Genomic DNA, 72089 nt, shown 5'->3' with positions numbered 1-72089 from the left:
GCTCAGTCATTAAGCATCTGCCTTCAGCTCAGGTCATGATCCCAGGGTCCTGGGATCGAGCCCCGCATCGGACTCTCTGCTCAGCGGGGAGCCTGCTTCTCCGTCTCCCATTCCCCCTGCTTGTGTTCCTGCTCTCGCTGTCTCTCTCTGTCAAATGAATAAATAAAATATTTTAAAAAAAGAGTTAGACGTGGAACTGACTGAGCCACCCAGGTGCCCCTTCATTTATTTTTTTAATTGTGGGTAAATACACATGACATAAAATTTACCTTGGTAACCATTTTGCAACGAGCAGTTCAAAGACTTAGTACATTCGTTGTTGAGCAACCATCGTCATCATCTATTCCAGAACATTTTCCTCACTCCAAAAGGAAATCCCAAACCTATTAAATAGTTCATCTCCACTCACCTTTCCCCACAACTCCTGGCAAACACTAATCTGCTTTCTGTTTCTATGAATTGGCCTAGTCTGGGTATTTAATATAAATGGAAATATAGAGTATGTGGCTTTTTTCATGTTTCATCCATGTTGTAACATATATCAGGACTTTATGACTCCTTATGGCTAAATAATACTCCACTGTATAGAATATGCTACATTTGTTTGTCAGTTTCTGGGTTGCTTCTACCTTTTGGCTATTGCGATTGTACTGGTATGAACACTTTTGCACAAAGTTGTCTGAATACGTTTTCAGTTCTTATGAGTACATACCTAGGAGTGGAGTCAGACGCTGCAGGCTGAGTCATATGGTGATTCTATGTTTAACTTATTAAAGAACTCCCAAACTGTCTTCCACGGTGGCTATCCCATTTTCCATTTTCACTGGCAGTGCGCAAGCGCTCCGCCCTGGGCACCCACGTGGCCTTCTCGATTCCCAGTTTGATGTAGAAGATTTTCAAAACTCTTCTTCCTCAAAGGATCTCACTTTGCAGCCTTTCTCCCAGACTTTTTGGAGTGTCAGCTGTTTGCCTCAACTGGGACTAAGATAGCCTGAGTCCCAGAAAGTAATATTTCTGCTTGTGAATGTTTTTGAAACATCCTTCCATGCTGCAGCTTTTTTGTCCTGAGTTCCAGGTTTGGCAAAATAAAGGCAAGCTTTTGTCTCATCCTTCAGGGAGTAACCAGACAGGTCAAAGCACAACTACAGTTCTCTGAGAAAAGGTCAGCTCTGCTCTTTCCATGGGCTGTGGTCTTCCAGAGCACCACTGAGCAGGACAAGTGGGGTATTTTTACCCTGGGGGCAAGGGTCGGTTAGAAATGCCACAAAGATTTCCTACCAGGTTTTGGTTGTTTCTTCTTGATTAAGTGTTTGCTTGGTTGCTATAAGCCATTGACCATTTTCCAGAGTTCCAATAAAGTTGATTCTGACAGTTTTTGTCCATTGTCAGTATTCCATTGAGGGACAGGACCTTGGAGTTCCTGACCGTGCCATTATTCCTGATAGTCCTCAAACACTTTTTTTTTTTTAAAGATTTTATTTATTTATTTGACGAGAGAGACACAGCGAGAGAGGGAACACAAGCAGGGGGAGTGGGAGACGGAGAAGCAGGCTTCCCGCTGAGCAGGGAGCACAATGAAGGGCTCGATCCCAGGACCCTGGGATAATGACCTGAGCCGAAGGCAGACGCCCCAGTCCTCAAACACTCTTTAAGAAATGAAATAACATGGGGGCTTCCTATAAGTTATTAAGAGTTATTGTAAAACCAGAGTAATGAGATAATGTGGTTTTATTTTAGGGTTAGTCAAATTGATCAGTAGAAAAGAAAGGAATGCACAGAGGTGGGCTTCAGTGATATTGTTAATATTCTGGTTTTTAGTTTTGTTGATGGGTACTCACTCTTACAAATAGTCTTTTGAATGTATCAGATATTACATAATGAAATGTGTTTACATTCCAACTATTTAGACACTGAGAAATACACTTCTAAATAACCATTGGATTAAGGATGATTTTAAAATGAGTTAGGAACTGTTTAGAAAGCAATACAAGGAGATCACTTCATATCAAAATCTATGAGACACTGCTGCAAAAGCTGTAGTAAAGAGTGAAAGTATTAGCCTTAAATACTTTCATTATTAAAGAAGAAATAAGAGGGTACCTGGGTGGCTCAGTCTGTTAAGCATCTGCCTTCAGCCCAGGTCATGATCCTGGGGTCATGGGATGGAGTATCACATCGGGCTCCCTGCTCAGCGGGGAGTCTGCTTCTCCCTTGCCCTCTGCCCCTACCCCCTGCTCGTGCTCTCTCTCTCTCATGCTCTCTCTCTCTCAAATAAATAAATAAAATCTTCAAAAAAAAAAAAGAAGAAGAAATAACAAAAATGGAGTGGATTCTTAGTCTACATCTTAAGAACACTGAAAAGGTCAACAAAATAAAAATCACTAGAAAGATGAGGTTTTAAAGTAGAAAAGAAACAATAAATATAAAGCTAAAAATTTTTCAAAAGACAAATAAGGCTTTCAAAATAGAAAAGATCAATAAAATTAAATTCCTCTTGAGTCTGATTGAGAAAAAATAGTGTAGATAATAAAGATTGTGCTCAATTCTAACAAGGAAACAAACAAGGTCCTGTGATGAAAAAATAACTCAGATGAACTAATGACGACAGTATGGTGGGGGAAAGTTTTCCTAATTTAAGGATGAGAGGGACTCAGTCTAGGTCTAGGACATTAGACGGTGGTGATGGGAAGATTTCTAGACTCCTCGTGAGGTCAGAAAGAGCGTGGTATGCCGAACTCAGTTTCCATGTCTAGGACTCCATAAACCAGCATCACGTGGGGTAGTGCAATGCCTGAGCAAATGAATGATGTCACAGAATCTTTGTTTGCAAGTCGCCGCAAGTTGGCAACAAGAAGGAAAAATAAGAAATTCATCTCATCATTAAGATATATTTGATTAAAATATTATATGTAGATACAAACTAAATAATCAAGCCCTGGAAAATATCTGAAAACTGATTCCAAAGAGGAAATTTTTGTTTTCTATCTTCCTTATAAGTTTTCAAATCAGGAGATTTCTACTTGCTTCGCTTATTTCATCATGCAACTTAACCCTTGAGTTAGTCACTTCCTGTGTGTCCAACCCACTGTGTGGATAAATTGGATCCCCAGCAACTAGGAAGTATATGAATAATCTCTGTGAAGCTCTTACTCACCATGCATTAGTGATTTGAATACTAATTAGTATTTGTAAAGTAGGAGGAGAAATATAAGTGAAGTGGTGGTTGATTTTCATTACCTGATAGTAATGAACATATCACAATATTATTGTAAAGAGTAACATCCTACCGTCCTTTAATCTTACCAATTTAAAGAAAATGTCTTTACCTCACTCTACATGGAAAGATTTGGAACAGATAAGGATAATTAAAATGTGGTCTTCAAAAGGGATAAAAATCATAATGAAACCCTTCCTTCCACTCCTACTATCTTCCTAATTGTCTGACCCATATATACAAGGACTTATTCAGTGGATTCAGCTAGATGTCCACAACTCAAATGTATTCACAATGTGAGACATCGTCTTCCCCCAGCTCAACAGGTGCACCATGGGACTCTCCAACTTTCCCTCCAAATCTACTCTCCCATATTTTCTGTCTCCATATTCAGCACAAACATCTACCCACTTTCCCAATCCAGAAATTTCAGAATCATCTTATATCTTCGGCTCTTGCCACATCACCAAAAAAAAAATTCTCCCTGTCCTGTTGATTCTACCTCCTAAATTCGATTTAAGTCCCATATTTTCTCCATCTCTGCTGCCAGCACTTCAATTTAGTTCAGGCGCTCATAACAACTTTCAGATTCCTGTGATAGCCTCGTAATTTTCTCCTGACTTAACTCTTACTCTTCTCCAATTTATTGGTATGTATCAGTCTCAACTGATCCTTATAAAATGCAAATCTCATTGCCTTTCTCCCTGATTTAAAATCCATCATTGTTCTCTATGGTATTTTGGATTATATACAAAATTTTTAGTTTGGTTTCTAATGAACTGACAATTGCCTCTCTCCCATACGTACCAGAGACAATAGCCATGCTGAGCTACTTGTACTGACCTACATACCACATTGTTTTATTCCTTCTGGCCTTTTTACATACTGCTATTCCCCCAGCTTGAAGCACTTTCCCTCTTTCTCTTATTTTTCTCAAGTCTCTTCAACACTTCTCAAACCTGGCGAAATTGTGTCTGACCATCAAGATTCAGCTCAAATATCACTCCCTCTAGGAATAAAGTGTTCTTGATCCCCCACTTCCAGTAGTCTGACTTAAATGGCCTTCTTCTTTGCACTACCCTATAGTGAAGATTGGGGATTGTTTTCTGTGAAGGGCTAAGTAATTAGTATTTTCGGTTTTGAGAGTGTAGTAGGCCGAATGGTGGACCCTAAAAAGATCCATGTCTTAAAGCCAGGAACCTGAGAATGTCACAGGATTTGAAAAAAAATGAGCCTTGAAATGTAGTGGATCTTGAGATGAGAAAAGCATCCTGAACTATCTGGCTGGGGCCTAAATTCAAGGACAAATGACTTATAAAAGACACACAAAGGAGAAGACAGAAGAGGAGGAAGCAAGGTAACCACAGAGACAGGGAACGGGGTGATGAAGCCATGAATTAAGTAATGCCAATGGAAGCTGGATGAGGCAAAAAGTGGATTGTTCTCTAGAGCCCCCGAAGGGAGTGTGGCCTTGCCAATACTTTGAGACTTTGCCAATACTTTGAGACCTTCACAACTATGAAAGGTTTAATGTTTGCTATTTTAGCCAACCAGCTTGTTCCAGCCGCCACAGAAACCTATGTCAGGAGCTATACATCCTCAGCCACCACTATGCCCCTCTGCCTCCCAGTGGTGTGAAAGCAGCCGTGGACAGTACATCAACGCAGGGGCAGCACTGTGTTCTAATAAAGACTTCACTTACAAAAAGGGATGGTAGGACGGATTTGACCCACAGGCTGTGGCTTGACAACCCACGTTATAATACGGACACTGTCATACCTGATCATCACTCCTCTAGAATATAAGCATATTGAAGACAAGGAGTATGTCGTTTATCTTAGAATGTCTAACTGAAGAGTCTCAAACTTTCATTTCAATCATTACCAGGCAGGTAAATTAAAGGAGTGAAGTAGCCTGGATGAAAAAGCCAAAGTGTCATCTAATGAGGGCAACTTCTACTCAGTCCCTGACAGTTATTGCCACGTGGGCCCCAATTTGGGGCCAAATAAGTCATATCTGGGCTTCACATTTAGTCTCTGGGCCACAATCTTTCAAGTTTGCATAACCAAGGCCTGGCAAAACACATAGTAAATACTTTGTTAAATGAATTCATGTTTTCACAAATACCAACATTCTAACACCAAATAATGAGGATATTGTAAGTATATTATTTGGGATGTAAAATTGTACACTCTGAATATGTACAGTTTATTGTATATCAGTTATATCTCAAGAGAACTATTTTTTTTTTAATTTTTTTATTGTTATGTTAATCCCCCTACATTACATCATTAGTTTTAGATATAGTGTTCCATGATTCATTGTTTGTGCATAACACCCAGTGCTCCATGCAGAACGTGCCCTCCTCAATACCCATCACCAGGCTAACCCATCCTCCCACCCCCCTCCCCTCTAGAACCCTCAGTTTGTTTTTCAGAGTCCATCGTCTCTCATGGTTCTTCTCCCCCTCCGATTTCCCCCCCTTCATTCTTCCCCTCCTGCTACATTCTTCTTCTTCTTTTTTTCTTTCTTAACATATATTGCATTATTTGTTTCAGAGGTACAGATCTGAGATTCAACAGTCTTGCACAGTTCACAGCGCTTACCAGAACACATACCCTCCCCAGTGTCCATCACCCAGTCACCCCATCCCTTCCACCCCACCCCCCACTCCAGCAACCCTCAGTTTGTTTCCTGAGATTAAGAATTCCTCATATCAGTGAGGTCTCAAGAGAACTATTTTTAAAAGGAGATAAACTAAGGGCAAGAGTATAAATGGGGGGAAAAAAGCATTAACGGTACAAACTGTAAAAATGAGATTTCTCTCTCAAGTAAAATTCTGAGCTGGTACTGTGGCTCTGCTCACTGAAAATGTGGGGACCAGCCCCCCTTTTTCTCCCCTTTTCTGAAGGAGTTGCCTTTGTCCCAAGTACAAGATGCAGGACAAAATGGCACATTACCACACGTGTATTCCCACCTGTGGGAAGGGGGAAAAAGGGGGTGACAGCAGATTCCTTTCCTTTGCAGATACCACCAGGAAGTTGTCCACATAATTTCTGCCCACATTCTTAGGGAAAAAAAGATTCACACCTAGCTGCAATGGAGGGTGGAGAATGCAGTCTTTATTCTGGGCAGCCATGTACCCAGGTAACGGTTGAGGGTTCTTTCACTATGGAAGAAGGGGAGAATGGATATTGGGGGAACAACAGTAAGTACACCGTGAAACCAATGAAATAATTTACATATTGAAAGCAATAGAAAAATCTGATTTAAAAAGTTCAACCATTTCCCAGTAGGACATAATAAGTCATGTCAGGCTAATGCTCTATTGCAAAAACTAGAAAAGACCAAATAAATTCTAAAAATCATACTTTTAAAAACCTCAGTGAACTATGGAAGCAATGAAGGCCATATTAGTCTGCTCAGGCTGCCATAAAAAAATACCTTAGACTGGGCGGCTTACACAACAGAAATTAACTTTCTCCCAGTCTAGAAGCTGGAAGTCCAAGATCAGGGTGCCAGCATGGCCAAGGTTCTGATGAGACCTCTCCGTCTTGCAGACAGCCCCCTTCTTGTTGTGTGCTCACCTGGCCTTTCCTTGGTGCACTCTCATGAAGACAGAGAGAGCAAGCTCCCTGGTGTCTCTTCTAAGGGCAAACAAATCTCATAATGAAGGTCCCACCCTCATGACATCATCTAACACTAATTATCTCCCAAAGCCCCATATCCAGATACTACCACATTGGGGCTTAGGGCTTCAACATACGGATTTTGTGGGGATGCAAACATTTGGTTGATAACAAGGACGAGGTGAATATGATGCATTCACAGAGAGTAAAGAGCTTTCCCAGATGAGCTGTCGGTCACCAGCTCTTCCTTTCTTGGAGGCATTGCTGATCCTGGGCTCAGGATAGAGGTCTGGCTTAGCCAAAAGGAGAACGTCTGCTCAGGGAAAAGGAAACCAGTAAGCCTTTAGGATCATGGGGGTTGGGGCAACAAATTGGAGCCGTGGGGAGCCTCAAAAGCATAGGGGACTCTGGAACTATGTCAACATTGGGGGAGTTAGGCTTCTACAAAGCAAGGTGAAATCTTTTGCAGTTTCACACACTTGGGAAGGGGTCCTGTCTCAAGTAGATAGATGATTTCCGTATCAAACATATTTGCTGTAACCTTGAACAAGGCACTGTCTTCATCCACGGATGATTCTTGGGGAGGGACCAAACTAGGTTCTGTCAGTATGCAATACTTCTGGCTAGGGGAGAGTTAGTACCTCCATCTTAGAAGAAGAATCTTGGTAGTACACTGCAAATGCCCCCACACAATGAAAGACGATTCATGATGAACTCTTTAGAGAGATAAAATAAAATGATTCCTGACCTATAATTCTATATTCGGTGAAAATATCTTTTAACAATGATGGTGAAATAAGTACATTTTTCAGACAAACAAAATTAAAGGAATTTGTTGATAGATGGTCTTCTCTAAAGCAAATTAAAAAAATATCTTCAGGCAGGGGGAAAATGATCCCAAATAAAAACATGAAATGCAGAAGGGAATGAAGAACACCAGAAAGGGAAACTAAACTGGTAAATACAAATATGAATTGTACAAAACACTAATCATAATGTCACACGAGGTTTAACATTATATGTAGAACAAAAACAAAAAGTGAGAAATAAGTAATAGTAAAAGTTGCAATTTGTCTTGGTCTATTATAAGACAAGAACATATGTTGTATATCTAGGTGAACCACGGTATAAACAGTTAATGACAAAAATTACAAGATAATAGAAGGGATAAATGGAATAATAATTTTTTAAAAGTATGATTAGTCCTAAGGAAGGAAAGAAAAATGGAAAAAAGCGACATAAAACAGATAGCTTTAATAGAAAATGAATGGTGTGACGCCTGGGTGGCTCAGTCAGTTAAGCGTCCGACTCTTGATTTCGGCTCAGATCATGATCTCAGGGTTGTGGGATTGATCCCCGTGTCCAGCTCTGTGCTCAGCATGGAGTCTGCTTGTCCCTCTCCCTCTGCTCCTCTCCCCGCTCTCTCTCTCTCAAATAAATAAATAAATAAAATCTAAAAAAAATTTAAAAGAACATGAAAGGCAAAATTGTATATATAAATTCAACTATGCAAGTAATTACAGTAAGCATAAATGAATTAAATACATCAAGATTTATGGTTGTCAGATTGGATTAAACAACTATATTGTGCCTAAAGACTCACACTTGAAAGATAAAAACACAGAAAAGTGGATAGTAAAAGAACAACAACAACAACAAAGCAACAAAAACACTAAACGAAAGTGGTGTTCAGACAAAGTAGATTTAATGCAAAAAAGGATTATCACAGATAAAGACTGAGGTTTCATAATTATAAATGGGGGAATCCAGCAGGATGCTATTATACAATCCTAACTTTGTATGTACTCCATAATAGAACTTCAAATACTGAAGCAGAAATGGGCAGAATTAAAAGAAGCAATGAGTAAATCCATACTCTTGGGTGCCTGGGTGGCTCAGTTGGTTAAGCATCTGCTTTGGCTCAGGTCATGATCCCAGGATCCTGGGATCCATTCCGAATCTGGCTCCCTGCTCAGCTGGAAATCTGCTTCTCCCTCTGCCCCTCCCACCCTGCACCCCGCCTCACCCCGCCCCGGGCTTGTGCTTTTTCTCTCCCTCTCTCTCTCTCAAAAATAAATAAATAATATCTTTTTAAAAATCCATACTCTTAATGCAAAACTTTAACATATTTCATTTAATAGCTTATAAAATAGTCTAACAAAAAAATCTGTAAAAACAATACAATTGACCAACTTGATCTGACTTATATAGAATACTGCATCAAAGGATGATAGAATTCACCTTCTTTTCAAGTTCAAATGGATCTTTTACTGAAATCATAAAGGAAGGCCCAACAAATTTGAAAACATTAAAGTCATTCATAGTGTGCTATTTTTCCACAATAAAATCAAAGTACAAATCAATAACAAAAATATAACTAGAATAATACAACTACTTGGTAATTAAATACTTTAACAACAATGAATTTGACAATTTAGGTGAAATGGATAAATTCCTAGAAAAATACAACTTACCCAAACTGTCAGAGGTAGAAAATCTGAACAGTTCAGTATCTATTAAAGATAGTTCATTCATTATTTTAAAATCTCCCCCAAAGAAAATTCTAGGCTCACTTGGTTTCACTGGTAAATTCTTGCAAAATTTAAGGAAAAGAAAAATAACATAAATCTCACACAACCTCTTCTAGAAAACAGACTGTTTTTCAAATGCAACTTTTATGAGACCAATATACCACAATTCTAAAACCTGACAAGGACATTATAAGAAAGAAAGAAGTATAGACCAATCTCTCATGAACACAGATGTAAAAATCTTTAACAAAATTTTAGACAATTGAATCTAGTGACATAAATTGAACTTATTCTGGGAATGTAAGATTGGCTTAACATTTAAAAATTAATCCAACCATATTAACTAAAAAAAGGAGAAAGTTAAAATTAACATCCCAATAGATACTGAGAAATAATTTGACAAAACTTATCTCTCCTTCATTTATTATATCTTAAAAAAATACTCGTCACAAACTGAGAATAAAAGGCAAACTTTCTAAAACAAATAAAGAATATTACAAAAAATCAACAACAAACGTCATACCCAATGGTGAAATATTGAAAACTTTCCTTCTGTGATTGGGAATGAGACAAGGACACCAGCTATTACTACTTATATTCAATATTTTACTGGAGGTCCTAACCATTGCAATATTTTTTACAAGATACTCAGATCTGAAAGAAAAGAAAAAGAAAAATTATTTGTAGACTGCATGATTATATTCCACAAAAATTCAAAAGAATCCATAAACTATTTGAAATAATAATCAAAATCTGCAACGTTGTTGGATACGAGATCATTATTTAAAAATCATTTGTATTTCTATGTATCATTACAAATACAAAATCATATTTTAAAATGTACTATTTACAATAGTATCAAAATATAAACTGTATAGTAATAATTTTAACAAAAGATTTGCAATGCCCAACAAACATTCTTGAGAGACTAAACATCTACATAAATTTAGAAATACACTTTTAATATTTAGAAAGCTAAATGTGTCAATTCTTCCCAAATTAAACTATAAATTAACACTATCCCAATCAAAATCCCGGCAGGATTTTTTTTTTAAGAGAAGCTGACAAGCTGATTCTAAGAATTCTATAAATTTTAAAATTTATACAGAAATGCAAAGGGCCAAGGATATCTAAGGCAACTGAAGAGGAAGGGCAAAGCTGGAAGATTCATTGTACCTGAGAACAAAACCCATCATAAAGCTATAGTAATGAAGACCTTATGGAATTGGCCCAAAGTTATATAAACTAACCAGTTAACTAGATTAGAGACCCCACACATAAATGGTCACCTGATTCATGACAAAGGCAATAATGCAATGGGTGAAGAGTAATATTTTCAGTAAATGTCGCTGGATGAATTGGATATGTGAAAAAAAATATGGACCCCTTCCTCTCCTATTACTCAAACAATAATTTCAGATGGATTGCAGATTCAGATGTGAAAATTAAACAATAAAGCTTTTAGCAGACAGCATAGGAACACATCTTCATGACCTTGAAGGAGGTAGAGATTTCTTAAATAAGACATAAAATGTGCTAACCATAAAGAAAAAAATCCCCATATGTATATGTAACAAGGGACTCATATCTAGAGTACACACAAACTTCTACTAATCAATAAGAATAAGGCAGACAACCCAAGAGAAAAATGAAGAAAAGATTTGAACAGACACTTCACAAGACAATATCAAATATCCAAAAAAAAAAGTGTGAATGAGCACTTCAACCTCATTAGCCATCAGGGGCTTGTGAACTAAACCACAATGAGATTATCAGCACACATCTACCAGAAAGGCTCAATTAATATCAGAAAATTCCAAGAGTTGGAGAGGATGTGTAGTGTTTGAGACCCTTCCACATTGAGGGTAGGTTTATAAATTGGAATAACATTTTTTTTTAAGATTTTATTTATTTATTTGACAGAGAGAGACACAGCGAGAGAGGGAACACAAGCAGGGGGAGTGGGAGAGGGAGAAGCAGGCTTTCCGCGGAGCAGGGAGCCCGATGCGGGGCTCGATCCCAGGACCCCGGGATCATGACCCGAGGTGAAGGCAGACGCCTAACGACTGAGCCACCCAGGCACCCCTGGAATAACATTTTTGAATACTTTTAGGCAGTATCTACCCAAACCAAAAAGGGTACACGCAATATGATTTCGTTAGCGTGAAGGACACAGAGGCCAGCCTAATCCATGCTGTTAGCAGTCGGGATGATGGTTACCCCAGGGGACGAAAGGGTGAGTACTTGATAGGAATACAAAGGAATGTTCTGGGAAGCAGAAGCTCTGTTTCTTTTTTTTTTTTTTTTTTAAAGATTTTATTTATTTGACAGAGAGAGAGACAGCGAGAGAGGGAACACAAGCAGGGGGAGTGGGAGAGGGAGAAGCAGGCTTCCTGCTGAGCAGGGAGCCCGATGCGGGGCTCGATCCCAGGACCCCGGGATCATGACCTGAGCTGAAGGCAGACGCTTAACGACTGAGCCACCCAGGTGCCCCCAGAAGCTCTGTTTCTTGATCTGGATTCTGGTCACATGAGTGTATCTAGTTGTGAAAATTCATTATGATTTACACTTATGATATGAAAAATTATTATCTGTATATTTGTCTCCAATAAAATGTTTAATCTAACAACTCATTTTTAGAGAGGAATTAGACTAGATGGTAGAGACTGAAAAACACTACTTATTTTCACCTTGTAATAGTCATGTTCCAAAGAAGCTGTCTTTTTCAATTATCTTATGATCTTAGCCGTGAGCCGCCTAGTACAATACATCTCTTAGCATAACCTAAAAAAATCAGTCCTGCACTGCTGGGGGTCGAGGTGTGGGGGGGAGTAAGGAGAGGGGCAATCCTTCTGCCTAATAAGAATTATTTCTATAGCCTGTATCTTATTTTCAAGTTCAGTTCTCTCTTGCCTAGAGTTATAAGTGCTCTCTTTTCCCTCTCTGCTTCTAAAAACAAAATTTCACCTAAAATAGTGAAACAAAATTGCCTATGTATTCTAGGTCCTAGAAAACAGGCCCTATTTTGACAGAACATCAGTTTCATAATTCATTCTTCACATAATTACATAATTCAAACTCATTATCTAACAATCCCCTTATTTTAACTGTATCTTTTTCTGTATATTTTATTCCATAGCAACATGCTTTCTAGCTCTCCCACAACCATTTTGCTTAGGGGAGATGTCTCAAAGGTTTCTCTTCACATAATAAACTACCAAGAAAGAAAAAGGGCTTGAAGATTTTTGAATGATAGGCACTGAGAACCTTCTAGCATACCAGTCATTTACTGCACATTCGACAATCAGTTTTTGAGAGCCCTTCAGGTACCAGGCAATGATCGAGGCACTAGAGATACAACGGAATCATGGTCAAGCATGTTGGTTCTGAATTCAGGTGGTTCCAAGTTCAAAATCCTACCTACATAATTTGCTATTTCTGTGAAAATGATGTTTACTTTACCGCTCTGTGACTCAGTTTACTCATTTATAACATAGGATACCAGTAATGCCTTTCCCCTAGCCTTGTTAGGAAGGTAAAATAGCATATTCTGTGAAATCACCTAGAATGCTCCTCAGCACCTGGTAAGCACTTGATACACATTAGCTCTTATTACCAGAAGAGATGACAACTAAAGATTTTTGCCAAATTGCCTGTTGACAAATTCCACCACCATCACATCTGTCTGCCATGTCTTCTCCCCTAGCCCCCCAATCTGTGTTAGCAAGGCGATGACAAACATGTTGGACTAGTAACTAGGCCTGTGGCCCTGGGAAGTACTTAATCCATACCAGCCCCTGCCCTTTACAAGTGAGGACACTAAATGCCTGAACAGAACCTCACACAGCTCATTAGGGGGTGAAGCTGGCCTTAGACTTCGGGTCTCCACATTCCCAGCCCAGCCACTGGGCTGGAAAAACCTGCCAACTGGAAGCCTGGCCCATTCTCTCCTGTGGCTCACGTTTGACCCCAACAAGGGGAGCAAGAAAGTGATAATCGTCCTGGGTGGTAGGGGTGCAGGGCACCTTGCTGTAAGTTGTCTATTTTTAGCCTCTCTATATGGCCTCCTCTCTGCAGACTCACTCAGGCTAACAGACTGCTGTGGGATTTAAGGCACTCTCCATGGTGTTGCTTGGTGGTTGCCATGCCAACGAAATTTAACAGAAAAAGAGGTTTCTAGTAGATTATTCTGGTGGAGGCTTTAAAGCCAGATTAGAGCTCCGACTCTGAAACTGAAATGATGCAAGCAATTAGTAATGGAACATAGTAGGCGCTCCATTATTACTGGTTGGAAAAATACATAAATGCAATTAGGTGCATTTGGGAGATGAAGATGTAGCAGCAGAGAACTTATCTGCTACGTAAAAATACTTAAAGTCAGTCTGGAGCAAGGTTACTCACATCCTCCCTGGATTTTCATAATTACCTGACATTCTGTGTGAAATGACTTGTCTGACTGCGGAGGACTGCCTCTGATCTTCAGGCCACTTACTAGCTCTGCCACTCAGGGGGCCCAACTGCACACAGATGCTGATCTGGGGTCCTTCCTTGATCTGGGGAGCTTATTCACATTTGAGAGGGTCTGTGGTCCTTCTAAAGTCACTTTTTGGCAAATGTAACCACTCTATTTAACAAAATGCATTTGCTGTTTAAAAAGCCTCTGTGGTTCAAGAAACCTGTGTTTGAAAGGCTGTCCTTCTGGTCACGATGAGTAGATGTTATTAGGTAAGGAGAGAGGCAAGGCAGCCCATAAATCTCCATTCAGTTCCCAGGGCTTTCAGCAAGGATGGTCTGACAACCCCGCCTGATAGTCTCTTTCCCTCTTCAATGAAATCCATTTTCTCCAGTAATCGTTTGGCCTTCCTTCTCTCTTTCCTCCTTGCCTGGTCCTCCATCCTGCCCATTGTCTTTTCCTCTCCCCATCCCTCCCTCCTTTAGCAGTGGCAGTGGGAACAGCATAGGCTTTTGGAGTCAAAATGATTCAAATCCTTACTATCTCTGACGCTTGCTAGTGGTGTGACCTGCAGCAACTTTCATGACATCTCAAGCAGCATTTCCCCTTGTGCTACCAATGTCTGCCTTGAATGGTGATTTTAACAATGAATTGTTTCTCAGACTTTAGTGGATGTGAGAGTCACCTGGAGATAGGGGGAAATGCAGATTCTCAAGACCCACACCCATAGATTCCAAGGAATTAGGTCTAAATCCCAGACATCTGCATTTTAACAAGCTTCCCAGACTTCAAGAGCCCTACTTTCAGAAACATTAGATATGCTTATAAACACTTAGTAGCAGGAGACATGTTGTAAATATTCCAAAGGTGGAAGCTATGATCATTGCTCATTCCGTAGACATTTATTGAACATCTACTATGTATCAGGCATGATACCAGGCCCTGTAGATATGTACCACTTAATTTCTTTTAATTTGTCCCATATGTATACCTTGTCCATCCCACTGCTTATAAGTTCCTGAAGGGCAGGGTAAAGCAGCGTAATGTAGTATGAAAGAACATACATATTAGAAGACATGAATTCTAATCCTGATCCTATTATTTACTAGCTATATAACTTCAGGCAAGTCATTTTCTCTCTCAGAACTTTATTTTCTTTGTCAGAAATTGGAAAGGCTATGAGAATAGCGGTTAAAATCTGGAGTTTGGATGCCTGGGTGGCTCAGTTGGTTAATCACCTGCCTTCGGCTCAGGTCATGATCCCTGATCAGCGGGGAGTCTGCTTCTCCCTCTCCTGCTCCCCCTGCTTGTGCTCTGTCTCTCTGTCAAATAAATAAATAAAATCTTTAAAAAAAAAATCTGCAGTTTGGAGTCCTGGCTCTAATACTTTCTACGTGTGTGATCTCAGGAAAGCTACTTAACTTTTTTGAGCCTCAGCTTCCCCTTAAGTAGAAAGGGAATTCATTTTCAACATTTATTCCTTCAAAAAATATTTACTGAGCACTTTGTATGTGATCAACACCATGATAGGTACTGCGAATATGCTGGGGAGTAAGACAAGCTACTCATGTAGCTTATGGTTAATAGTGGACATAAATATTAAATAGGTAACTATACAAATAATTCCACTGTGATGAACTCTGTTGTGGTAAATTTTACTAGCAGGAGCTGACCTAGCTGGGCAGGATCGGGGTGGACCTCCTGGGAAAGGGGACACGCAGGCTGAGCCCTGAAGGGTAAGTAGGCATTATCCAGAAAAGAAGGACCTGAAATGGAAAAACTGAACCCTTAGAGAAGGAAAGGAATACCAGCGTGGCTGAAACCGAGTGCGCGAGGGTCCCTCTCCCTCACAGGTGTTGGAAAGATTAAATGAGATAATAAAATGCTTAGCACAGTGCCCAGCATAAACACAATGATCATGGAGATAACACACCTTTTGATTTGTTGTAGACCGTAAATGAAGAAGTACTGTGTAAATGAGAGGTTCTCAAAACTAGTATTCATCAGAATTACCTGCAGAACTTGTTAAACCACAGATTGCTTGCTCCCACTTCAGAGTTTCTGATTTGGTAGGTTTGGTGCAAGGCACATAATTTGCATTTCTAACTAGTTACTAGCTAATGCTCGCGCTGCTGGTTGGAAGTGAGAGGATACACCTTGAGAGTAACTGGTGTAAACTGTAAGGTCCTGAGTGCCTTCTATCAGAGTTGAATCTCCCACAGTGCTCAACTCTAGACCCTGAATAGTACAACCTCTCCAGAATTACTTGATACTATCCTTGATACTTTTAGGGTGAAAAAAGGACCTTGAAAATCCCCATCCTTTTATTTTTACAGGGGAGGAACTCAAGGACCAGAGAGAGGCAGGAAGCTGCCTAAGAAATGGGAGGGACCTGAACCCAAGAGCTTTTTTTCTCCAGAGCTACTTTTGGGGCATTTTGTTCTAAGGCAGGCAGCCCCTGAGAGAGGCTTACCCTGTATGCTCCTCCCATCCGTTAGATGACCAGGATGAGGTTGCCCTCCATTACATGTACATTTCACACTTAAAGAATATTTTACTAAGTGAATTGATTTTTGGAATAAACACATTTTTGAGAGAGTCATCAGATGAGTTCAATGAAATATAATCTTTTCAAAGAGAATGCACCCCAGCACAACAGCCTATATCACCCTTTATGTGGAAGTCAGTACATATTTAGTTCCCCTTTTCTTCCGTTTTTTATAGACGTGTAGGCTCCTCTCTTGTACCTGAAATAACCAGAGCTGATTTTATCAGTGTAGTTTTGGGTCAGAGAGTGTGCTTTACCCTCACAACCTCATTTGATCCTCATCACATTAAGAGGTAGGTCCCGATTATCTCCATTTCGCAGATGAGAAATCCACGGCACAGAAAAGTCTAACTTGATGCAGGTCCTAGAAGTCAGGATTTGAATCCCAGAATTAGGATTTGAATCATGTCTGACTCTAGAGTTTGCCCAAAATAAATAAATAAACAAAATCTAAGATAATTATTGAGATATTCACAATTGAAATAAAATCAGCGTTGAAAGGAGTAATAGAGTAAGCTCTGAGAACAGAGACACCCTTAGGAGTCAAGAAGATGCACTGAAATAACTACACAGATGAACAGAATTTCTCTTTCTAACAAGAAAACCCAACAGTAACTTTTATCCTGGTTTCATATTTCAAGAGTTAGACCAGGAATACCCCAAAACAGGTTAAAATAAAAAGCTGAGTCATCAGGGTCTTTCAGAAGGAAAGAAACCTCTGTAGGATGAGAGATCTTCGCTCCTGCGGGGAGGGGCGGGGACTGGAGGCCTGAGGATTAGGGGAGAGGAGGCGTGTCCCTCAGAGATCCGGCTGAGGGCGTGGGGGGTCTTCTCGCTTTATTTATTCACAACCCACATACTTTACTAGATTTAGTTCTGCCGGTTAACTTAGCACCAGGATGCTCAGCTGGTGGGGCTAGAGTAGACTCTAGGTTATTTTGGGACATTCTCGGCCCCGCTGCTTAAGATGAGGAGGTCCTAAAATGAACACCCGGACCTTCCTGCCGGCAGATTAGCGAAGACACCCAGCCGCGCCTCATCCTCATCCACACTCTCCCGCTCCCCAGTAACTGTAAAGTGCAAAAGAGCTGGCCAGGGCCTGCAGAAAGCGCAGCGCCTCCGAGCCTGGCACGCTTTTCCCCTTCCCTCCCCCGGGGAGCGAGCCCAGCGGCTCCCCGGGTGATGTCAGTGGGATCCTGAGCCCCATCCCGCTTCACGGCTGGGGGCGGGCAGACGGCGCTCCCCCACGCTGGGCAGAGCGGGGTGTCGCTCGCGGGGCCGCTGGCGCCCCAGGCCTCCCCCGCCCCGGGGCGGTCGCTCTCGGGCGCCGGGGTCCCCCGCAGCCGCGCGCGCCGCCCCCGCCGGCCCGCGCCACGCTCCGCCCTGGACGCCGCGGGTCCCGGCGTGGGGGTGCGCGGGGGGTGGGAGCGGGCCCGGGCTCAGCCTGATTTACGGCTCTGCTGAAAACCGCTTTGCTCCCGCAGCAGTAGCACCGGCCGCCGCGGCAGCAGCAGCGGCTGCAGCTGCAGCAACAAGTCGGGTAAGTGGCGGCAGCGGGGCTTCTGCGCCTGCGGCCCGGCCCGGGGGGCGCGGCAGAGGGGACCGGCGGGGCGGTCCCGGGCTGGGGAGGGGTCGCGTCCCCTCCGCGCGGCGGGGAGTTAGGCTGTCGGCCCCCACTTGCGGGAACTCGTGTGCGCACGAATCCACTCTGGCTCCCGAGGGCTGGCCCGCAGCGGAGCGGGGGCGGGGAGAGCCGGGACCCTCCGGAGAGCATCTTTGCCAGCCTGCCCTGCGCGGGCAGAGGGAGTGAGGGCTTTTCCGCCAGCCCTGTGGACTGGGGTTTCCCCTGGGCCCTTGAAAGCACGAGTACTCCCAGAGTGTGTGACTACCCATTTCCCCATTCGGGGATGCCAACCCTTCCCCACTTCACCCCTTGAAATCCTGACTTCCCCTGCCTTCACCTCTCTGCTGCCTTTTCGGTCAGGGTTTGCATCCTGTCTCCACAAAACCGGCCGTTAAACGGTCCGCCGCCGTAGCACAGGAAGAGGTTCCCCTCTCTAGGGGCCAGAGGCTTATTAACCTGGAGGCTTTGCCTAGCTGGCTGGGGACCGTTTGCGCCTCTGCTTTTTGAAGAGGTTGAGGGCCCAATAACAACACTTTCCAGTCTAGACCCTTAGTTGAGCTTCCTCTTTTGGGGGGCCCAGGGCTTGTTACATTTAAGTAGAAACCATTCCTGGAGGGAATAGGTATGCCCTGCTTGCAGAATAGGGTTGCTAGCAGTCATCTGTTGCTAGGGCTAAGATAATAAATTGCTACAAGGAAATAAGAACTTCCTGTTATTAAAAGAGTTATGCTGATACCTGTCGGGTTCAAATATTGGCCATCTCTAAAGGTTATCAAATTAAAACAGGATCAGAGACGAGATAAATCCATTCAGAACACTGTTATTTTTCTGAAGTCTCGACCATGGTCCCTCTTTGGTCAAAATATATTTGATATCTTGAGTTCCTAAATGTCAGTAAATCTGGAATATGGGAGGCTATCATTGTTACCATAATATTTTGATTTATGCCATCACAACAATAACTAAAGGCAAAATCTCAGGTTGAAAAATTTCCAGCTGATTCTGTGTTTAATGCCACTGCGCCTAGCTTGAGTAGTATCATTCCCATGTTTGAAGAAAGATCGCTGAACTCTCTCTCTCAGGACAAATTTTGACAATTCGTGTGAGTTTTCCTCCTTTTTGGAATTCATGCTTATCAGGATTGTATCAGTAGAATAGGGCACAGGTTTGCAGTGAGTGTGCTCAGTTCAGGAGGGCAGGAAACTTAAATTCCACTTCTGGATCTGCCACTTTCCACCTGGCTTTGAATTCATTACTTTACCTCCTTGCTCCAGTTTTCTCATCTGCAAAAAGAGAATTTTACCCACCTTCTTCATCTTGGGCTGGGGCGGGGGGAGCTTGGCAAGCTTTTCCTAAAGGCCCAGGAGTAAGTCATTTTGGCTTTGCAGGCCATAGAGGCTCTGTCCCAACTAGTCACTCACCTTTGCCTTCAGTGCAAAAGCAGTAGTAGGCCACACAGAAAGGAGTGAATGCGGCTGGATTTGGCCCGCGGATCATAGGTTTTAATTTTAATGTGAGATATTATATGCCAAAGGCATTTGAAGCCAAAAGCCTCTGCCCTGGTAGAGGTGAGGGGCCACAAGCGTCTCAGCAGCACTTTTTAAACAGATGTGTAAACTACCTGTTTTCCGTTGCCCTGCCCAGGACCTGAAGAGTAATGCAACAGCAGGCTTTTGAGGCAAGCAGATACCCCTGGCAGGAGTCCTTCCAGAATGTTGCCGTGTGCCTGCCGTTCCGCTGCCCGAGGTGTGGAGACCATACCAGGTTTAGAAGTCTGTCCTCGTTGAGGGCCCATCTGGAATTCAGTCACAGCTACCAGGAAAGAACCCTCTTGACCAAATGCAGCCTCTTCCCGTCCCTCAAAGACACAGACCTAGTCACTGCCTCAGAACCCCTGAAACAGGGAAAACTGCAGGGCACGGGCCACGTGGTGAAGCAGAAACCCAGCTATGTGAACTTGTACAGCATTTCGCACGAACACTCCAAGGACAGGAAGCCATTCGAGGTGGTGGCCGAGCGGCCCGTGTCCTACGTGCAGACCTACACGGCGCTGGACCTGCGTGCAGACTCGCTGGAGCGGCCGCGCTCCAGTCCCGGACTGCCCACCTCGGACACCAAAGCCGCTTTCGAGGCCCACGTCCGAGAAAAATTCAACCGGATGGTCGAGGCCGTGGACAGGACCATCGAGAAGAGAATCGATAAACTCACCAAAGAGTTGGCCCAGAAAACGGCCGAACTGTTGGAAGTTCGGGCGGCCTTTGTGCAGCTGACGCAGAAAAAGCAGGAGGTGCAGAGGCGAGAACGGGCCCTGAACCGCCAGGTGGACGTGGCGGTGGAGATGATCGCTGCGCTCAGGCAGCGCCTGAGCGAGTCCGAGGAGGAGCTGCTCCGGAAGGAAGAGTAAGTGGTGTTGTGCCGTCGCTTTAGGCACCTACCCCCGAGTTACAAGCACAGGTCAAGCCACGATTGGTTTTTCTTACTTGCAGCTACTTTGGCTGCCTTTCGCATTGTACAGTTGAACGCGGGATGCACAAGGCTTTGGATACCATTGACCCTCTGTGCGTATAGTCTGCAACCCGGCAGCAGGAGAGTCAAAATATTCAGTCCCTTCTCGCCTTGGAAATTATAGGAACGTTCGTTTTGAGAGAGAGGAGTAGCAGTGTATCTGTGGTGGGATCGGTTCCCAGCACCAGCTGGTGAGCAGGGGGGAGGTGAATGGGAAGGCAGAGAGGCGGCTCTAGCCCAGCCATTTCTCCTTGGTAGCCTCCCTCCATGTAGCCAAGTCAAGAATATGAGATGCTGTCTTGTTCGAGTATATAAATATGCTCTAAATACCAGTAATTCTGGCTTCTTTGCCATTTTGGATTATCTGCTCGTGTTAATTAAATGTTGGTAGCTGAGAATCCATTTAATTATAGTTTTTATTTGGAAGAAGCAGGCATTAGTAAACCCAGAGGAGACTTTCTGATCCTGCTGGCTTCTGTGATTTTAGTTTGAGAATTTTCTTTTTGTAGAACGGTATGTGATACTAGAGTCAGTCAGGCTTGCACAGAGTTGACAAGTGGTTTTCACAAGATAGAGGTGAAAGACATCCTACTTGGAAAAGCATTTCCTTATCAGGAAGTATGGCTTCAACTCAAACTAGAAAAGCATACCTAATAATGCAGTATATTTCCCAAATGCAGAATGTTGGATTTAATTTTAAATGGAGGCTCAGAATTCGTAGAATCAAAGGGCATAAAAATGGATACCCTAGGATAACCTAGAAGGAAGGTTTCAAATAACTTGGATTATATTATAGAGGTTGACTTAATTTCATACTTTCTGTGTCCACTGGCACTCTTCTATCATGTATTGTCTCTTAAAGTGTAGTAATTAAAGCCTCTCCCTTTGGCGAGAGGCTGAGAAACCCTATATATTAAAGAGATCATTACCTAGTATCACTAAATGCCTACATTCTACCTAGAGGGAAAGTCTGCTCTGATCAACTAGAAATTTTTTTAATTACCTAGTGAGGACAGATTCAAATCAGCCACGGATTTACTTTGCTTTTAGGGAAATGATCTGTAATGAAAAATGTTTCTTTCTTGGCTTCTGGAGTTTCCCCGTGGGAAGTTAGTGCCATGATGACCCATTGCGGCCACCAGGGTGATTAACATTGCATCACCGGAAAAATGGCAGATGGGGTTCCCCTATGTGCAAAGACAAGCTTAGAATTAAATTTGTGGTATTTCTGTTTGATTGAAGAGCAGTGAATTTAAAAGGAAAACAAACTGTTTGCACATATTGATTTGTCATATTTTACTTATTAATTACACAAGTAAATAATGAATGTGGGATTTGGGCTGGTGGTTGCCTGGAGGGAAGCCAGTATGATGGCAGGGAGAATCATATAGTTAGATCTAGGTTATTGCTAAGGATCTAACTTTTGTTTGGGGTGTTGGGTTCAAGAGTGCTTAGTTATTAAGAATATCTTAATATAACTTAACTTAGTAAAAGCGGGCCATGCGTGGATCAATTATGATAATGCTAACCCAGTTCTGTTACCTGAAGACCAATTGAAAAAGTAATATATACTCATAAAAAAAAAAAATTTAACAGGGTAGAACTGTATGTGTTAAAAGTGTCCCTTCCTCTCCAAGCATACCCTGCTCCATCCTCCAGAGACAGCTACTGTTTAGCTCGGTGAATGTCCTTCTAGACCTTTCCTATGTAGTTACAATCGTATGTACTTTATACACAGAGAGAGATGCTATATTCTCCCAAGTGGAATCGTGACACTATACACTATTCTGCCACTTATGTGTGGAATTTGTTGTTGTTTTAACATAGTGTGTTGCAGGCATCCTTCAGGCACTAAATATAGGATTATGTCATTCCTTTTGGCTATCGCATGGCCGTGGTGTGGATGCCTTCATGGCTGATTTCATCAGCTTGCTATTAATGAATACATGGTTTTGTTCTGTTTTCCTAGTATTAAAAATAGTGCCTCAGTTAACGGCCTTATACATATGTCTTTGTTCACGTTTTTGTGAGTATATCTGAAGATAAATTATGAATTGGTTTTTAGTATGTCATTTTGGACTACGGAGGGGGGCGGCAGCAATAACATTAAAAATAAAAACACTTTCAATGAAAATACAGTGAAACTGCCTTAAACTTTTAAACATAAAATTAACAAAGTCTTCATTTTTTTTTAAGCCTTCATTTGGCCTGGCCTGTCAGTTTCGTATTCAGGTCTCAAATAATCACTCTTTCTGTACGTAAAATAGCACTGAAAGAGTCTTGTTCCCAGGAAGGACACTGGAGCTCTTGGTCTGAGAGGGTGACTGGCCAGCTCCCTCAGGGTCTGTAGTGTTCGGCCTCCCTGACACCCACCCCTGCCCCCAAAACGGGGGTGCAGAGCAAGCCAGCTGCCCATCTGCCGCACCACTGAAACCGAGTTCATCCGACTAGATTTGCCTGCCCGGGATGAGCCCCGTCCCTCCTCACCAGCCCTCACGGAGCTGTGTCTTTGACCGAAGAGGTGACCTCTTAGATACGGGAAGACCCTATTTGGCCAGAGAGCAAACCAGGAGTTGTGCTGCCCCGCTAAACCCCTCCAGATGAGCCCTCAAGACTTATTTGTGAGAGAAAGCGCGTGGTTGCAGTGCTACTCAACATGGACTTCAACTCTGGGGACCCTTTGAGACACAGATGGGAGATTCAGTTTAAAAAAACCCAAACACCTACGTGAGGCTCTCTCGCGAACGGATTGTTTTTCCCTCAATTTTAAAATCCTTTCAAGTGAGGCTTAGGAGGCTCTTCTGCTTACGGATTTGTTCTCTCAACTTTAAAATCCTTTCTTTCAAACTGAAATGAAAGACTCCAGGGCCGCTTCTGCCCTGAAGCTGTCCATAGGCTGAATGGCCTTGCATTATAGAGGGCCTATGTAAGCTCTATAACAGAGGAGATTGAATAGGCAGTATCTTGTACTTTTTGGGCTGGTGAGTCTCATTGTATCCCTGGAGAGAGGTGTCTATTTGTGTCTGGGGTGCAAATCCAAGGGAGATGTTGTCCGTCATCTTCACAAAGTCTCTGCAACTTTAAAAGTGCTATTGAAGCAGGTATTTACTTATTCAAGAGCATTCAGAGCTATAGGGTAGACCCTGCCTGTAATCAGGTAAATCAATCCCAGCCAACCTTGCGGTAAGGTATCCCTTAACAAGAAAGGATAGACTTGGATGGTAGCTGATTTGTGGCTGAGTGGGTCATCCAAGGTTTGGAGCACACCTGTGTAATACCAGTAATCCCAAGTTTTTCTGTACCTCCTTCTGGTAAGACTGGAAAGCCCTAACTGAGCACCTGTGATGTGCCTGGCACCGTGCTAGGTGTATATGGGGAACTTAAAATTCATGCTCTTTTCCTCTAAGGAGCTAACATCCTGCATAGGAAGCATAAAACATCCCTGTGATCATGTCCATGTTCAGACCCAAGGTAGTTGGAACAAGTGCTTAAATACAAGGCATGGTTTCAAGTTGATAAACTATTAGAGAACAGATTTTTTTTTTTTTTTTAATGTGGAGAGGCCACACTGAGGAAGTGAGGAGGAAGGGCAGTATTTGCATCGGTGGCCAGAGGAGAGCGACATTGAAGGGACAGCAGGGAGAAGAAAGACTATTAGAGATGGCCCCTGAGGAGATGTGTGTTTTGGGAACTGGAAGGTACTCCTCGTCTCCTTCAGGATAACACTCTCATTTTACAGATGTGGAAAATAAAGCCCAGAGCAGTGGAATGACTCGCCCAAGGACAAAAATTTGGTAGCAGAGCTGAAATTGAAACCCATATTCCCTGTCTCTCTGCTGAGTGCTTTTTCCATTAATTCACTGTGTCTCAGCCAGACTTTTGAAAATGGGGTATTTGCCCAAAGCGTCACGACTTATGTAATACTGAATCTGGCCCATTTTGGAATGGGCCGGCTTCTTTGCTGTTTTGAGAGAGCTGCTACGGTGACGTCATTTATTTTTCTGATGAGATTAAAGGAGATATCAGCTGGCATCAAAGGTGTTGGGAAATAGGGAATGCTGGCGTCCTAAGTGTGGTTATGCTATTCAGCTTCCAGAATACCAGCCCAGGGCTTTTAACGTGACTCTCTGGTTGTCCGTGGCCAGTCAGAATGGAGCATGCCAGCCCTTGATTGTGGTGAGGGGCCCCCTTATAATTCTGTCGAATCTCCATCCTACTCCCTTGCAAGCTACGATAGGTATAATCCTTCCCTTCTTCCTTCATTATTTGCCCTGCTCTCAGCTGGCAGTCAGCCCAGGAGACAAATCTTGCACTAAGTGCCTGCCGTGCGTCAGGTACTGTTCTAGGTCCTACCGTGGTATACCAGATGAGTCCCGTTTCTGCATTTACGGCAGGAAGAGGCCAGAAGGTAAAATTAAACATTAAACAGATCATTAGGGGTATGATGAAAGAGGCCTAAAGGGATGGCCTGAGCCAGGTAACATGTGTTAGGTTTCTATCGTAAGCTAGCTGTGGGATGCTGGCCTTTTAAAGTTTGACTTGGTATACCTTGCTTTGCACAGCTAAACCCTCTTGCCACTTAATTACAGCATTTCTATTTTTGATCAGCTAAAGCAGTGAGTAGACAATTTGGTCTCCAGATGGATCCATAGCTAGGAAACAGGCCAGGAAAAATCATGTTACATGTAGGGTTCAGTGGGACAGGGAGGGGTCTGTTTGCTCCACATTTTAGTGCGTTTATGTAAATGAGGTCCTCTCTTTCCAGGCTGCTTTCCATGCAGACTTAAAAGTAATGTAGGAAAAACTGGACGTCAAACACGCCCTCTTAGGGATGGTTAAAAGTTGGAGACCAAGGAAAATATTCCGTTTTTCTCTGTCTAATGTCCGTGTACCTTCTTTCTGTCTGGACCAAGGGGCTTAGATGTAGTGTTGATCTACTTATTACCAGTGAGAGTCATTTGACTTTCTCATTAGAGTTATTTTTTAAGCTCTTAATGAGAAGTATATACCTTTTGGTTTAGTCAAAGAAGCCAAAAGAGAAAGGTGAGGCAAAGGGCCAACAAAAGTAGAGATGGCATGGCTTCAGATGGGCCGCAGGTGCCCATTCCACCCTGTGGGGCCCTTGGGATGCACAGGAGCCAACCCTGAGCTCCAGGTTGGCAGCCCGGCTCCCAGCACTGCAAGGTGGTGGACTCCAGCTTCAGGATTTGCCTCGCGGCTGACATTACGGTCTGTCTGACGTGCTCTGTGATCAATAGCTAGCCTATTTTTAGCCAGAGGTATTTTTACCATTTCACATACCTCCAAAGAGGTTCATAAATCAGTAATGTAAAATGAAATTTAAATAACTTGGTAGAGCTTTGCCTTTGGGAGGAGAAGCTGATTTTAAAGTGTTGTTTAAGAATAGAAGAGAAGCATCAATTTTAGATCCCACCCTCAGTCCTGTGGGAGGTACCTGTATTGTGGATTACTTTTTGGTTTTATGCCCTAGTACTTGTCTGGAAAAAGATAAAAAGAAACCTCAGGCTCTTTTTGTCAGTTAAAGATTTTCAGCTAGAGTGTGGTTGTCCGTTTCATGCACTCAGCAGAAATTTGTTGTGCCCCTGTTGTGTGCTGGGCTAGTGTTTGGAGCTGGGGTTAGCACAGTGAAGGAGCAGGCAAGGTCCCTGACCACACAGATTTCCCAGTGGAATGGGGTACACGGCATGACTAGTCCTCTTTGCAGTGTGCGTTGTGGTAGGAGGCAACGTTCTGCGGGAGAACACAGCAGGTCACCTAACCCACACCTAGGCACATGTGGGAAAGCTTCCTAACAGGAGAGCCCTGAGGTTAGAAGACTCATTAAGAACGGGGGCTAGGGAAAGGCAGTGGGAGGGACCCCAGTGGAATAACAGCATGTGCAGAAGTAAGAATCTGGCTCACAGGCTGAATGAAGGGAGGTCCCCGGTGCTGGAGCAGAGACAGAGGTGGTGTGCATTTATGAGGCCCAAGGGGAACATCAGGCTATGGGATGGCCATGAAAGCTGGAAACATAGGGAAATGACTGTAAATTACAGTATGCAATATGATCAGTGCGTTGTCTCCTATTAACAATGCATGGTTAGATGGCTTTGTAACATTGTAGTGAACACCGGTATGCATTAATGCACATTTCCCTCTATCTCTACACCTGCTTCTAGAGTGGGTTCATCACATGACAGTGTATCTTTAATTTCTCTGAATTATCCTGTCTTTAACCCACCTCAGAAGAAGTAATTGAGGGGTTCAATCTGTAAAAAATTAAATATTATCAATGTTTCAGACCTATGGCCATCCTGTAAATGAACAAGTGTCTGAGGGAACAAGTACGCTTTCTAAATAAAGCTTTGATCACACTGAAAGGGTTTTTTCACTCGGTGCCCCTTTGTTTGTTTGTGAATCTCAGGATGTGGACAGATTTCTAGCTCTGCATTTCATTCTGCATAACAGTGAGCTTCAGACCAGTTTCTTATCCTGTACTGGTACTTTTTCCTTTAGTATTAAGTATTGATTTTATTAAATAAAGCGTATTTTCCACCAAAGCTTAAAACCTTGTGTTCTATAGTATTTAACCTTTTTAAAAAATACGTATATGAGAAGTCAAAGATGGGGCTGGAAGTGACGTAGACTCAGCTTCCCCGAAGCTGGTTTGCACACAGCCTGATGGGATGTCACTCAGGTTCCCTCTGTCTTCTCTCCCATCTGGCCCTCCAGGCTTCCCCCTGTATTCTAGGTCACAGGGTTGAGAACCTAAAATAAAACCACACAAGTCTCTTCCTCTTCTCTCTGATGGCATCATATTATTCTTTCTCTTAGTCATTCAGCTCAGCTTTGTAATTATATATTTATTTCAGCATTTGTTTCTTTTAATATTTGCTTCTCCCACTGTATCCAGGGTTAGCACACTGCCAGCCTGTCCAGCCTGCTACCTGTTTTTGAGGAGCTTGTGAGCTAAGAATTTTTAATTTGAAAAAAAATCCAAAAGAGAAATAATAATTCACGACATATGGATATTATATGAAATTCAAATTTCAGTGTCCATAAATAAAGTTTTATTGTTACACAGCGTCTAGGGTTCTTTTGCGCTAGGCAGAGTTGAATAATTGTGAGAGAGACCAGATGGCCTGCAGAGCCTGAAATATATACTCCCCAGTCCTTCACGAAACGTGGGCTGACCCTGGATTCAGCAGTAAGCTTCATGAGGATAGCCATGGGCTCAGGACTGCCAGCACTAAGCCCAGTACCTGCTAGCATTCAGTAAGTGTTTGTCGAGTTACCGAATAGTGGAACAAATAACTGTGTGGACTGTGACCACATCCTCCTGGGGTTCCAGCCCTCGTTGCCCACCCCTCACCCACGTTCTGAGATTCAGGAGCACCTGTACCCAGCCTGGCAGTATCTCAAACTGTTGGCCCCACTTCTTCTTATATTGCTAAAAAAATATCTAAGGACCCCCAGAAGTTTTGTTAGCGTGAGTTTTATCTATCAATATTTACTGAATTAGAAATTAAAACTTAGGGGCACCTGGGTGGCTCAATTGGTTAAGCGTCTGCCTTCGGCTTGGGTCATGATCTCGGGGTCCTGGGATCAAGCCCTGCATCGGGCTCCCTGTTCGGCAGGGAGTCTGTTTCTCCCTCTCCCTCTGCCTCTCCCCTCCACTTGTGTTCTCTCTCTCTCTCTCTCTCCCAAATAAATAAATAAAATCCTCAAAAAAAAAAGAAATTAAAACTTAGAAATTCAAAATACAATTATTAATTTATTTAAAAATAACAATAAGATAACAATACTCTTTAGCAAAAAGAGTAACATGGTTTTATAAGTTTTGCAAATATTTTTAATATCTGACTTAAATAGAAGGCAACTGGACCTTGTTACTTTTGCGTTTCGTTTGTTGCAAATCTGTTGTTTTGGTGGAAGTAGATGAAGGAAATCCGATCTCACATATATATGTAGTAAGAAAAGGGAGGGGTGCTTTAATAGCTTTGTCCGAGAACAGGATATTCTGCTTTGCTACTAGGACAGAAGTTGACAATTGGTAGTTTCTTCAAGATTCATTGAGATATGGGATCTGAAATCCTATCAGGGAATATCTTGTTCTTCCTTATATTGAAACCTGTTGGTCTGTCTTCCACTTTGAATGGATATTTGACGGTTTGGTCTAATTATTAAAGCGGTTATAAATGCAATGTGGTTAAACCTCGTTCTTTTTCATTCAGGAAATTCCCAAGATTCCTTGGGGAAATATGAGGTGTTTCTGGATATTGTTGGTCCAGATTGAACAGGATGTGAAAGGGGAATCTGAAGTTGTACACACAGGCTAGTCCACAATTAGTCACTGGGTTTGGTTACCGTTTTTATCTAATACAGACACCCAGACATATTCTCAGCATGAGGCACTTCTCCAGCCATCGTCTTATATAACATCTTATTTGAAATTAAATCATCAGGCTTGTTTTAACTGTCTTTTCTTTTTCTTTCTTTCTTTTTTTAGTTGATGTGAACCACTCATAAACTGAAATTAAGTTAGTATTGACACCAGGTTGGTTGAAAAATGCAAAGGGTGTTAACTTCTCAGCTTCAGGGCACAAGGTAATTGGATGAGGGAGAGGTTAGAAAAAGATGCTTCTCTTCTACAGCATGACATAACACTCCAGGATCAGCTAGGAGCATTGATGTTAATTTGCAAAAGTTTTTTTTTTTTTTTTTTTAAAGATTTTGTTTATTTATTTGAGAGAGAGAGAATGAGAGAGAGCGAGTACATGAGAGGGGGGAGGGTCAGAGGGAGAAGCAGACTCCCTGCCGAGCAGGGAGCCCGATGCGGGACTCGATCCAGGGACTCCAGGATCATGACCTGAGCCGAAGGCAGTCGCTTAACCAACTGAGCCACCAAGGCGCCCTGCAAAAGTTTTATATAGAACCAGTAGCAAAACATTCCATGATTTAAAAATATAGCCACAGTCATAAACCATATTGCACTCAGGTTTGTTTTCTTGCTTTTGAGATGTTAATCCTGTGGGATTAAGAGGTCAAATATTGCTGTTTTACATTCTAAGCTTTACAGCCTGAGAACCGCCAAATAGTAAATATGCATAGAAAGAAAAAAAGACTGGAAAAATATACTAGGATGTTGATAGTAGGTACCTCTGGGTGTTGGGATTATGGGTCATTTTTTGTTTCTTCCTTGTCCTTTAAAATATTCATTACAACGAATATATATTGAACATTATATGTCATGTATTATATCAAGTGATGGGCTTAGAGCAGGGAGCAAAAAGGCTGATTTGGCCCTTGCTCAGTTTTAGATCTTTTAATAGGTCAATTTTTATCTTTCCCAAAATAAATGTAAAATATTTCCGTAATGAGGTAAATATTACAAACCAAAATGAATTGAAAAGAATACACTGGCTCTTTGTCTATGTCTTTGTTTTGGGTAAGGGAGAGGGTTGTGGGTTTTGGTTGTTTTCCCTATAAGTACAGTTTGGAAACTCCTGACACGATTCAGATATCCTAACTAATCACCTACGAAGTCTCTACTCTGAATGAATGGAAGCCTTAATGTCAGAAAGACGAAGGAATAGCCATTTCCCAGGCTCTGTTTTCTAGTGGTACTTTTGAGCTCCATCTAGGGGATCTCAGCCATTCCTCAGAGCCATGAACAGTTGTGGCATGCTGGATATAGCACCCGGACGGGCCCTCCATTATTTTGCTGCTAGTTTAAGGTTACTTAGGCAGATAAAAGCTGAATGACAGTAGCGCTTTAAAATTGGCTGGTGTCCGTGGCCTGAACAGCTTGGAAAGTTCGTGTCTTCCATGCAGGGCTCATACGGAAACATCTGGAAATAAACTTGAGACTTGATGATGGGAGAAAACTCCTTTCCAAAGGGATTCATTTCTTTTATGTGAATTTTTCTTAGCTACTGAAAGATAATAGAATTATTATGGAATTGGGGTTTATGTTTGATCCTGGAGAGGAAACTAGAAAAAAAGGGGGGTTAGTATAATAAGCAGTTCTGTGATGAATCATGTCAGAACCAGTCTCTTTTCTATTTTTATAAATATGTAATTTCTAAGGCTTTGCAGAGACATTTGACTCTGAAGGAAGTGTCAGAAAAGTTTCAATATAGCCAAGTGTGACATATTTGTGAGAGAAAAAAATCACAAATAATTGTAAAAGTGAGTCACTGACTAATTGTACAGAATAAAGGAGCAAGAAACCACTACCAACTATTTTGCAAAAAACTTCTGTAAAACTTCCTGGGTCAGACTTACCTGAAGTTCTGCTCTCAAGAAATTATGGAGCTAAATGGAAGGTGCAGAGAGGGCAGTGGATTTCATCAACTATCTAGAACAACTGATGGAGTTAGATTTTTTTAAAACGGGATTTCTTAATCTGAAATGAAAGAGGCTGGGAGGAGAATGAGCAGTCTTTAGAATCTTGGTTCTGCATTAAGTTGAAAGTGGCCAGATAAAGGAGGGGGGGGTACTCCTTGAGGGTCAAGAGAGATTCTGAAGACACATACAAGAAGTACTATATCCAACAGGTGATAAAATGATGGAATTCATTACTCCTGGTGGGTGTGGCAGGACATACAAAGGGGAAGGCTGAAAGATCTTTATAATTTCTTATTGAGAATTGGATGAAGAGAGTTGTGATAATATGCACCTGTTGGTCATGCTGATTACCTGGTACTTGGCCTGAGAAAAAGGCCAAGCACCTGTGTGTTTGTGTGTTTGTATGTTTGTATGTATGTGTGTTTTCGCAGAGTTGCTCGTGAGAATGGCTACCAAATTGTTACAGGTGTTGGTCTCAGGTTAATGGGGTTTCAGATGGTATTTTCTTCTTTATATTCCTCATGTATTTGAATCTTTATAAAGAACGGATTTCATTTTAAGTCAGGAAAGTGTTGTTTTCATCCATGCATTAGAAATAAAAAGATATCAAATAGTAATAAAGTTATTAAAATTTTTCTGGATCTGTATGTGGATAAAGGAATATTGTTTGAGGTATTTTGCTCAACTTTTTAGGGGAAGGGCAGTCCTGCACATGAATTCTCCTCTGTCAGCTAACATAGCTTTCCCGGCGGACCTTGGGTCAACCTCAGGATGGCATTTCTTGGACTATTTCACTTTTAGCTCAAAAATGCACAGTTGGACAAGGTGACTCATTTTACTCCGCATGCCCTTTTTTTTCCACACCTTCCCTCCCTGTGCTCTCTTTCTCCCCCAGCAGCTAGACTTTTAAAATGTAAGAACTTTTCTCAAAAGTGTCCATTGGTTTCCCATCTCATTTATAATAAGAAAATCTGGAGTCGTTATAGTGGCCCCCACTCCTTCTGTCCTTCCCGGGCCCCGCCTGCAGCCAGGCAGCCCTCCTAACTGTCCGTCAGATCTGTCTCTCCGCGAACCCGCCTGGCTTATTCCTTGGTACCTGTTGCCCTGTTTCCCTATCCTGAAGGTTGTCCCTGACCCCTTTCTAAAATACCACTCACACATTCCCTTCTTCTGTTACTTTCTGTCCCCTTGCACCCAATTTCAGTTTTCTCCTTAGCGCTTACCACCCCTGACCTAGATATTTATTTGGATATTCGATAATGACACTCTCTTTCTACTGCAGTGCAATCTCGAAATAGAATCACTAAAATGTCATTTTATCTCTTTCGCCATCACTGCGAGCACAATGCCGAGGGCAGTGCCCGACACAGAGTCAGCACTCAATAAATACGTGTTAAATGAATGAAGTCCTGGCTCATTTTTCCGCTTTCTGTTCTGACGTTTTTGCCTTGCAGAGAAGTTGTTACATTCAACCATTTCCTGGAAGCAGCAGCTGAGAAGGAGGTCCAAGGGAAAGCCCGGCTCCAGGACTTTATTGAGAATCTGTTGCAACGGGTAGAACTGGCAGAAAAGCAGTTAGAGTACTATCAAAGCCAGCAGGCTGCTGGCCTCTGCCGAGACATCAGTGAGCACGTGGTAAGTCACACAGGTCCAGCCACCACGCCTGCGGTCCTTGGGTATGGTGAGATTGGGTCAAGGACAGAGGAGAGGGGAGCTGGGGAATGACTTGCGGGAACCTCCTAGACATTAGCACCAGCCGTCCTTGTGTTATGAAGTCATACAGGTGAATCCAAGACACCTGGAAGTAAGCGAAATTCCGGATGCACGGTTGTCTTCACCCCACCACTCCACACCAACATAAATAGGTAGAGATATTTTTATATTAGAGAATAACAGAGTTGGAGGTGGCTGAAGAAATCATCAGTCTCAACCTGGGTGCTCAAGTAGATGGGGAGGTATTATCCTGTTTGGGAGCTCTTCAAGAGAATCTTAAGAAAGCTTTGGCCTTTCTTTGTAGTAGCAAAATCTAACCACATACCTCTTTTTTTTCCTGAAGAGGAAGGACACCACCATCTGCTAGTCTCTATAGGTGAAACATTCTTTAAGTAGATTTTCAAAAAGTCTTAGAGAATTTCATAAGTGGCAGTTCTATAATAAATATTTGCGTACAAGTTTATATATTGTTTCAGGGACTTAAGAAACCCCCAGAGCCCAGACAAGAACCGTGGATACGGCTGAAGGTCCAGATTCTGCTAAGTGGCTTGATCGAGATTCCCTGGTCTCTTTGGGGGTTGGGGAGGAGGTACAAATAATCACGCTCTAGATGAGGGAGATGGGGGGTCGTATTTGCTCTCTAAACAGTTTTTTTGATAACAACAAAGCCAAAAAAAAAGAACTTTTGAAACCCCAAAGTGGTTTATTTATAACATTTTCATGATCTGTTTGATTTTATTTATGCTTAGCCCCTTCCGCAAAGATTTTTAAATGATTCTTTTACTTCCCCTGCAAATGGACTGTACATATAAGGGAAAGAAAAATAGGGAACATTTATGCTAACCAAAATGTTGGTAAAGTTGCTACTGGTTGATTAAAAAGTTTAGTTTGAGCATTCTGGAAGCCAAGATTAAAGGGAAACATTAAATCACAAAAGAAGGAATGAGATGACAAGCAGGTGGATAAAAGAAGGAAGGCGGGAGGAACAGACAACAGGAAAAAAAGGAGAGGGAGGAAGGAAGAAATGAAGAAACGTTACGCAATCTTACTGAAATGTATAGTCAGCCTTAGAGCAGGGCAGCAACGGGAGCTCTAGAACTTTCCAGTCAGGCACAAAAGTGGGCTGGAAAGAAGTAAGTTTGTTACTTCCGTGAGGTTCCAATAACTGTAATCAAAGCAGTTTCAGCCACCTGACATGTTTATTATTTTCCTGTTGGTGACGGTGATCTCCTGAGAGGGAGCTTACGCTTCCCTCCTCAGTTCCTCTCTCACCTCCTTGGGAATCTGTGAGTGCAGTCATAACTCAGTGTGGCTGGAGGGACGCTCTGAACCCTTTCCTGCCTTCTTCCCATCCTGCTCTCTATCAGGAGAGAGTGTGGCATAGGGTCACGGGGCCCAGATGTGAGGTGAAAAGGACTGGCTTCCAGATCATTCCCGCCCTGCTCCTTGTCTTCTGGGGCCTATAATTCTATTAAATGAAGCAGTTGGACCAGATGCTCGCTAGGGTCTTTGGCCTCTTAAATTCTCTGATCGTCACCTGACTCCAGTGGTTAAGAATTCTAAAATAAAAATGTAGCATGAATAGTCTTAGTATTTAGGCTTACAAGTAACCCAGAGCTAAGAAATGGGTAAAATTCTACTGTACAAAGCCAAGAGGATCTTTGAAAGCAATGGAAGGCAAGGAGGAAGAGAGGAAGCCTATTCGTTCTCTTATTTATATTTCTGTGCTCACTTTCCTCTGCTCGGTTTATTTTTCCAGCTTGAAAATTAAACATCCTTTAAGAGACATTGCCAGTGATTATTTTCACCGAGATGGTAGACGCCATCAAAAGTTGGATAGGCCTCAGGTCTTCTAGTCAGCTGTGTATATACGAAGTTCTGTGTGTGTGTGCACATACATGTGCACACATAAATACACAGATTTACAGGCACACGTGCACATTCATCTAGACATACAAATACAGCAGGGAATTAATCCATATTTGCATCTCCTGTGTCCCAAACATGACATGATCTGCCCTCGTCAGACTTGATCTACCCGAGGAAGAATTGACTGATTGAAATAAAGGAAAATGCAGTTAAGATGGTAGTGGGGAATATAGAAGGGAGAGCCGTCTGTGAGTAGGACACGGTCAGGCTGCAGTGAGGCGGACTGTCACTGTTGTGGGGAGGACGCATCGCCCTGAGAAGACCAAGAATGAGGTGCTTTGTTTCTGAAAGGATCGAGCAGAGACGCACTTTCCCCGTGTTCGTGGAAGTCCTCCAGACTCCACTTTGGCCCATAACATAGCACATTATGATGTAGTCTGCAGACCCTCAGACCATTTCTCCCTTTTCCTTCAGCTGCTTAATCTTAACAATATACACGCACCTCTGAAATTAGGAACAGTGTCTTTGATGTAACGCAAGTGCTAAGTCTGGCCTCCCAGGGTTCCTGTGGCCATCCACACACAGAAGAACTTGGATGCTTTTAGCAGGAAAAGCTTCGAATCATCACTTTATTGACTGACTTGGCCCACCTTAGTGAAGCCACAGAACAGTGAGGAGCTCTGGCTTCTGGAGCCTCAGCCACTCCCAAGAGAGCTTGTTGCCCCAGTGTGCCCTGAGATGGAGCGGAACATTCTGACCCAGGCCCTCCACAGTGCAGCTCAGGACAGCCTGGAATGCCGTCCCCAGCCGACCTGGCTCTTCATTGTTACCAAGGCCACACTGAGAAGCAGTGTCTGTCCCTTCCCTCATTTTCTCATTACCACCTCCAGACAGCAGTGAAATTTCTAGATTGATGGATGAGGTGCTTCTTTCCAAGGTGTGTTCTGCTTTAAGATTCTTTTATGCCCTAGAAAAATTCCCCCTCACGTTTAGTAAATGCCTTTTCTGAAATGATGTTTCGGCATCTGTAGTTCCCCTTAATTCCCTTGAGCATTTGAGTTCTTTTTCACCTGGCTGATTTCTAAAAACGTAACATGCTTACTCAGATATTTTGTCTTTGTGCCCTAAAAAATGCTGTCGAATTAGACATCAAGTGACCTAATATCCCATCTGCCAAAATCACGCACAGACCTGCTCAAAGGGAAGGTCATGAAAAGCTCGGATCATCTCATTTTAAGTGTTGCAGTTAGTTCCTGCAGGTTGTACGTCAGGGCTAGCAGCCATTCATTTAGTATGTATTTATTGGGAATGCAGCACTTACTGGGCGCTGGGGGAACAGGGTGAATGAGGTGGGTGAGGCCCCTGCCCTCAGTGAGGAGGGTGATGACCCCAGAAACAAGTCCGCACATAACTAGGATGATCTCAGCGGGTGAGAACCTCTGTAAAGAAAAAGGTGAGAGGAGGTGTGTGAGTGGCCGCCCCCATCCCTCCGTGGTCAGGAGAAGAGAAGGCTTGCAGAGGAGGCTGCATTTGGACTGTGACCTGAATAACAGGACTGAGGTGGCTCTCTGAAAATTGGGAAGTGGCTTAGAAGGGAACAAGCTTGGCACATTTGGGGGATGAGCTGAAGTCACAGATGCAAGAAGGTTCCAGATCATGCCGGGGCTTCTGGGTCACAGAAGGAGTTTGGATCCGTTCCAGAGCAGAGAGGGAAGCCATTGGTAGGTTGTAAGCAGGAGGTGATTTATGTTTTAGCAAAATCCCTCTGGCTGCTGGGTGCAGAATAGACTAGAGGGGTACAGGACTGAGAGAAGTTCAGAAGGCCATTATGGTGTGGCAGGGGAAGGGGGATGGCAGCTTGGGGAGAGCGGAGGCGGAGAGAAATGGCGGGTATAGGATATATCCTGGGGACAGTGTTGACTAAACCAGTTGGAATTGCTGAAGGATTAGGTTTTAGCAGGTGAAGGAAAGGGAGGAATCGAGAATGAATCTAAGATTTTGGCCTGAACAGTTGAGTATACAGTGCTGCTATTTACAGAGGGGAGGTGGGAGGAGGGCCGGGTGCCTAGTTTCTCCAACCCAAAACAACCTGAGACACCATGTTTGCACTCAGATGGGCTCTCTGTGCAGCTATTTATATTTTTCCAGAACCTTCCTTAAGGACTCTTCTTGATCCCCATCCTCCTACAAAGTAGTTGGACTACAAGAAAATAGAGCCAATGAGGGGACCTAAGGGGGCAGAGCGTTTCCATCTGCCTGAGGCTGTGGGGCCAGAAGGAACAGCGGCCTCTTGTGTTCACAGGGCGGAGAGCATGTGAGGTGCTGTTGGGAAGGTGGTGGCAGGCCCTGCCTCCAGCCAAGCCTGCTGATCTGTAGGATCACTGGAGAGATTCGGATCCAGCCATGGATTCCATTGATCTTTTTGTGTACAAACTTGCTGGCTCTTCCACAAACACATGCTCCTTAAGGAGGCAGAGCAGTGTGAAGTCTTGCTCGGACGTGGAATGTCCTAACTTGGGTTTGAAGCCCAGCTCTAAAACTGGTAAAGCATTCAGGCTTCAAACCAGCTACTTAACTTTTCGGCCTTACTTTCTACATCTGTAGGGTGGGGATGACAATGCTTACCTCATAGGGTTGTTCTGAGGGTTAATTGTGGTGGTTATATAGTCAGCATTTTATCCAGTGTGTGACATATAGACCTGCACAGTTATGGTACTTATATATCTGTGTATAGGTGAGCTTTATGGCTCATCTCCAGCCATATTTATTTGTGCATTTACCTTTCAGTAATACACACAGTAAACTCTTCTAATTTCCTAAGGTCCCAGCAGGGTCCATCAGTGACATTCATAGGCACCAAGGTTTTGGTTCTTAAAACATTTTGGAAGTCAGGGACCTCTTTGAATTAGATAACATTGTTGGCCTCTTCCCCAGGGAGGAAAGTATGCATATGCATGTAAATACACACACACATACACATACACACACACACTTTATATAAAATTCCAAAGAGTATTATACGTACATATGCAACAAATCATCAAACTATATGCTTACATACATATATACAGTAAAGTGAAAAAAATTTGTTATGCCATAAGAATAACTTTAAAAAGAAGGAAGCAATTTAAAGGAAGAGAAACCCTGTAAGCTTTTTTTTTTTTTTTTACAATTTATACATAATACTAAAGTCCATTCCAGGAGCAGAGCTAAGAAGCCCTTACTACTGGTAGCAGGGCCATGGCGGAAAGATGGAAATGCTGAAACCTTCGGGTTTCCCAGAAGCTGCCAGCCTGACGCTTGCCTGAGCCCTCTGTCTGACCTTCTTTGTATATTGCATAATCTCAAGACCCTCCTTGGGGGTACCTTTTTTGGTCCACCTCTATTAATCTCCTGTTGAATCCAGCCAGTGTGAACAGGGTCAACAGTAAAGCTTACTTTTGATTGAGTCAGAAGGCAGAAGCCAGGAATCTCATCTTGCCTTCCTGGGGACATGACCCTCAAAAGTTTAAGGAAAGCTTCTTTCTGATTTGTTTCTGACTACAGCTCAAGCTCCAGACAGGAGACCCGGGGAGAGTGACCCTGTTATGCTGAACTTGGTTTCTCTGATTATTTGAATATGGTAGGACTCTCGTCTTGGTCACACTGGGCCCCAACACCAACGTGGCCCTTTCTGCACATTTTCTTTATCATCCTCTTTTTCTGTGGGTCTGCCTCCTGCTGTGACAGCACTTCTTTTAGCGAAGGCTACATGAGGGAGGTCAGGAAGGAAGGTTGGGAGTACACTGGGTTTGCCTCTAAAGTGAATGGTGACATCTGGCTCACAAAATGATGGTTCTCAATTTGTTCTGCAAATGATATTTGAGCCCAGCCACAAAAGGGCATGCAGATACTTCATTGGGAGTGGAAAATAATCTCAATGATAGATGGCCTCAGGGACAGTTGTGGAGTTGGTCTTCATAGGCTCTCACTTTAGAAATGATGTATTTTAGGCAATAAACATTTTATGCCAATTTTCCGTTTAGTTGATACACTGTCACCAAGCACAGCTGTAGTAAATTAGCTGCACATGCAGCCTGAATTAATCAAGAAATAATGGCGCATCATTCTAGTTTTAAAAAACATGTTTCTTCAGATGTTGCTCCATTAGAGGGCTCTTTGACATTTTGAAATTTTTTAGATCGACTGATAATGGCTTCTTGAAAATCTCAGAACAGCGAGCCACAGAGGCTCCCCGAGGAAGCAGAGGCCGAGCACGAGATGTTCTTGTTCGCTGCCGTGGCGGAAGGTGCCATGGGCCGTGCTACTGATAACAGTTCCTGGCTTCCTTAATGGGAACAGTTTCTTAAAAATATAAGCAAGAAAGATTTTTAAAGCCAAATCCAACCTTCAAGCGAAGTAATGTTTTTTCTTATTTGTTTTCCTTCAGCTTACAGATATCTTCTCAAATAGGAAACCCAAATGCCTGTATGTATATCTTTTTATACTTGGGCCATTTGATAATGTTTGCATAATGTGTTTTCCGGTTACATTTTATGTATATAATATCTGTATTCGAAATGGATTTTAGAGTCTCCGATGAAAATGTACCTGCCTGGGTACCTAATTTTGTAAATTGTGGATACAACTTTTAACTATGCTAATAGCCTATTAGTATATGGCGGTATGTTAGTGGTCCAGGAGTATTTTTACAGTATTCTATAATGTAACTTTCTCTTATTGAGGTATAGTGTAATCATAGTATCTCTATAGTAGTATTAATGTATGTATACTACGTCATATGTAATATATGTATAAATTTATGCTAGGAATCACATACTTTATGACGGCTACACCACTATTACTACTATATACAGTCACTTAAAGAGTCAAGGGGTTTGGATTCTGGTCTCATCTTTCCCATAGACCAACTGTATGTATTATCCTGGAGAGTCCCTTACATTTTCAGTGTCTCAGTTTTGTCTCTGGTGAGAGAACTAGTAACATCTCCCTGGGAATTTGGCATCATGAGATCATTTCATGAAGGCCACAGGACTTTTTGAAAGAAAAATACCGATTTGTATTTGACTTACTGGCAGCATTTCTGCCACTCTGGCATGCAGGAGTGAGTGTACCGTGGATGGTTTGTTTTTGCTTTTGTTTTTTTCTTTTAAGGTTCTAAACAAAATCTTTCTTTCTGCTCATCTCCCCCTGCTCGACCATCTGTAGAAGTAGAGGGCATCCACATCCTGTGTGTAACCACGCTGATCTCAAGACCCATTTTCATCCAAAAGGAAGGAGCTACCTGAGAAAAGCCAAGGATGACAGAGCCAGCATGCAGCCTGCTAAGTCCATTCACGAACAGGCTGAGTCCCCAAGAGAACTCTGCAGACCATCGAAGAAAGGGGAGCCTCTGGGGTTTAGCCGGAAAGGCAACATCAGGCCCAAAATGGCCAAAAAAAAGCCAACAGCAATTGTGAACATCATCTAAAAGGGTGGTGGCCCTGGACTATCATTGCCGGGCTTTGCAGAATGTTATTCTGGGGGCCAACAATAATGCCCTTTGGGATACATCCCATAGTAAGACACGTTGGAAAAAAGGGCATAACACATTTATTTCGTGGCCATTCAGGCACCTGGATTAACCAGAATTTAACAAACGGGAATCTCGGGGAACCAGAAATTTATTACAGGCCCCTTTTAGAAGCAAGAGGCAGATTACAGAAAGAATTGAAAAAAAAAAATGAAAACAGTCTTATTCCAAAATTTTAGTTAAAAGAAAGCTCCAACTTGTAAAATAAATAGACCACTCTCCAATAGTATCTGCATCTGGGGTTCTGTGTGGGGGTGATTCAGCCAAGGCCCAAGGCCACACAAGATGTCAGGCACTAGGAAGAAAGTCTGCTGTGTCTACTGCTCTCTAAATTGTGGGGCAAAGAATGGGAATGCAAAGTTCTCTTAATGGCAGTGAAATAGTAATATTTTTGTTTGTTTTTAACTTTGCCCTCCATTAATTTGAAAGCTTCCAAAAATAAGGATTCCTGTTTCCCCAAGTATTCTGGTTAATCAATATTTCAATGTTTGGGTTGCTTCCAGGACTCATCTCGTTAGACTTCAGTTTTCATTTCCAGTTTGTTCGATTCAGGTTTGTTGTTTCTCTGGATGCGTGTTTATTCTGACTTTGGGACGCCTCTGCTCTCTCCTTTGGCTGAGTGTTCTGCACCCCGAGACCAAGCTGCAGCCTCTGTCTTCAAAGCCATTAGTGTTGTCTGTGGTTGGGACGGAAGACCCCATCAAAACCTTATAGCCATGAAACTCTTTGATCAGTTCCCATCACAGTTCCGGGTCTGAAGGGCTGGAGCAGCCCTAGATGGCACGTCTCGTGCATCGTGAGCCGGGGCCTGGCAACACTGCAGACCTTCCTCAGCCCTTTCCTGCTGCCCTGGTAGTAGCAGCAGCCGCTGGGGGCTCTGGGCATGCTGTCCCCTTGCTGGCCTCCCTTTTCCACCTCCCCGCTGCTTCTGTGCCCTTTGATGATTAGATATACATCCTTACCTTCCAAGCAGGTGTTTGAAGCGTTCACTGGACACTGCTTTCTAAAGTAGTTTCTGAAACAAACAGTGCATGTGGGATCCACAGTCTGAGACTGTCCTCTCCCTCCCAAAAAAAAAGCCTTCAATTCCATAAAGAACCATCTGTTAAGAACCTCCTGCTTTATGGTTCTCATCAAGAATGAATTTCCATGTTACTTTTTTTTTTTTAATGTTAACAATATCATCAGGTCTTCTACAGAGTTTACAAATGCTGACATCCTTCTGGAAAAAAGAGTAGTTATGTCCACAAATGTATACATATACATATATATATATAACACAAAATATATATGTCAGGTATATTAATAATTTATTTTTAAATACTCAGCAAAAGGTGTGTGTTTGTAGTGGGTGGTTTTTAAACTATATACATTAGTTCATGTAAGCTGAATTCTCTTATTTTGAAAATTAAAAGTGTAACCTAATTAACATTAGTAGAATAATTGTTATTGCAATAAACATCAGATTAGCAATGCATTAAAAATAGGTATAACGCAGTTACTTAAAGTGCCAGTAAGTTGAAAAGTGTAACTTATCATTATACAAACATTTTGAACCTATCATAGTGAAAACGTTGATTTTTGAACCTTCACTTTGACATCTGGCTCACGGGGGTGGGCCATTCATCTGGTGTATAGGCAACTATCCAGTGGGAAAAAACATTGCTGTGAAGTGAATATCACTGTTTAGGCTAACATTGTAAAAATTGTAGTGTTACAATTATTGTTTATTTGGAGACTTAATCTCCTCCAAAGTTATTTATTATTGATGTTTATACCATGATTGCACTCTAGCCTTTTACATACTAAAAAATTGATTTGTTGGTTATATTGCATGCCCTTTGTCCTGTAACCCGTGTGTGCAATGACAACAACTTGTTTTTAAAGGTGGTAGAGCCAGATTTTTTTCGTTTTATTTAACGTAACCTACATTTTCAGTTTTTATTTAATATGCCTAGAGGGCATGACAGCTCTCTTTGACAGTGGTACTCTGTTATCTTCAGAAAGCACCATAATGTCATATCTACTCTACATACATTACACAAATGATTTTAAGATTTATTATATTAAAAAATTCTTTTTAATTCCAACTCAATTCTGACCGTCATACAAGGAAATGCATTATATATGTTGTGCTTCCTTAGAGATGTAAATTTGCTGTTGAAACATGGGAGCTGGCTCACTCTAAGGTATATTTCACTTACATGCCATGGCCTGGGCCATGTACCATGTCCCACTTGGGTCTTATTTTTAAATATATATATGTCCACATGGGCAGTCAACCTGTGAGTTGATTTTTGGAGAAATTACCAAAGTTTCTGGGAAAACATGTTCAAGGCTATACTGAAGAATGGATCTAATTTTATTATTAGTTTTGTAAGGAAGAAATTTTTCTTTGAAGTGGTCTTTCATTCTTTTATTCCCAAACTAGGTTATAGATTTTCAACTGCAAAGTTCAGGTTGCTTAGACACTGTTTTCCAGCATTCTGCAGGGTAGATCAGTTGTATGGAAGTTGGAATTTTCTTTTCCCAGAATTCAAAAGAAAAACTTTTTAGATTATGAAATAAATATTATAATAATAAAGCTATATTTATGACTAATGTGTTGGTATATTTTGTCTAGTTGAAGTGTTTCTGGGGAGCCAAGTGTGCTGGTCCATTGAACAGTGAACAAAATGGTCTTTCATGAATAAGCTGTTCACTGTACATATAATCACCATGATCTTGTACCTAATAAGCTTTCTTGAGAACTTAGCTGGATCATTTTTATTTATCACAATGCCTATATCTAAAAGTTCTTTTTACATATGTTCACACTGAGAAGTCCTCATTAAAAGCCCATTTGGTGCTTTTCTCCCATCTTCCTCCACACTATGAGTAATTTTCCTACACTCTATTTTAAACTTGGCAACTCTTAGCAAAAACCATGGACAGATTTCACAGTGTATATCCCAACTTATATAGGCCATACATCTCAGTCATTGCAAGACCCAGAGAGTGATTACAATAGATAACAGAGAGAAGTACTGTATATCACTGGTAGATTACTCAGCCATTGGTCCTTTAAGAGCCACGGAATTAAGAAAATTTAGGGGATGCCATTTGTTTAGGAGCTGTTAGGGCTTTTAGGGAGATAACCTTAGTCTGTTCTTATAATTACTCGTGTTAAAGTTGATGGATTCACCAGGTCATAATGTTCTTGACAAATAACTGTGAGATTCTCAGTTATCTCTGGGCGTTAGAAAACATAAATAAATCCCAGTATCTTGATTCTGTTTAGGCTGGATCCTTAAAAAATGAATTCCGGAGATGGCATACATGCAGGCCCAAACACGAACCCTGGAACCATTTCAAAATTTAAATAATAGGGAGCTTTAGATACTGGATTGTGTGTGTGTGTGTGTGTGTGTGGAATTAAGGTGGTGAATTTTTTTTTTCCATTCTTTTCTGTCCATGTTCTGTATCAATAAAATGGACACACCTGAAATTTTCAGTTATGAAAAATATCTTTGGGATGCCTGGGTGGCTGTTGCTTGAGGGTCCAACTCTTGATTTTGGCTCAGGTCGTGATCTCAGGGTTGTGAGATCAAGCCCTGTGTCGGGCTCCACACTCAGAAGTGGGGTCTGCCTGAGATTGTCTCCCTCTCCTGCTACCCCTCCCCCCCAACGGTCTCGCTCTCTTTCAAATAAATGATCTAAAAAAAGAAAGAAAAGAAAAGGATCTTTAATCTGTAGCACTATGATGTGTTTACTCTGCATTTGTAGCCATTATTCTAAGACATTCTAAGCCATTCTAAGAAATGAGTTTTTCTCTTAGAGGAACCTCACATATAGGTAGGCCTGGTTCTCCTGCCCACGCTGTAGTGGGGACACTGGTAAATTTTGTATATGTGGAGGCAGGTGTCGGGGATGGTGAATGAAAGCTTTGGTACCCATGTCCTGTGGAAAAAGGAGACATGATTGCTGTCTCTGAATATCTGAAGTGCTGTTGCATGCAAGAATACTTATTTTGTGTATCTACACAAGGCACTACAAAAATCAGTCAATGAAAGTTCTACAAAAGCAGACATTAAATCATTGAATGAAACATGTCTAAGTGCAACGCAGAGTAGGTCACCTCGTTGAAAAGTGAGCTCCCTGTCTGTGTGGTTTCCTTCTTTGTGGTTGATGGGACTCTACTTCGGGTAGGGAATTGGACTGGATTCTTCAAAGAACATTGAGCCCTGAGATTCTATCATAAGTACAGATACTACATTATTGTAAATGTTGGCTGCATCAAACAATGTGGTTGCGACAAATTGGTTTTGGAAATTTTACTTCACTGACGTGGACTTTGTGAAGTTTCCTGTGACGTGTTTCCACAGCTAATCTCATAAAATGCTTTTGAGGTGGGTAGTGATGAGAAGGTATCATTTTCTTCTCTTAGCATGTGCAGCAACAGTATCAGGGGAAATGGGAGATAGACCCCTGGCCCCGTTGCCTCAGTCAGGACCATGTGCTTCTTGGGAAGAATCTCACCTCACTGAACGTGATTTCGGTGTTTAAAGAGAAAGTATGCTTTTTTGGTTACAATGTGGCTCCTGAATGCAAGCCAGCCACTTCATCTGGTGTTCAGCAGATGCTGTCCAACGCTGGGGGTGGGGGTGGGGGGAATCGGCAACATTGGACTTAGGAAGAGATGATGTGTGGTACATCAGGCTCCAATATCGTGCCTTCCTCAAGCATTTTTCAGGTGGTTTTGATGATACTTGATTTTTGCTTCCTGATGATACTTAAAAACCTGACTTCACCATATTTTACAATGAAGGTGGGGCTTATAATTGTTGGGAAATGTCCAAGGCCCAAGAGCTCCTTCACGACAGAGCCAGGTTAATTTCTACTCAGCCTTCAGATTCCAGGTCAATTGTCACCCGAATACCATCTTCCCAAATCTCAGCCTGGGCTCTTTTTACCACATTGTGCCATCTCCTTGACAAGAGTCCCAGAAAATGTCCCTAAATCTGCACATTTGTTGATCGCACAACGGTTCCCCATGTCCTAAAATTCAGTTTTATATTTATTATCAATGATTTCACCTCTTTAATGCAAGCTGCTGTGGAGGGATATAAATATCACTACTTTGTAATCTCTAGATACCTTCCTTATAACAGAGCCACCCCAGCTTGGCAAAGAATTCCAGAGTTTCAGATCTGTCAGAGTTTAGGGCACACATTTTTGGACACTCCAGATTGGTAGTTTGCAGACTGATGAGCAGGGCACTGCATTTACCTGACTGGATATATCATAGAGAAAGAGCTGATTTCTAGATCTCAGTCCCTTGTCTTTGTTCAAGGCAGGGTGTCCATTTCCCTCATTCTCAAGAATGCGCCCTTTTGATTTTATCCCTATTTAAGTCTACCTCTAACTTGACAGCATAGCTGAAATTTCTTACATAATCCTAAACATGGGGCTGGTGGAGGGAACCGGGATTCTTATTAAGTGAGGGACCCCCTAGCAGAAACACAGAGAAGTTTGAGGTGGGGGGATGGTCAGGGCAAATGAGTGGGGATACAGTTAATGGGACGCAAAACAAAGCCAAGAGCTTGCCTTTGTGCTCTGGCTCTGGCCTGCCTTTCCTATTTCCTCTAGCCCCTCAGTGCTGATTTGCCCCTTGAAAGCCACTGGCTTCCCTCCAGAGCCTCTCCAATACCCTGCTCTCCCCCTACACAGCAGTTATGACAGGTTATGCCCTCTGCCTGGAATGCCCTTCTTTTTCTTCTCCACCTGGTTAATTTCTACTCAGCCTTCAGATTCCAGGTCAATTGTCACTTCCCCAAGGCAGCCTTGTAACACCATGTACCTTTCCCCTGTAGGAAGAATCCCAGGTGTCCCTTTAGATCTAATGGCGTGATTCCTTGACTCAGACCTGCCTCCCCCACTAGCCCATTATTCCATGAACAAGAAGACATGTCTATGTCTTTTATCCCCAGTATGTCCCCAGTGCCATGTGTAGTACCTGGCACAGAGTGGGTCTTCAGTAAGGGAGTGTTTGCAGAGTATGTGAGCATCAGATATGTTAAAAAAAAAAAAAAGGGAAGAACAGTGAGAAAGTACATTTTCTTTCAGCTGGGGAGGATCAAAGAGGAAGTGGCATTTGAAGGCTGAGTAGGCTTGGGGGTGGCAGAAGAAAGGAGAGCATTTTAGGAAGTCTGAGCAGAGCCATAGAGGGAGAAGACACAGGACCAGTGAGACCTGGGAAATAAGGTTATTTCACCTGTGTGAAATACAAGCCATGTTTGCCTGTCTGTCAAAATCACCAGAATTAAGGACATATCCAACAATCCATCCATCCAACTAGCCATTCTCCAGTATTCATTGGGGACTCCGTATAAGCCAATCACTGTAGTAGGTACAAGGGATATAGGCCGCCTCTTGACCACATATATTGGAGGTGGCTGGTGAAGTTTTCTGAACGATCAAGGCCAATCTCAGTCACTGCTGGCCTCTGGAATGGTGTCCACATTACCCTGACTGGCCTTGCGGTTTTGGCAGTCTTCTAAGAGCACAGTATGTAAACAAAATCCTGACTCAGTCATTCTCTGTCCTGTGACACTGTTTATCTTCTTCATGACATGGATTAGTATCTGAAATTATTTATTTACTTGTTTATTGTCTGTCCCCTACCCCTGCCTCATGGGAATGCCTTGCCTGTCTTTTCCCCTGAATACTGCCAAAATGCTGATCGATGAAGATTTGTTCAATGAACAAATGAGTTGGTTCTAGAGAGACCCCTTCTCAGGAGATCTGATTTAGAGCAGGGCTAAGGAATAGCTCCCTTTCTGTTGACTGGGAGGTTACAAAAGAAGAAAAGAGACTTGGAAGAATCCCTCCAGTATGTAGAATAGAGAGAGGAATCTTTGGGGTGCCCCATGTGGTCCTAATGTTCTTTCTTAGATGACGGTAGTTCACAGCTGATGCTGGTCCTCCCCCAGATAACATAGGTTTCTGCAAGATGGAAACTGGGCTCACAGGTGCCATGTGTCCCCAGATGGTTATGAACTCTTCTGGGATTAACCTATAGCAGTTATTCTCAAACATTGGTGGGAATCATGATCGCCTGGAGAATTGGGTGAAAATACAAAGGCCTAGGACCTATCCTACTTTGGCAAGCCCTGGCACCTGCGTTCTCTATCAGCTCTCCAGCTAATTCTGATACACACCAGAGTTTGAAAACTACTGCTGTGTATAGCTGTCATTTCCCAAAGTTTGTTCCATGGAACACCAGTTTCTCAGAATGTTAATAGTTAAATAAATGAATTATCAGGTTAAACATGTTTCCCTACTGCAGATGGTTCAGAATCATTAAAATGCAAATGTGCATTGTGAATCTCCTAGAGGGGAAAAAAGGATACAAATGCTTCCCAAACTTATCTGACCATGGAACTGTTTAGTTCTAGGGAGCATGGATTAACATTTTTCTGTGACTATAAGAGTAGTGTTCAGAATATACTTTAGTAAACACTTCAAAAGTACAACCACTGGGCACCCCTCTCTCTCCTTAGGAGAACTTCACACTATCTTAAAGTGGCTCACAGTCAACAGCTGGAGTGGCCAATTTTTAGGTTATTTTTGAATTTACCTAAAACCGTTTCTTAAAATCATCAGCGAACCAGCAGTTTCCAGCATCACTTAGGAGTTTGTTAGAAATGCAGAACCCCAGGTCCTTCCCTAGATCTATTGAATTGGAATCTGCATTTTAATAGGATTTCTGGATGATTCATTTGCACCCATATAGAGAAGTGGTTCTTAATCAGGGGTATAGAGATGCGTGGAGAGCAATTTAATATGCAGTTACTGGCCCACTTCTCACCATCCCTTATTCAAATTTCTGATTGACTCTTGTAAAGAGAGAGAAGGGGATAAAGTGCCCCTAGGCGATACTCATATACTCTAGATCTTCCCTTCTTTGGCTCAGATTTTCCAAGGCTGGGCTCCTGGCTCAGAGAGTCAGGGATAGTAGTCCTCGATCTTTAGGATACCTAGCAAAAAGCAAACACTTCCTGAAACTTAAAGTGTTTCTCAAAGAATAAATTATATAAATTAATTTACTGGATATAATAGAGAGAAAACTGGTTGTGATTCAAATTAATTAGTGCAAACATTGCTTGGGATTTTATAATTGTTTTTAGGTTTCTTAACACAAGAGAACTAAGAGTGAAGCTCAAGGTTATCCTGTCCTATTCTCAAGAGCTTTTGCCTCCATCTCTGAAACAGTCTGTCAAGTGTACCACCCAGTGGATCATCCAGGTAATCATCCTCTTTTTTTGTTGTTTTTCAGACAGCCTTTCTGTAGTTTCTGGCCTTCACTATGTAGCTAGATTCTTTCCCTTGCCTTGCCTTTTGGTTTTAAAGCAGTTTAATCATGATGTGCCTCAATATGGTTTTCTTTATGTTTGTGTTGCTTATGGTTTATTCTTGAATCTGTGCCAGAATTTCATGAATTTGTGTGTTGATATCATTTTTCAAATTGGGAAACTTCTTGGCCACTATATCTTCAAATATTATTTCTGCCTCATTTTCTCCTGTCCTTCTAGGGCTCCATATTATATGTATTAACACCTTTTCACTATGTCCCACATATCTCTTGTGCTTTTTCTATTACTTTCCATTCCTATTTTCTCTGTGCTTCACTTTGGATATTTTCTATTGGTCATTCTTTCAGTTCATTAATCCTATCTTCTGTGTGTAATCTCTACTCAACACATAATATCACATATATTTTAAAATTCTAAAATTTTCATTTGATCATTTTTATAGATAATTCTCTGAAAAATTCTCCATTTTAAAAGTTATTTTCTCTAAAAAATTTATTTTCTCTATATTCTTGAACATATAAATCATAATTAGTTTAAAGTCCTTGTCTACTAACTGCAATATCTATGTCCCCTGTGGTTCTACTTCTATTGAATGCTTTTTCTTGTAGTTTTCATAATATGGTCCTGACTCACAGTATGTCTTGAAATTTTTTATTTAATGCTGGTCATTGTGTATAAAAAATTATGTACTTCCAAATGACTTTTTCTTCCTTCACAGTGGGTTCATCTTTTCCTCTACTAGGCAGATGAAACTGGGACTGATTATCTTAAGCCAATCAGACATTGAACTGAGTTGAGACTGACTTTTAGTTTGGTAAGGTTTAGTATGCCTCTGATTTGTTACTGAGGTATTGCCCTTCAGGGTTTTCAATCGAATGTGTGGTGGTGTGTTCACTGGCCTCCCTATTCCTAGCAGGATCTAATCTTTGTCTCTTCAGCATTATGAAACAGTGGAAAACTTCCCTCTGATTTTCAGAGGTTTTGTCTTGGCTTTCAAGTTCTAAAGTCTACTCTTTGTTTCCCCAGCACCAAAAGTCCATGAAAAAATAATGTTACTTTGTGTTTCAGAGGTTTTATGACTAGCTTTTTAATAATCTGCCCTCATAGCCTCAGAAATTAGCAAATGTCTCAAGAGACTGTGTGTTTGAGGTCCCTCAAGCCTTTAATTACATCTCTACAGCCCCACAAGACCATTAAAATCTCTGCTGGCTTTTCTTTCCCACAGCTGTCTGGGAAAAATCTCAGATTGCCAGTCTCTTAGAATCTGCATATGTCCCAAAGGAAAAAGTGGCTGCAGATTGCCAGAGAGCTGAAGTTCTCTCCTCTTGAGAAATTTAGTCGTTCTTGTCTTCTTTAATTCAGCAACTGTCTGATGTCTTTAAATGAATGAATCTATATGTTATATAGTATTTGTAGTTGTTCTTAAAGGAATCATTGGTTAGCCTCGTACTACTCCATTCTATCCAGAACTGGATGTTCTTATCTTGCCTTTGAATTGACATTTTGATCACATGATTTCTCTGGTTTTTCATTTTGGTTTCACTCCAGATTCTGTTTCTTGGATTATGCTCAGCTCTGAGCAGTGCAAATATCTCATCCCTCCCCAGCACAGGTTCCCAACACAGGTCAAGTGGTCAAGTGTCTTAGGCTTCCCCCTGATCAAATAGAATATTACCAGAAAAAAAAAAAAAAAACCTATTATGGAATTATAACAGCATAAGCTGGACACAGAGTGAGCTAAAGCAAGAAATAACTTTTGGTGGAAGAATGATTACTTCTAATCCAGCAATGTTCTCCTAACAAAAGAAAGGGAAGCATTTTCTCTAGGTATTCATTCTCTGAAGAATTATTTTTATCTGAAATATTCCCATGTTTTCCTAATACTGAATCTAAAAAACACATGTCTGATATCTTGAGGAGAGAACCTATTGCTTCCAATTTCTTGATGACAGAAAATAGGAATAATAATGGATTAAAGATTTTTGAAAAGCTATAGATCCTAAAATATTAGGTGACAACTTATAGCTCAATATAAACTTCTTCTATTCACATGGAAATCTTATGAGAAAGAGGGAAAGAGAGAAAAGGAAGTTGAGTGGATATGTAATCATACAGCATGAGGTTATTACTGTGATTTGATGTGTTTCTCCAAACCAATTATAAAAACCCTTGAAGGCAAGGTCCCTCTGTAGCTCAGTAACCCAGAGAATTTCAGATTTGAGATCTAATAGACCTATTTTGTTCACAGAAGAGTTATTGGAAATAATATTAAAGTATGTATTTCTATTAAAAAGAATCAACCACAAGAAATGTACTTACTTTGTTTACCAAATGACTACTTATATTGCTCCTAAAAATTCCCAACATTGGTCATCAACTCCTTGAATCTACTTGAACTAAACACACTATCTTTCTCCTCATTTTGCGTCATTATAATGTTTATTCATATATCAGCCTAATGCTGATTATTACTGGGCATCCTGTCTGAAGTGCTTAAAATGGATTATTTTGGTATTTTGTGCCCTAGTAGTCATTTTTAAACATACCGGTAATGATTCCAGTGGATAAAACATTCAATAGTCTTTCATAAATAGAAACTGCCCCAAACATGAACAAAATGTCCATTCTCATTTCTTTGTTAATGCCATGTTTGAGTCAACTAAAGTTCTTTTCTAGTTCTTCTTTTCTGAAGGGTTGGCATGGAAAGTGAGAAAAAATGAAAATCAGCTCATCATAATAAAAACGTGAGGCATTGCTAATAGTTGTCAGATCTATTGCAGAGGAGGAAAAATGTTTTTCCCTCTACCCTTCTAGGTTCTTGACTGTGACACCTCCCCCCTCCCCATAATAAAAGACAGATTAACTAGAGAAAAACAATTTTAATTACATATGTATGTAGGGGAGTCTCACAAAGATATTAGACCCAAAGAAGTGACCAAAAGCAGGAAGCTTTGATAACCTTTTAGACAAATAATAATTTGTCTTCACAATAAATTTGTGAAGAATTGACAAAGAAGTTTGGGCTAGGGGGTAATAAAATGGTGAAGAAGTAACAAGATTTGTTTATATAGCCTATTAACCCTAAATTCCCTGTCTGGTGACAAGGATGCCTTCTTCCCTCCTGGGTAGAGAGGGTAGCTTTCATATGGCAGATCAGTCTCCTGCTTTCAGGAGGATAGAGGAGAGTCAGAGTGTCCTTTTTGCATTGGCTGTTTCTCAGGTACCTTTAATTCAAAATAATCAGTAGCCAAAGGAGCATATTTTGGGGTGACATCCTGAACCCCTGTACTAACTCAAGATTGATGTGCTTCATCATCCACAACTCAGACATTGTTGTGGCATTTTTTGTTGGAGATGGATAGGACTCTAGAGACCTATAGTCTCCTTTTTTTTTATTCTTGGGGAAACTGAGACATGGATTGATGGTGTGGTTTTCCAAGAATCACGTGAAGAGTTAGTAGCAGAGAAAGAACTACAGCCTGAGTCTCTTAATTTTTCTTAAAATTGAAACTCCTTGAAAACACGTAACAAATTTACTTTCCTTAAAAACTTACTTTCCTCTTAGCGTGCATTGGTATATAAAAAAATACCTAAATCAGAATCTGTGTGTATATTGTGCATTGTGTGCTACCCTTGCACAAAAAGGGAAAGGGAAGAATAGGAACTATGTATTTTTGTTGTCGTTGTTGTTGTTTAAGTAGGCTCCATGCCCAGTGTGGCTTGAACTCACAACCCTGAGATCAAGACCTTAGCTGAGATCAAGAGTTGGATGCTTAACTGACTGAGCCACCCAGGCACCCCAAGAAATATGTATTTGTAAAAGGAAACAATGGAAAGATAAACCAAAAACTAATAAAAATTAGTTCTCATTTTAAAGGGAGGGAGAGAACAGGAAGGAGGTGACAGGGATACAACTAAGACTACTCTGAATTACTTTGTTTTATGATTTTGATTTTGGAATCAAGTCAGTGTTTTACATAATGAAAATTGATTTAAATGTATAAAACTGAAAACAATGACAAAAATGTACAAATAACTAAAAGAGTAAAAAAGTAGAATCCAATATGATTACAGTCAAGAATGATTTTAAGCGGTCTTTTTGTGATGATATTTGAATATAACACTGAAAGACTCTGGTCAATGTTTCTTATGAGAGGAAAGCCAACAGCAAATATACACATTCTGGTTTGATACAATCTATTCCCAAAGGAGGCATAGCATAAGTCTGATGACCAGTCTCAGGACTGTGTCATTTTTAAAGATGGTATATGCTGGTTCTGATTGAGGCTATGTAGTCAGATTAATATTAGATCTACTATTTACTACTTTTGTTACCTTGGGCAAATTACATCTCTGAGCTTACATATGGCATGTATATAAAGTGCACATAGTAATAGTTCTTACCTCAAGGACTTGCTGTGAGAATTAATATAGATAATCCACATAAAGAGCTTAGCACAACTTCAGGTAAATAGTGAGAACTCAATAAATTTTAGCAATTATTTAAAGAAACACTGCTTTAACAACTGAAAATAACAAAAACAAATAGATCTGTTTTTACATTAAAAGTGTGAACTACATTATATATACAAAAGAGTATATATAATATATGGGCATTTAAAAAAATAAAATAAAATGAACACTCAGGTATCCCTACCTAGTTTAAGACACAGAACATTTATAAGGAATTTTTAAGTCTCTGCAAACAGTACTCTTTGTTTCAGAAATTTTTAAAAATGCTATTTTACTGTATCATTTGTGATTTTCTTTTTTCTTAATATTTCTTTGTGGATTCATACTTATTACCTGCATTTCACTCAGTTTCATTGTTGTGAGGTGTTCTATTATATGAATGCACTGCAATTATTTTTAAAAAATCCATTCTACTGTTGATGGGTATTTGGATTGATTTTAGTTTTTGCTCTAATGTCAAATGACAAGATAATACAATTTATTTATTTTTTATTTTTTTAAATTTTATTTATTTATTTGACAGAGAGAGAGACAGCGAGAGAGGGAACACAAGCAGGGGGAGTGGGAGAGGGAGAAGCAGGCTTCCCGCGGAGCACGGAGCCTGATGCGGGGCTCGATCCCAGGACCCTGGGATCATGACCTGAGCCAAAGGCAGATGCTTAACGACTGAGCCACCCAGGTGCCCCAATTTAATACAATTTAGTAATGAGTTTGATGCCCTTTATTCAAGAGAAAACAATCCATGGATTGGGGGTGGGGTGGCCTGGTGCCTCACAGGGAGTGGAGCACTCATCCCTCAGGGATTTTGGGCAAAAGTAAGTTTTATAGAGCATTAGAAGTGGTGATGCAGAAAGAGGTCATGGCTGGTTAGGAAGTTGGGGATTTCTTTCTAAGGCTAGCACGTCCTTTTCTAAAGTAAGGTAAGCTAGCTAAAGCTGAGTTGGAGGATGCCTGTATGTTAGGTTTCCTTGACAGTGAGGTGTTTCTGGTAAATGCAGGCTGAGTGAGGTGGACTGGGGCAAGGGGTTGGTCTCCATTTTGTGGGTTCGGATATATGTATTAACTTCATCACTGACAACGTTGATATGAACATTCTTATACATTTTCTAGGTGCAAATACACAAGAATTTCTCTAGCACACACTCATGTGCATGGAATTGCTGTTATGAAATGCACATTTAACTTTGCTGGGTAATTACAAATTGTTTTCTGAAGTAGGTTACTAATTTAGCATCACCCCAACTGGTATGAATGTTGTTCTTATCCACCTCCTTGTCAGCACTAAGCATTGTCAGTCTTTTTAATTTTAGGCATTTTGTTGGATGTGTATTCAGACTTCATTTTTGTTTAAATTTACTTCCATGATTACAAGTTAGGTTGAGACTTTTTAAATGTTAATTGCTTACTTTCTATTGAATTAGCTTTCTTTCTCTTTCTCTTTTTAAAATTAACCTGTAGAAGATCTTTATCTTCTCTGATTTTATCACAGTTTTTTTGTTTTGTTTTATTTTTGTTTTGTATTTTTTGTTTGGATGAACAGAAGGTCAAAATGTTAATTTTGTCATTTTTCAATTGTCTTATGCTTGGTACATTTTTGTTTCTATTCCTACTCAAGGTCATGGAGATATCCTCATATATTAATATCTTATTATTGAGTATGATAATTGCTATAGGTTTTAGGTATATGCCCATTCCAGGTTATTATAGTTCTTTTCAAGTTTCTGTTGCTAAGAGATTTTCTTTTTAATTATGTACACCACAAATGCATATAAATTTGAAGGGATGTTTTCTTTTAGACCTAATGAGATTTATTTTATTCTGTTTTTCTGCTTTAACCTCTTAATGTAGAGAAGTATAGTAGCTTATGTTATGTTATAACATTAACTAAACCTGAATTCCTGGAATAAATCCTATGTGGTCAGTATATATTATTTTTATACACTTCATTGCATTTAAGTGGAGATTGATTGGCCTGTATTTTCCTTTCTTATGTTGACATTGTCTTATTTGGGTATCAAAGCTAGATTAGGATTAAAAGGGAACCCTTTTACATTGTTGGTGAGAATGTAAGCTGATACAGCCACTCTGGAAAACAATATGGAGGTTCCTCAAGAAGTTAAAATAGAGCTACCCTACAACCCAGCAATGGCACTACTAGGTATTTACCCCAAAGATACAAATGTAATGATCTGAATGGGCACGTGCACCCCAATGTTTACAGCAGCAATGTCCACAATAGCCAAACTATGGAAAGAGCCAAGATGTCCATCGACAAATGAATGGATAAAGAAGATGTGTTTCATATATACAGTGGAATATTACTCAGCCATCAGAAAGGATGAATACTTACCATTTACATCAATGTAGATGGAACTGGAGGGTATTATGCTGAGCGAAATAATTAGAGAAAGACAATTACATGGTTTCACTCATATGTGGAATATAAGAAACAGTGAAGAGGATCATAAGGGAAGGGAGGGAAAACTGAATGGGAAGTAATCAGAGAGGGAGACAAACCATGAGAAACTCTTAACCATAGGAAACAAACTGAGGGCTGCTGGAGGGTAGATGGGTGGGGGGATGGGGTAACTGGGTGATGGACATTAAGGAGGGCACATGATGTGATGAGCACTCAGTGTTATATGCAACTGATAAATTATTGAACTCTACATCTGAAACTAATGATGTACTATATGTTGGCTAATTGAATTTAAATTAAAAAAAATTAACCCTGAAATCTAATTGCTCTACACACAAAATATTTTTTTTTCATTTGAACACCTGACGTTCACCATGAGTTGATAGGGTACTTTGCTCCACAGTTATTTAGGGATCCAGGCTGATGGAGCTTCACCATCTTTGTAACCGCACACACTGAAACTTGTATCCTTCTAGATAACCATGTCACAGAAGTGAAGAGACTATAGAGTTACATGTGGGATTTTCTCTTTCCTAACCCAGAAATGATGCACCTAAATTCTCACATTTCAATGGTGCCCACGTAACTGCAAGGAAGCAAGAAATAAAAGAAAGCAAATAGAATACTTGGCAATCTTTTCTGTCTCTGGCAACTTTTTGAGTTCTTGGCCTGGACAGGAGAGGTAATATCCTGATTCCCTGAAAATTGGCAGTGAATTTGAAAACAAGTGATGGCCTTCTCTGACTTTCTGTCTCCTGTCCCTTCCAATGGTTTTATAAGGGCCTTATTTTCTAATTAGGTCTTATAAGCACTTAATCCCTTTTAGAGTGGTTTCTGTTTTTCTTACTGAACCCTTATTGAGAAAGCATTTTGTACCAGAGCAGTTCCAGGAAACAAAGATGGGAATGTGGCCTACTTAGGTTTAAGGGCATTGATAACTGATAGTGGTAATTCATGACATTCACTGGCAAACATGTATTTATCTATTTCATTTATTTTTACTTGGAATGAAATGTTTATTTGAGAGGAAGTCTTTGGGAAACCAAGTGGCTGTTACAATTGATTATTAAGGTAAGAATAATGGAAAGGGCTAGTGCAAATTTTAACTGAACTTACAAGCCCAGGGTTTTAAATTCTTAGGTTTAGACACAGTTGAAAAATCATAATTATGACTGTCCTAAAAAATACATTATCTCTTGTAATTGTGATATTAACATACCTTAAAACTACAGTTAAAGTTTGATTCTGCATATTGCTGAATGATCGTGTAAGTATAGATATCTTTTATAAAACTTATAGCATTGATGGAGACCCTGAGAATTGGAATAGGGAAATTTGCATGAGTAAATCCCTCAAATCCCACTAAGCCTTCCTGCTTTTCTGATTTCCCCTTGCTTGGCAATTCTATTACAACTTTACCATAGGCAATTTACTTTGGAAGGGGATGCTGATATTTCTTAAGACCCATCCCTTCCCCACACTGTCTCTAGATTGGCAACCAACATGCTACAAGTACATGGAACAAGTACAAAATCTAACCAATAGGGGATAGCTTATATGCCAAAAGAATTGTGTGATGTGGCTGATTTATATTGGCAGAAACTTGGAGAATATGTGTGAGAATGGATGACAAGTATACTAGACCAGTTAGGAACAAGCCAACATTTTCTCTTGAGGTACTTACCAGAAATTCTGGATTCATTGTGTTAAGCAACTGAGAGTGGCTTTATTTGGTTTAGTTGATTTTAACTGAAATCAATGATGACCTACATTAAATGAAGTTGAGTTGCTAGAACATTCTTGATATAACATAGAAGTTTGAATCTAAAGGCTTAGAAGGATAGAATATTGGATAGGATATATCATGTGTGTCCTGCTCCCCACTCTTTCACTGTATTCTCTCAGAAGAGCCATTGGGCACTTCATAACCAAGGCCATGAGAAAAAGAATAAGTATCCTTGGAAACCTTTGCCATAGCTGTCCTCTGTAGTTCAGAGATATGGTGGGAAATGCTATAACTGAAAAGCGCTCTCCTCTTTAATTGTAGTGGGAATGAGGGGATACTGAAGTGGGAGCAGTGGAGTGGCAGCACTTAATTTCCAGAGAAAAAGTAGATGTGATTACTGTAGGGAGTGGTAGGACCAGAGCAGTAACCAGACTAGTTTTACCCACAGACATCTTGGGAAGCACCTGATTTATTATGATGAACCTTGGACTGAAATAGATAGGTAACCATTTGTTTAATAACAAGAGACCTAAGCCATCGACAGTCATAGTCTCATCCACATTTTCCAATCTGAGCCAGTTCACAGGGCCCTGTGAATGGAGGACCTTCAACCTGATGAAGGATCTTACAACTTTGGCACAATTATGTACTGTAAATCTATTACCTAGCCTTTCTCAAAGGAATCTATGGCCATTTACCAGGGTGAATCGCAGTACATAAAGTAAAATGCCCAAAATTTTCAGAAATTGTTTTTCACTGGCTCTGAGCCAATGCAAGTCCATAAGGACCCTAAATGCTCCTGCAGTCCATTAGTTAGAGTGGGGACTTTGGAGTTTAGATAGAAAATGGAAAATTAACCTAAGTTCATATCACAGCTGGCCTAAGAGGTCTGCAAAACCATACTGTGTTAATCTCTAAAAGCATGGTTGAAGCAGACTTAACTAGCTACTGGCAATACCCCCACAATGACATCCCTAACCACTGGAGTAAGATTTTTTATGATAGGAAAGACCAAGAGGAAGTCCTTGTCTATTATTTTCTTCCCCCAAATAGTAAACAGAGATTAATACTGCATTCCTGAAGTAATTGCAAGGATCAGTGCCACCATCAAACTCTTGAAAGCTGCAGGGCTATTTATTCATTTCACATCAACATTAACTCATCTGTTTGGTCCATACAAAACACAGATGAGTCTGGAATAATGACAGCAGCAGATGATTGCAATTACAACTGCAGGTATTACAGGTGTAATAATAGCTGGAACAATAGCTGGGACTCAGTCATTGATCTGGATAATGTTTCCCCCCCACCCATTCTGAGTAACAAAAAACATCAAAAGCAGTTTGCTTTGATCTGCCAGGGACAGCAGTATACCTTCATCATTTTCATTCAGAGCTGTGTCAACATTCCAGTTTGGGGCAATAAACTGGCCCACAGAGACCAAGATTGTCTCACCATTTTCTATAGGACGGCGTGTCATGATATGATGACTCACACTGATTGGACCAGGTGAGTAGGATGTAACAAGTACTTTAGATGCCTTGGTAAAATACTTGCATACTGGAGGTGGGAGAAACACCACAAGAAAATTCAAGGCATGTCTTCTTGGTGAAATTTCTAAGGGTTGAGTGGCTTGGGAAATGTGATAGTTTAAAAAATGGAAGACAAATTGCTCTACTTTATACCCTGATCACTAGGAAGGTACAACATTTGGTGGGTTTCTTCAGATTTGAAAGGCAACATACACCACATTTGAATGTACTGCTTTGACCCATTTACCAGGTAATGACCTGTCAGTTTGCCAGTTTTGAATGGGCCTCGCTGGTCCAGACTGCTGAGCATGCTGCTCTGCTGATTTGGGCCTTATGCCCAGGCAAACTGGCAGCTAGAGATACTCGATGGGGCTTTGAGAAACCCCTAGAAGATAATCACAGTGCAGATCCATAGGATTTTAGAGCAAAGTCATGCCCTCTTCTGAAAATATTTATTCTTTATCAAATAATTCTCAGTGTTCCACTTGGTCCTGGTGAAGAATGAATGCTGAAACAGGTCACCACGTGACCATGCAACATAGGTTGTCCATCGTGACTTAAATGTTACCACCTCCACCAAACATAAAACTGAGTGTTCACAGAGTACTCCATAATCACAGGAAAGAGAAAGAACTGTCCATGAGATTGAAACCCAGCAGATCTTCTGGTTTCTTAAAGATTTCCCTGTGACTTGTTGTCTGAAGAAGGAAATTTCTGGACTCAGGTAATGGATGATTTCACACAGTATGTCAGCACCAGCTAAGAAGGGGTTTATTGTAATGTTAAATGAATTTGTTGTGAGAGCTAGCACATATAATAGATGTTCCATAAATGTTAGTCCAGCTCAGCAATTTCCAAACTGTTCTGTAGGATGTCCCTAAATAAAACACTCAAAAAGAATTTCTGATTTAATGAGTTTGGAAAAATTTGAATAGAAACTTAAGAAAAACCTGTAGGAACTCTAAAGGAGATAAGATATGAAGATATATTGTGAATTTCAACATTACCTAAACTTATTTGACCCTAAAACCCCTTCTTCACAGAGCATTTCATAGGAGGAATGCTTTTCAGAACCTGCTTTGATAATTGCGGTTTTCAGTGATTCAGGCTTTGACTGAGTGTTAGTTTGTTTTTTTTTTTAATTTTTTTTTTTTTAAGATTTTATTTATTTGCGAGAGAGACCATGAGAGACAGAGAGCATGAGAGGGAGGAGGGTCAGAGGGAGAAGCAGACTCCCTGCTGAGCAGGGAGCCTGATGTGGGACTCGATCCCGGGACTCCAGGATCATGACCTGAGCCGAAGGCAGTCGCTTAACCAACTGAGCCACCCAGGCGCCCTGAGTGTTAGTTTTGATAGCCAGGAATGAAAGTGTTAAATTTTTATACTGACTAGGATATAAGATGTGCTCAACTTGGTTATTCTAATGACTAGAATTCTTAGTTCAGAGAGAGATTTTTAATAGAAAATCCTTGCCATGAGGGTAATGTAGGTGACACTACCCAAAAGGAGTGTATAAATCAAATTTAATGATGATTTTTCCTTTTTGTAATAGGGATTAGGGTTACAAGGAGATCATGGCTCTGTGAATCCAATTAGGATGTAATAAAATGCACTCTTTGAGCTTATAAACCAGTTGATTTAGAAAGAAAAATAATTATAATAATAAGCATGATATATTTGGCACTATGATTACACATTAGGTTACTCAGATTATTAAAATCATTCTTAATTTCAAAATTGAATGTACCTAGTTTTGCACAATGCATTAAAGTTCCGGGAGCCTAAAGTATATGATACTTTCTTTTGAGAGACTGGTGGAGGAAATAATTGTAAACATGATAAAGGCATGAGGTCAGAATAAAAGAAATAATTAGATCTTATTACAAATGACTCTGTGTTAATAATGAGCTTTTATAACAGACCATATCAAACATTATTATGTGTAGAGAGAACAAAAGATGATTGATCAGGCCAAATTTCTGAGAACTCTATTAATTTGAGCAGCCACAAGTGAGTGTGCCGGTTCAATGGAGTTTAGTGTAATTTTGGTCCTCTTGCCCTTTTTTTCTACCGGAGTCAACATTAGTGTTGTTTATAAGAGATATGAGGTGGTAAGATATAAAGGGGTCGATTTTTTCTCCCCACAGGAACCATACATATAGCTCTATTGCAGCTATTACATGATATTATAGACCAGCTCTTTTCAACCTGGGTTTTGGGAAAGAATTAAATCATAATGCCCTCAGGAATTTATTAGATGCAATGAATTAACTTCCCTCCTATGCATCAAGAACAGTGCTAGATATGTCCGATCCATGGGAGAATTGAGAAAATAGTAATTCAAATAATTTTCTGTAGGGCTAATTCTTTAGCGGAACCTCTGTCCACTCTGGATACTGTCAGTGAGAGTTTAAAAAACTTCCGCACATCATCCTCACTGATCCTGATTCAGTGGAACAGGCATGGGGTTGAACAGCCTGTGTTATAAAAATACCTCTAGGTATTTCTCAGTGGAATATTATGCAGCCATCAAAAAAAAAGAAATCTTGCCATTTGTAATGACATGGATGGAACTAGAGGGTATTATGCTAAGCGAAATAAGTCAATCAGAGAAAGACATGTATCATATGACCTCACTGATATGAGGAATTCTTAATCTCAGGAAACAAACAGGATTGCTGGAGTGGTGGGGGGTGGGAGGGTTGGGGTGGCTGGGTGATAGACATTGGGGAGGGTATGGGCTATGGTGAGCGATGTGAATTGTGTAAGACTGTTCAATCACAGACCTGTACCTCTGAAACAAATAATACATTATATGTTAAAAAAAAAAAAAGAAGATAGTAGGAAGGGAAAAATGAAGGGGGGGAATCGGAGGGGGAGACGAACCATGAGAGACTATGGACTCTGAGAAACAAACTGAGGGTTCTAGAGGGGAGGGGGGTGGGGGTATGGGTTAGCCTGGTGATGGGTATTAAAGAGGGCACGTATTGAATGGAGCACTGGGTGTTATATGCAAACAATGAATCATGGAACACATCAAAAACTAATGATGTAATGTATGGTGATTAACATAATAAAATAAAATTTAAAAAAAATCTCTCTAGGTATTTCTGATGTAACCAACTCTAGGAACCACTGCTGCAGGCAGAGAATGCGGGTTCCCAAGCTGCATTATGAAACAAAAGTGCTCCCGTTGGAGACTCTCAGTGATACTAACATATTAAAGGATCTCGATTGTCCTACAGTTAAAAAATAATATTCCAAAATTTCCAAACTTATTTTCACATGGATTTTTTTTTTTTTTTTTTTTGCTGAATACCTGTAGTCATCCTGTAGAACTTGACTGCCACAGAAGCATTTTGGGAAATGAGACTCCAGAGGATGGCTGGTGGCATCAGAGAGTATCCAATTTAGTAGGAACTTTCCCAGTTAATTTCAACACAACCTGCCTGCTATATCATGTTCAGAAATCCATTTTTTTTATCTTGTAAGTTTTTTATTTATTTTTTAAAAGATTTTATTTATTTGAGAGAGAGCACAAGCAGGGGGAGGGGAAGAGGGAGAAGCAGACTCCCCACTAAGCAGGGAGCCTCATGTAGGGCTGGATCCCAGGACCCCGGGATCATGACCTGAGCCAAAGGCAGATGCTTAACTGATTGAGCCACCCAGGCACCCCTGGATCTTGAAGTTTGTTAATTTCAAGAGTCCTTTGTTTTGTAAACAGGAAACCCTATAATATTTATTACAATATAAGTTCCAGAGGATCCAAGTTCTAAATGTCTTTTTTTCATTTAACCAAAAAATTAAAAGAAGAAAAAAAAAGAATAAATTTTTCTTTATCCTTGGAGTGGGGATGAACTTTCTAAATGAAACACAAAACCCAGAAGCAATAAAGAAAAGGTTGATAAATTGTACTATATAAAATTTAATACTTCTGTACAGCAATTACCTCTAAACATGACACACACTCACATATGGTAAATGTATGGCAATATACCTACAAACGTAAATGAGGGATATATTTGTAATATACATGCTAGGCAAGGGCCAATTTCTTTTTTTCTTTTCTTTTTTTTCCTTTTAATTCCATTAGTGAATGAATGGGTAAAGAAGATGTAGTACACACACACACACACACACTGGTATATTTTTCAACCATAAAAGGGCCAATTTCTTTAATATGCAAAGAACTCTATAATTCAATAAGAATACTGGCAACCTAAGAGAAAAATGTGCAATGTGAACAGGTAGTTCCCAGCGTACTAACAATGAATTCTCAATAAATATTTGAAAAGAGGAAATCAGATATGATCCAGCCAAAGGCCTTTATGCTCCCAGTTCCTTCTGCCTAAATTGCTCTTTTGACAGATTCCCTTTTCACACCCTTACCTGTGAAGCTTTTGCTGAAATGTCAGTTTCTTATGAGATCTCCCCTATTTAAAATTGCACCCTCAATTGCCAGCATATTCTATTCTCCTTTCCTGCCTTATTTTTCTTTGTAACACTGATCATCATTGAGTACACTATCTATTTTCTTATTTCCTTGGTTATTGTTCATTTCTCTTCACTAGAAGCCAAGGTCCATAGGTCAGGGAATTTTGTTTCTTGTGCTTACTCCTATATCCCTCATACAGACTGGTACTGACACACAGTAGAAATTCAGTAAGTATTTGTGGAATAAATGAGTGAATGAATAAAAAGATGCTCAAGTTTGTTATAATGAATGAAATGCAAGTCAAAACAATCATGTCATAACAGATTTTCATTTTGACTCTATAATGGTAATTGTCAACAATCAGTCAAAATGCTATGAATCCTTCCCTTTAAGTTAAAGCCTATACTAGAAGTTTTATTCCTGTAACTCAAGAACCAAACTCTTCATCTTTGTCCCCAAACTTGATTATGTAGTTCACTCTCTCTATTGATGATGTCACTGTCTTCTAATCTTGACTCTTCCTTCTTCCTCTCTGTGTCTTGATGCCAGCTCATCTGGATGGCTCCAACAGCTTCTTTAGGCTCCCTGCCTCCAGCCTTGTCCAGCCTTGTCCGGAAACACAGCTCTGCACCTGCTACTGCCCTGTTCAGAAGCTTCTGTTGTCTATTTTCCATCACAGCAGTCCAGATCCTTCACAAACTGGTCAACCGCCCTTCAGTTTCCCCTCCTAAATACACACAGCCCAACGTACCAGAACTTCCTTCCTTTATAGTTGCATGATCTTTTATGAGATGGTCAGTCAGGTATGGTCACAGGAGGGGACACAGGAGAAGTTCAGGAAAACAAAGTGTGTTATAATCACAGGTCCTAGAGACAGAAAGCACACCATGCCAGGCAGGGCCATGGTGAGGAACTCCAGATTTTGGTCAAGTGGCCCAAGACAGGGGTCAGGGGAAAGCCGTGATGGAGTCTTTTTGGGGGTTTCTGCAGGAGAAGCAAGGCAGGACAGGGTAAGCAGCTTAGGATTGGCTGCTGTGAATAATTTCGAAAGGCTCTAAGCCTTTGGGGTGGTCTCTAGTTGCCTGGTACCTGGCACTGGGAAGATTAAGGCCAAGGAATATTGCCTCTTAGCATGCACTGGCCAGATAGAGGAGAAAGGGCTCTGGATTGGCTGGTTTGTATATCAAAGGCATGCTCCCAGTTGGCCCTTGCTAGCTCTAAGTATTGATTAGTCTCAGGACAGGCAGTCTCTCCCCAGCCAGAAAGGTTTTTAAGATGTCAAAATATCACAATACACAGAAAATAAACAGTATAAACAATACAGTACTTCTGCCTATGCTGTCTTCATGACCTAGAATACTTTTTGCCAAACACTCCCCTTCCTCCACATCTATTACTGAAAGCCTACTTAGCCTTTAAGTCCCAATTCAAATATCCATTTCCCCCTGGGAAGTTTTCTGATTTCTCCCAGCAGGAAACACTATTTCCCAGTGTGCTCCCATAATACTTTGTAATTTTCCTTTTACCTCCCACTTGGGTAATTTGTGTCCTTGCCTATTTCACTTCACAGTGTTAACCCAGAGGAATGCTGAGCCCTGCTCATCACCCTGCATTTGCTAATGTCCAGTCTATGACAGGAGGAGGGAAATGGCTCTGGTCCCTCCCTGTGAGCACTCTTCTGGATGCCAGAAGGCAAGCTCCTGCGTTGGGGACCTTTGTTGGTTCTTGCTGCAGCAAGTGGCAGAGCCATAGATCAGAGCTGCCCTCCTTTTGTGGAACAGGCTTCAGAGACTTGAACATACGGAAAATTTCCGAATTCGCTTTATTTGAACATCACCGAGGCCAGTATGATGAAAAAGCAGGAGTGGTACAGGACTCTCTAGCTTCAACCAGAGGCTAAGGCAGAGAAACAACTTTTAGATCATCCAACACCGTGTTGCTGATTGTGGCTTGTCACTCCAGACACCTCATTCCCTAGATGCGTTCTCTTTCAAGGACTCTCCCAGTGCTATGCTGCTAAAAATGAACAGTGGCTGGGGGCGGGTAGGTGTGAGGAAGGCCCTGACTTATAGCATTTGTTGCTTTCCGTGGTATAAATACTGACACCATGGTCAGTGTCAGGCTACTGACCAGGGAGCTGGGCAGAGAGGCTCACCATGGCCTCTAGCTGGCGGGAGCTGGCCTTGGCACCTCCGGCCAGTGGCTCTGTCTCCAACCAGCAATGCCTGTGCTGGCCTCTCTAGTTATGGACACTGAGTTCTTCCAGGAAGCATCTCAGCCCCCAGGTAAATCCAGGGGATGCACAGAGGGAGAAGTGGGAGTGGCTGTCACTGTTGTCTATTGCGCGTCTAGTAGGGCATGACCCAACCTCAGCCTTGACCCATTTGAGAAACCCGGTTTCACATATTGTTGGTGCTGACAAAGTAGGTACTGATTGCTGTTTAGCACCACACCTCCAGGAGCTCAGATTTTTGTTATGAAAACTGAATTGTTATAAGCATATTTGCCATTTAAAGGGACGGCTTACAATAAACTTCCTGAGGGATTACTGAGTCCTTTTGGTGCGCCCTTCACACGTGCTTATTGATGAACTACTCCAAGAAGAACTAGATTTAGGGGTGTCTGGGTGGCTCAGTCAGTTAAGCATCTGCCTTTGGCTCAGGTCATGATCCCAGGGTCCTGGGATCGAGCCCCGCATTGGGCTCCCTGTTCAGTAGAGAGCCTGCTTCTCCCCTGCCTGCTGCGCCCCCCTGCTCGTGCTCTCTCTCCCTCTCTCTCTCTCTGTGTCAAATAAATAAATAAAATCTTTATTTAAAAAAAAGGAACTAGATTTTGACCTTTCAAATAAATTAGGAGATGAACAATTTTATCTAATTGTTGGTAACAAGTTGGGGTCTGTCTATTACTCTTGAACTCTGTGTGTGGGGGGGGGTGAGGTAGAACTCTCTGGATGTTCATATCTTAGTTTCCCACAGTTCAACTTATTGGGGACATAGTACCATCAGATGGGTCATTCTTCTAACTGCTGAGGAAGTTTCAATAATTGGCTTATAATGTCAGGGGGAGAAACGAACTTCTTTCTTATTGATGGGCTTGGGGTTACTATCTTTCTTATGCTTATGGAAACCAAGACAGACTGAATCTAGATGTTTGCCTGCCACTAGGAGGCATAATTGGGACTGAGGAAAGTTAAAGTTCTGGCTTTCTTGCGCCAGCACTGCTTACCACTGAATCTCAGTTTTGGTGGCGTGCTTATGATGCTGGTGCGGATGCTGACATTGTGGGCAGTGCAGGCCAATGGGCAGGTGGGAGTTACTGAGCAAACTCTCATGAAAATCCGTGACATTTTTATATTTATGTTTTTCTGGTAACAAGAAATAGTCATAGTAGGAAACTTAGAAAGTACAGAAAAGCATACAATCATCCCAAATCTCAGGAGAGGGAAAGCATTAAAAATAGTAACATTGGAATGGTATTGTATGTGCATAGTTTATATGAATCTTGTCATTGATATTCTTAATGACACTGTGTTATTCTGTCATATGAATTTTACTACAGCTGATTTAACTCTTACTGGTCTATGTAAGCATGACTCCACTATAATAATAAATCTTGTCTACCTCTTTGATTATGTATTTAGGATGGAATTACAGATGTACAATCATTATATCAAAAAATTAAAAGGATCTTTTTGAGTCCAGTTGACACACAGTGTTACATTAGTTTCAGGTATACAACACAGTAATTCAACTTCTTTATCTGTTATGCTGGGCTCACCACAAGTATATACATACAGTGCTATTATAACATCCTTGACTATATTCCCCGCGCTGTGCCTTTTATTCTTATGACTTATTCATTCCATAACTGGAAGCCTGGGCCCCTCACTCCCCTTCACCCATTTTGCCCATCCCCCCAGCCCTCTCCCCACTGGCAACTACCAGTTTGTTCTTTGTATTTATAGGTCTGATTCGACTCTTTGTTTATTCATTTTTTGTTTTTCAGATTCCACATATGAGTGAAATCATATAGTATTTGTCTTTCTCAATCTGACTTATTTCTCTTAGCCTAAAACCCTTTAGATCCATCCATGTTGTTGCAAATGGCCTGATCTCATCCCTTTTATGGCTGTGTAATAGTCCATTGTGTGTGTGTGTGTGTGTATACATGTACATGTCACATCTTCCTTATTCATCTATCGATGGACATTTGGGTTGCTTCCATGTCTTGGCTATTGTAAACAATGCTGCAATAAACATACAGGTGCATATATTTTTTCAAATTAGTGCCTTCATTTTCTTTGGGTAAATACCCCATAGTGGAATTACTGGGTCATATGGTATTTCTATTTTTAATTTTTTGAGGAACCTCCACAGTGTTTTCCACAGTAGCGGTACAAATTTACATTCCCACCAACACTGCATGAGAGTAAAAAGTAAAGACATTTTTAATGTTCTTGTTTAGTAGACCTGAAACTGCTTTTGAGAAAGGTTTTAAAAGATTGTATTTCCATGAGATTCCCATCTTCCTTAAATAAGTGAAAGCCCTCCTCATTAAGATTCATAATATAAATCAAATGGAATGGACCCTTGTGAGGTTTTTACCTTAAGCTTCATCTGCCATAAAGCTAAAGTTCTGGAGAAAACAGGAAATGCTAGTTTGGTGACATTTACAAACAGTCACCCATCACTCGTCACCGAAGTGCAAGTTGCCAAAATAAGAAGAAGAAAGACACTGGCCAAGTTTGTGGGTCTGTGCAAATGCTTAGCTAACCTGGATAGCTGGTTGGGTGAAATTTCTTTGGTTATTTTTCTTTCTGCTGTAACACCAAGCATAAGGTATCTGACAAACAAGATGTAATATGACAAACAAGGTGTGGCCTCCGGTGTCTTCCGAATGAGTGGCTGTCGCACCCATCTTCCGAGGAGGTGGTAATAAGGATTAAGAGTCCAATCCTATCATTTTGTGTAGGGTGTAATTATAGTGTTTCCCTTTTAAATGGCTCTTAAGCGTGTTTGGCCAAAGGGGAAAACCAAAGCAGTTGGTAAAAGTCAAGTGTTTCACCATCTGTCTCTATCACGTTTCCCTGGTTGCAGTTCAAGCAGCCCTGCCGGGGAGGACTAACTTCTTTTTACAAATAGGCCAAATCTATTGATTTTGGCCAACAGTCTCAGATTTAGAAAAACACAATGGCTTTCCCTTCACCTGCTCTTTTTTTTTTTTTTTAAGATTTTATTTATTTATTTGACAGAGAGAGAGACAGCAAGAGCAGGAACACAAGCAGGGGGAGTGGGAGAGGGAGAAGCAGGCTTCCTGCCGAGCAGGGAGCCCCATGCGGGGCCCGATCCCAGGACCCTGGGACCATGACCTGAGCTGAAGCAGACGCTTAACAACTGAGCCACGCAGGCGCCCCCCACCTGCTCTTTCTTATTACTTATGAAATCATCAAGTAATAATGTGAATAGTGTGAATAGAGTACTGCTCTTGGGTATCCTTCCAGAATTCTCTATGTAGAAACAAAGATATAGGGGCGCCTGGGTGGCTCAGTTGGTTAAGCGACTGCCTTCGGCTCGGGTCATGATCCTGGAGTCCCGGGATCGAGTCCCACATCGGGCTCCCTGCTCAGCAGGGGGTCTGCTTCTCCCTCTGCCCTCTTCCCTCTCGTGCTCTCTGTCTCTCATTCTCTCTCTCTCAAATAAATAAATAAAATCTTTAAAAAAAAAAAAAAGAAAGAAACAAAGATATACATGTATATGAACACTTAAAAACAAACCCACATGCAGTCATCCTGCATACATGCATGCTGTTCTTGGTTTACTTTATGACATATCCTGAACATCTCTTTATATCAATAAGTAGAGATCTCTTCTTTCTTTCTTTTTAATAGCAACATGGACTACGTAGGTCTCTAATGAAATTTTTTAAACCAGTTCCCTACTGATGGATATATCCTGTTTTTGATGGTTTCAGTCATTGCCACAATGTAGATTCCAGTAATACTTTTTTTGGGAGTCTACATCTATGATGAATTTCTAGGTTAAAGGGTATGTGCAACAAAATAATCTTTCAGTGATAAGGACAAAGCAAAACAGGTCATGAGCCTCTGGGTATAAAAATGAGGTTAGGATGGGTAATATTTTATGGAGGATTTCATAGAAAGAACCATCTGATAAATTTTCCATTCTGCCATTGTAAGTAGAAAGACTTAAGTAGCATTTGTTCTTTTTTTGGTGTCATTTGCTTTTTTTTTTTTTTTTAAATACCCAGTGCAAATGTAGACTCCAGTAATGATATTGTGATCCAAAAATGATACTTAAAAAAAAAAAAGATTTTATATAGAAGAAAGAATAGGAGATCTGAAGTTATGCTGTTGGTCACAAACACCCTATGATCTTTGGCAAATCAATCTCAGCTTTCTCATATGTGAAAGGAAAGAGTTGGAAGATCTCTAAACTTTCCTTTAAAATGATTTTCTGTATTGTGTCTGCCACATAGGGCTTCTGGGAGTATTGCTCATGAGTGGACGTGCTCAAACCCAGATGCTACAGCGCTCTGAACATGGGCTCTGTTGGTGAGTTCAGCCTGTGCCTGGATTAGCACTGCTGGATGCTAAAGGGGCAAATCTAAGACATTTTAGAACATTTTTCACGTTTCCCATATTGTCTTTGTCATGTGGCCCCAGACATGCGCTCATCAGCTCCAGGAGGAATTTGAGCCAATACTCTACCTGACTCAACCCTCAGAATCTTCCAGAGCAACCTTAGGGATGATAGAACGTCAGTGTCGCTGCTATAGTTTGAGAACTTTGCTCTTTTCCATCTTGGAGTCTGATTTCCAGAGAGTATTTCACTGAAATGGGCAGTTTGGCATTCACAAATCTAGCACAGAAAGATTGACCATTGTTATTTTCTGGGTTCTCTTTCTAAATCCCTCACTTAAATAATTAATATTTTTAAATTCCTTAAAAAGCCACCATCTTTTTAGACTACTCTAAGTAAATTAGTACCTCCGTATTTTCAAGTTAGCCCAATACTGAGTAAAAAGTAAATGCTAACTAACTATAGCAACTATTAATACTATTACAATGACAGAAGGTGAGCAATTGTGTAGTAGCAATCAAGATAAGGTTCAAGATCTGAGAGACTTTCAAATATATCAATAGGATTGAAGAGAATCTAGATAGAAAATATAACTTCTTTATATCAAATAGTATATAAATAATTTCAGTCCCCAGCACATTTTATTATAAGTTTTAAAATTTACATTGAGCTCTCTCAGTAAACACAGACTAGGCATATATTTCTACTTACTTTTCTTTCTTTCTTTCTTTTTTTCCTTACTTATTTTTCATTCATCATGAGGCTTAGCAAATCTATGGATTTGTCCCTGGCAAAACCACTCCACACTTCGGTTTTCCCCTGAAATCCCAGATTACCAGAGACATCATACCAAAAGGAAGTACAGGTTCACCTTAGATGTGATAGGTTCCTATAGGACCTGCTGCTTGATATATCTTAAGTTCAGCTTGGGTTTCTTTGAGGAGGGATAAAAAGTGTTAAGGGGAAAAGGCTGGGATAACTCAATTAGAACCAACTTATGAGCTTAATGAGCTTTTGGAGGTCCCTGGAATTTAAGTTCCTGAAATGAATTTCCTCAGATGGCAGACAGATGACTCACCAACTTTGGCCATCAAGTCAGGCTGAGTCATCTAAAATCAGCTGAATCACCTGCTTTCAGCTCTGTTTTATAAGAATTGAGGCTGGCTGGATATTTCTGTCTCTTTGATTGCAAGTATTAAGCATTTAAATATATGGAGAATATGATGTCCTTCTTAGGAAAAACCACACAAATTGCTCATGCACAGATGGACTGCATTAGTGAAAGCAGATCAGTAATTGTTCTTATTTCCTGATGATGAAAACACTGGCCTGGACACCTACCTACTAGTTTCTGTTACACACCAGATAAACCAAGTGATTCTTGATGAAGTTCCAGATGAGGACTGAAGAGACCGATGGCTAACTCCACAGAGCCATAGGCTGGTCCAGAGAACATCATAAGATGTCCTTTGTGGAGCTTGCTTCTAAAGTCTAGACGCTAATTTGGACCACACACACACACACTATGAGTAGAGAGGTTTTGAAAAAAAAGATGTTTCACAATGAGGGAATATTGAAAGAAGTCAGCTAACATTTTCACTGGAAATACTGAGGAAGCATTTCTAGGTGCTCAGTTCTCTTGTTTTAATAGCCTTTTTTTTTTTAGGGGGCTGGAGATTTAGTGGAGGCCAGGCGGCATAAGAAAAAGAATCAGGTCAAGGCACATGAAGATTCTTGAGCCATGTGACCCAGATGAAGATCCAGATGAAAGCGTTGTGTTAGATTGGTGCTTCCCAAACTTGCTTGAATATGAGGATCACCTGGGGCACTACTTAAAAATACATATATCACTTGCCTCACCCAAGCCTACTGAATCCAAATCAACAGGGTGAGGCCTGAGAATGGACTTTTTTAACCAGTACCTTGGGTGATTCTTCTGTTCAGACAAGTTTGGGAAACACTATATTAGATGATCAGTAAGATATTTTTCAGCTCTAAGATTGCTCAAATGACCCTTCAAAATACCAAACCATTTTTTTCTCCCCCCACCTCCAAATTGGGGAGGTAAGAATGAAATGGAAAACAAATCAAGTTAGGTTGTAGGTGAAAAAATATTGGTGGGGCTGGTCTGCCACTAGATTATAATATATATGAAGACTGTCTTAGGTACACTCAACCTCAGATACTGAAGGCTTCTGTGTTATGCCTGCTCTAAATTAACACCTCCTCTCAGGAAGGGCCTGATCAGGTCCTTTTTACTCTGGAGTTTAAAAAGCTCAAGAGCCGGGACACCTGGGGGTTCAGTCCTTAAGCGTCTGCCTTCAGCTCAGGTCATGATCCCAGGCTCCTGGGATGGAGCCCCACATTGGGCTTAGCCAGGAGACTGCTTCTCCCTCTGCCTGCTGCTCCCCCCTGCTTGTGCTCTCACTCTCACTCTCTCTCTCTCTCTGACAAATAAATAAAATCTTAAAAAAAAAATAGCCCAACAGCCTTCTTGAATTTTTCTCTCTGGTATATTAACAAGCTCTGAAGGCATCGAGAAT

General features: G+C 41.0%; 1 protein-coding gene across 1 annotated transcript; it reads left to right on the top strand.

Annotated features, from left to right (window-relative positions):
• The first annotated feature begins 17760 nt into the window (after nucleotides 1–17760).
• On the top strand, nucleotides 17761–42609 carry ZNF365 (zinc finger protein 365). The gene is made up of 5 exons (XM_036066738.2): nucleotides 17761–17915; nucleotides 19644–20399; nucleotides 32309–32489; nucleotides 38866–38903; nucleotides 39645–42609. The coding sequence occupies exons 2-5, from the start codon at nucleotides 19657–19659 to the stop codon at nucleotides 39904–39906; spliced, it is 1224 nt and encodes a 407-aa protein (XP_035922631.2). The 5' UTR covers nucleotides 17761–17915; nucleotides 19644–19656; the 3' UTR covers nucleotides 39907–42609.
• Nucleotides 42610–72089: the final 29480 nt, after the last annotated feature.

Source organism: Halichoerus grypus, chromosome 7 (genome assembly GCF_964656455.1).
Source record: "Halichoerus grypus chromosome 7, mHalGry1.hap1.1, whole genome shotgun sequence".
Classification (NCBI taxonomy): domain Eukaryota; kingdom Metazoa; phylum Chordata; class Mammalia; order Carnivora; family Phocidae; genus Halichoerus; species Halichoerus grypus.
This window is presented reverse-complemented; position numbering and strand designations above follow the sequence as displayed.

Excerpts from the sequence above, each read along its gene's own strand:
- ZNF365 (XM_036066738.2), top strand. The coding sequence starts at position 19,657 with ATGCAACAGCAGGCTTTTGAGGCAAGCAGATACCCCTGGCAGGAGTCC. Across the intron at positions 20,400-32,308 it reads GAGCTGCTCCGGAAGGAAGA|AGAAGTTGTTACATTCAACC; the intron begins GTAAGTGGTGTT and ends TTTGCCTTGCAG. Across the intron at positions 32,490-38,865 it reads GAGACATCAGTGAGCACGTG|CTTACAGATATCTTCTCAAA; the intron begins GTAAGTCACACA and ends GTTTTCCTTCAG.